Source organism: Chinchilla lanigera, unplaced genomic scaffold, assembly GCF_000276665.1.
Source record: "Chinchilla lanigera isolate Chin_1 unplaced genomic scaffold, ChiLan1.0 scaffold00082, whole genome shotgun sequence".
NCBI classification, from domain to species: Eukaryota; Metazoa; Chordata; class Mammalia; order Rodentia; family Chinchillidae; genus Chinchilla; species Chinchilla lanigera.
In genome coordinates this window covers 6190968-6263056 of record NW_004955483.1, presented here as the reverse complement: position 1 = coordinate 6263056, position 72089 = coordinate 6190968, and the positions used below count along the sequence as shown (strand labels likewise).

The window sequence follows — 72089 nt, the reverse complement described above, 5'->3', positions numbered from 1 at the left end:
AAGATTACATATTCTGTTCACAGTCCTACTCCAGCTCATCTTAGTTACTTTCTTATTGCTGAGATACAATACCCATCATGCACAACTGTAACAAGGAAATGTTTATTTTGGCTCACAGTTGTGGAGGTTTCAGTCCATAGTCTGCTGGCTCCAAGCAGGTCAGCATAGCAGAGGAACATGGCAGAGGAGAAACACCTCATGGTGTGACCATGGGAAACAGAGAGAGATCAAGGAAGGTAGAAGGGGTATAGACCCAGGCTGTGACCCAGTGACCCACCTCCTCAGGCCAGGCTTCTCTTCCTTGTTTATTTATCTATAAACACAGTAGTGGACTAATCTACTGATGAGTATCATACCCCCATGACTCAGTCACCTCCCCAAACCCCCACCTATGAGTGCATTATGCTCTGGGGAGGAGGGGCTTCTAGGTATAAACTATGATGTAGCTGTAAGATTTTACCAGTCCCTGGAACTTTCTCTAATCCCAACCCTTGTTCCTGATCTTTCTGGTCCTCACTCTTTCACAATTCACATTCACCATCTATTTGTGTCCATTTACTAAAGATATAAAAGGATCAGAAAATACATGGTACAGACATTCAAAAGCCTAAACATTAAATATCTGACATCACTATTTTTCCAAGATCCTTCATCATCCCTTCCACTGGCAAATTTTTACAATACTTTTTTCTCCACAGATGCAGCCCCAGTCCCCTTTCATCCTTTTCTTGTTTCCCACTCCTTCCATTTTCCCTCTACACTTGAATTCCTTCTCCCTCTCGTACTCCTGCTCCAGTTCCTCCTCCTCTTTCTTTCTTGGTGATGGGGATAGAGGCCATGATTGCATGAATGCTAGGCAGGTGCTACAAATTAAACTTCTCCTTTAAGTTGTGGGTGTTAGATATTGTATCTCAGCAACAGAAAGATAATACAGAAAATTGATACCAGAGAAGTAGGGCTGTTCCTGTGACTATACTTAAGCATGTAGTTTAGAAGCCTATGTAACTGATTTGTGGGAAAAATTTGGAAAGGTTTGGAGATGCTAGCTAGAGAAGCTCTAGAATGCTATAAACAGAGCTTGACAGATGACTGTGGTCAGAGCTCAGAAGAACAGAATGCTGAAACCTCTTGAGTCTGGACAGTAAAGGCCAGGCTCAGGAGGTCTTAAAGGACTCCTTTGGAAGTTGAACTAGAGGCTATATGTGTTAAACTCTGGTAGGAAATTTGTCTACATTTTGCCCATATGATCCTTTGTGAGACACTGAATTCAAGGGTGATGGGCTAATTAATCCACCAGAGGAAATTTTGAGGCAACCCAATATTCAGGCTGTGGCATAGGTACTGCTGGCTGGTTTTAGACAGGTTTATAGTGAGAACTGGGGGCAAAAGATTTGCATAAAATTTTGAAAAACTTGAATTTTGCCTGAGAAGGAACTTTATATAAAGTTGGGGCAAAAGGAAGCATGGTTGCTAAAGAAACTAACATCATTAAAAAGAAACTAAGTACTTTGTTCAAGGACAAGAAGCAAGATGTCTTAAAGGTATCTCAGAAATTAGCAAGACCACTCCCATCATAGACTTAATGGTGCAAAAGTATAAACCTTTCATTTAAGAAGTGAGCACCTGGGACCTCTGTTTGAGAAAGGTCCCTATAGAAGTGATTCCCAGGGGTTCATTTCACCATGCTCAGTCATTCAGGCACTCAGAGACTACTGTAGCTGTAGTCCAAGGGGGCCTGGGCACTGATCCCACTGACAAAAGACCTTTGTGGTGTCCACTTGACACTGGATTTCCCAGCACACAGAATGCATGAGTTGTGGGGTCAGGAAGACTTCTGATCAAAGGAAGTCCTGGGATGTCCAGCAGGGAGCTCCCAAGGGTATAGTATGAGAAACTCTGGGAATGAAGCCAAAGGTGCAGTGGTGACCACAGGAAGTCAGAGATTCCAGGAATATAGAACATCTGCCAAGGACAGCTGCAGCCTGAGAGTGAAGTGATCCTGAGACAGGTCATATGAGTTCTAATTGGCAAGACCATAGGGTTGGGGCTACCCAAGCCTTTGGAATTCATATTTTACAACCATGTGCCAGGAGTTAATGTCTCCTCTACTAAATTTCCATTTTAATTTGACCTGATTCCTTTCTATCCCCCTGTTTCTCCCTTTTGGAATGGGAATGTTTATCCTGTGCCATTGTACCTTGGGATTATGTAACTTTTAAAAAAAGTTTTTACAAGGGATAACAGCTAAGAGTTTGCCTTCAGTCTTAGAAGAGTTTGTCTTGAGTCTCAGATTTAGACTTTTCAGTAATGCTGGAGCTGTTAAGACTGGTGATTCTTAGAGATGAATTAAATGCACTTTATGTAATGAGATAGACATGAGCCTTTTGGGGGCTGGGGTGGAATCTTGTCGTTCAGACTTAAAATGTCCTCCAAAGTTTTCATGTGTTCAGAGATGGGGCTGTGGGGAGGTGATTGCATGGAGGGTGTGCTATACTCATCAGTGGATTGACCCATCGATGAGTAGAACAGTTCGTAGGTAAATGTGCTGCTAGAAACTGGTTGGAAGAAGCAGGGACCTAGTTGGAAGAAGTGTGTCACTCAGGGAGGGGGTGTACATTTAGAAATCCCTTCTGGGCTTCTCCTTTTACTGCCTGTTTCATGGCTGCCATGAAATAATGTTTCTGCCTTCTAACCATGGACCGAATCCTTCTACCATGAGCCAAATTTAATCTCTCTATTTTCAGGCTGGGGATTTAGCTCAGCGGCACAGTGCTTGCCTGGCAAGCACAAGGTCGAGAGTTTGATTCCTGGTACCAGAAAAAAAAAACAAAATGAATAAATAAATAAAATAAATCTCTACATTTTTAAGTTGAAGGTGTCAAGTACCGTGTCTCATCAACAGGCAGGTGATTAATACACCATAATAACTTTGTCCTCTTCCATCCCTGGTCAGTTTTTGGCCCAGCCCTGCATAAACCTCCCAGGTAGGTGGCACTATGGATGTGTCACACTGCATCTGGCCCCTAACTCACTTTCAAAACCTGAGGAAGCATCCCCAGAAAGTTAGATAAAAGTACATAAGTAAGAAATACTAAACACTAAAAACTTGCGCTTTTCCTTAGGTACTTAAATAAAAACATTTCTTTTCAGTTGTACTGAATAATCTCTCCTCGGTTATATGCCTTTTACTGGAAATAAGGATATCTTGGTCCACTAAAGCAGAATAGACAAGTGATTCTCTTTTCAGTGTAACTGAAATACTTTCTAGGACTGACAAAATTTTCAAGACAACATTGGCTAAAACCCAAATGTAAAACTTGTATGGGATTTCTTTTAATTCTGGTATCTGATATTAAAAGCCATAATAAAACCTGTTTTATCATTTATATTATGAAATACTTTATAGCTACAGTGATCCCTTATCTTATTTCACTCTATAAAATGCTTACCATTTTTATCTCCTATTAATAAAAAATCATAAATAAACTAAGTGCCTCATGCTTCTTCTCATCAAGAAATGTACTTCTAGTAATTTTTTTTAAGTTTCCTAGTTTTTTATCACTACTATACTATATTTAAGGAGTTTCCCACTTTTTTTCTCTTCCTTTCTTTCTTTTCTTCTTTCTTTCTTTCTTTCTTTCTTTCTTTCTTTCTTTCTTTCTTTCTTTCTTTCTTTCTTTCTCTCTTCTTTCTGAGATGATGTCTCACTGTGTTTCTCAGGCTGACCTTAAGCTCCTGGGCTCAAGCTATCCTCTTGCATCAGCCTCCTGAGTAGCTGGAACCAAATGACACCACTGTCATTTTATTCAAGGTTTATTTAAGGACTTGTGATCAAAAGTATCATTGTTGTTGTTTTCATTGTCATTGTCATTTTGTTTGATTTAGTTTGGTTTGGGTTTTGGTTTGGTTTGGCCTCCTTGAGACAGGGTCTCATTATGTAGTTCAGGCTGGTCTTGAACCTACAATGTTTCTCCTGCCTTAGCCTTGCAAATTCTGGGATTACAAGCATGTACTACCATGCTTGGCTGCATCTGGACTTGATCCCTAGGCTGACAAAAAAGGAAAAGAAAAGAAACTCTTCCTTTATTTGTGGGGTTTTACTCCTGAATATTATATTTGTGAGATTCATCCATATAGAAATGTGATAAAGTAGTTCAGTCATTATACTGCTATACAATATTCCTTTTATACACTATACCATAATTTTTAAATAATTATTTGTTCCAGGACATTTGAATTGTTGTAAGATTTATAGTTTTAAAAAAGAACTTTACTATGAATATTCTTGACTCTCAGTGTTACTGTTTATATCTGGATGTCCTCCCAAAGCCTCATGCATTCACAGGTGGGGCTTTGGGGAGCTGATTGCAGCATGAGGGTGTGCTACTCATCAGTGGATTAGTGCATGAATGAGTTATAGCTAAATGTAATTTGGGAGGTGAAGCCAGGTTGGAGAAGATGAGTCACTAGAGGTATGGCCTGGGAAAGTCTATTTCTTTCCCTCTCCCCTTGATCCCTCTCTGTTTCTTGCCTGCAGTATGATGAGCTGTTTGTCCTCTGCCACACCCTTCTTTCATGCCACTGTGCCTTGGAGCCAGCTGTCTAGGGACTGAAACCTCTGCAAACTGTGAGCCAAAATAAATTTTTCCTCCTTTGAGTTGTGAGTATCAGGTTTTGTGTCTCAGCAACAAGAAAGTAACTAAGATATCTGGTAACCAGATAGACAAGTATCTCTGTAGTATATATTTAGGACTGATATTCTTGGGTCATAGGCTGAACAAACATTCACCATTACAAGATAAAGCCAATTTTTTTTCCCCAAACTGATTGTTTACAAATTATCCTCCACAATACAAGTGTGTCAAACTTCAAATGCTCCACCCTCCTCACTAAGACTTGGTATGGTCAGTCCCTGTAATCTTCACCACTCAGAGAAGGTGATGGATTTTTATAATTTTTTGTTGGTAATAGTGAAGTTGAGCATCTTTTAATTTCACTCTTGTTCATATGTCCTCGTCTCTGAAATGCTTATTACTTTTTGCTTATTTTCCATAATTCCCATTGTGGTTTATCTTTTTTAATTTCAGAAATTTTTATGTTGTCAATGCTGATGTTTGTTTATGGGTCATATGTTTCGCAAATATTTTCTTCCAGCTTGTAGCATAATATATTTCATTCTCTTTTTGAGGTTTTCAATAAATAGTTTTAATTTAAATGTATTCACATTTACCCATCTCTTCTATTATTATTGTGCTATAATTAAGAATCTTTCAGCCATATGTGGTGGCACATATCTGTAATCCCAGCACTCTGGTATGCTGAGGCAGGGGGATTATAAATTTGGGCAATTTGGCAAAACCTTGCCTCAAAAATTAAAAAAACAGCAAAGGGGCTAACAGTGTAACCCAGTACAAAGGCCCTTAGTTCCATCCCCAGTACTACAAAGAAAAGAAAAGAATCTGAGCTTCCATTTTGTAGAATGCACATTGTGGGATTTTCCAGCTTTCATTAATACATAACCCAATCTCTCATAGTAAATCCCTATCTATCTATCTATCTATCTATCTATCTATCTATCTATCTATCATCTATCTCTATCCATCCAATTGGTTCCATTTCTCTAAAGAATCGTGAATAAGCCAGGTACATGCCTATAATCCCCGTACTCTTGGAGACGTAGGCAGGAGGATCACAAGTTAAAGCCCACACGGGGCAATTTAGCAACTTAGTGAGCCCATGACTCAAAATAAAAAGAATAAAAAGAATTGGAGATATAGCTCAGTTGGAAGGTTCTGGGTTTAGTCTCTAATACCACTAAACAAATAAACAAATGAATAAATAATCCTGGATAAAATAGTTCCTTATTTTAAAATTTGGATTCAAATTCTGTAATTAATCCCTAGATATGGTGCTAGGTAGAAATCACATTTCTTTTTTTTCTACATTGATAATCAGAGTTCCTGAAATTTTTTTTAATTTCTCCTACTTATTCCCACCAGTCTGCATTTCCAACTCTTTTTTATATATCAGGTGGTATTTATACATTGATCTGTTTCTAAGATCAGTGTTTTATCCCATGAGTTTACTTGTCTACCCTAGGCTAGTATTACAATACTGCAACTACTATAGATATGTTCTTACTATTGGTGCCTAATAGGGATGTTCTCTGATAACAGCTTTTCAGGAGCCTGTTGACTAATTTAGGACTTTCCTTTCCCAGACATATATATTTTAGATTCAGTTTATTGGTTCTTTAGGGTTTGGTTGGAGTGTGTTGAAATTATTTCTCAATTTGAAAATTCGAATCTTTATGATATACGTAGTATCCTGTTTCATGAATGTGGTATTTTTTCAATTATTCAAATTGTTTTTAAGGCTCTGAGTAAAATATTAATTTTCTTCATAAATGCTTTGATCATGTTTATTGGATTTGTTCCAGTCATTTATATTTTTGTTGCAATTATAAATGTTCTCTTTTTAAACATTACATATTCTGTGTGTGTAATTTTTTTTTAATTGATATTGAGGCAGAAGACTAGGGCATGGTAGGCTGGTTGGAAGACAGGATGTAACCTGTCAGTTATAAAGATCTGGAACAGAGGAGGTGACAACGGCATGTGACCTGTCAATCATGACCAGGATGTGTGGGCAGAACAACTGCCAATGGGTTAAATCTAGGAGAGTATAAAGGATGGTGCCCATGGACTTTGCAGCCACTGTGACCTTCATGTTTTGGCTGTCTTCCTGTTTCTGCTGTGGCCCATCCTGCATGCAGAACATATCTTTGCTTTCCTTGCCTTCTTTGCTTTTCTCTTTTCTTCACTCTTTCTCTTTGTTTCCTTTACTTTAAATAAAAGTTGTGTTTACTTGTTCATGGATTGTCCCAGCCAATTCTTTGGGCAGGACAGACAGAGACTAGAAACACTGGACACCTCACTATCAGGGAACAGTATCATCTTACATGTAGCAATATTTTGCATCCTTATTTTTAATGTTGTTTATTTGGTTTGCATATAGATCGTTTGTGGTTTTCTTTTTCTTTTTTTCTTTCTTTTTTCCTCCAATACTAGGTGTGGAATTCAGGGCCTTCACATATAGCTACTCCTTCAGTTCTCCTTTGTATTTCAAGACAGGCTCTTGCTAAGTTAATAAATTGCTTACACTGGGCTCAAACTTGGGATCCTCCTGTCTCAGCATCTCAGAGTGCTGGGATTACGAGCCTGTGCCACCATGCCTGCCTTCTTTGGTGTTTTTCATGTAGATAATCATCATTTTCTTAGAAATGTTATCATTTACTCCTTTCTTTCTTAAGCCTTCTTTTCCCATTTCTTTTTCTTATCCTATTGAGCTGGCTGGGACCTCCAGTACTTTCATATGGAGTTTGGAAATATGCGGTCCTTCTCAGAGCACTTTATTGACAAGAATAAATACATCAATATGTGACACAGTGTGATGAGTTATGGTAATAGTTTGTATAAAATACATGGAAACTAAGTAAAGCAACATTTAGTTTCTTCTTTATGGGTAAGAGTCAAGCCTAGCCATGTGTGTATCATGTAAGTAAAAATTACAATTTAAAGGCCTGGGGAATGGTTTAGTGGTAAAGTGCTTGCCTAGCATATGTGAGGCCCTGGGTTCCATCAATAACACCATAAAAAAGTGTAAATTAATCTTTTACTGTAAGCACTCATAACATCTATTGAACATGTATTTATAGCACCCTTACCTGGCATTGTCCCAGGCTCTACAAATGCAATACAATATAGTATAAACACTGTTCCTGCTCTCAGTTATTAACTGGGTGACAGGAGCAGGCTGTCTATTTCAAGAGTAGAACATTTTTGGGTCAACTGGATTTTCCAAGAAAATAACCAACATATGGAATGCATATGTGACCCGTGATGGATGCCCTGAAAAAAGTACACAGGTTTAAATTTTGATCATACCGATTTACAATCTACATTTTAGAAATTCTTAACCACTATTCCTAGTTTTGTCAAGGAAAAAAATAGTAAAATATATTTTCTTCCAATGGACAGAATTTAACCATGTAATAGTTTACCTGTAATGCCACTGAGGCAGCATGTTTGTGTATGTACTGACTATCCTGAGCATCACTTGGGCAGATGTCATTTCAACCAGTCAATTCTTGTACTGAAATAAATTTTATAAAATTGTTGTTTTCATATTTTCTATTATATTACCTTCTAAAATTAATGAAACAATGTGCAATATTTGGTCATCATGTATTTAAATAATTGGATTTGTAAGTGGTTTAAGCATGTGAAAAAAATCCCCTTCCCACAATTTCATATTCCTTGCCTTAATTTCTGTTCTTTTAATAATAGTGTAAGATTCCACACCAACATAGCCATTCTCTCACTTGTATTGTCTGTCTCTCTCTTAAAAACCATTACACAGAGGCTGGGGATTTAGCTCAGTGGCAAAAGTGCCTGCCTGGCAAACGCAAGGTCGTGAGTTCGGTTCCCGGTATCGGAGAAAAACAAACAAAAAAACAAACAAACAAAAAAAAAAAAAACCATTACACAAAACTGGACATAATCCCCAAAGTGAGACATGACCAGTGTAGAAAGGATGGGGTTTGTCATCAGCTGTTTGTACAAGCTAGAAATATCCCTTTCATGCCCAAGTAAATTTACATTGCTTCATTTTGGACCTCCAACCTACTGTTATATATTTCAGGAAATCGGGTCTCAGCTTACTATAAATGAGAATTTTGATTCAGAGTTTATGAGGTTCTGTCAGTCCTATACTTATCATTAGCTCTTTGGTTATGTTTTCAACATTTCTTTTCATTATAAATGACAGAAAACCCAATTTAAGTATCCTTATACAAGTAAAAGAACAAACAAACAAAACTAAGAAAATTTACTGAATGACTCACTAAATCATAAGTGGTTAGTCAAATATTGAAAAATCAAAGGGTATTTGGACTTCAAATACATCTACATTTCAGGGTCTCCCAGTTTTCAGGATTGCTCTTCCACCATTTTGAGGTCTTATTTTCCTCATGATAGCTCCATTCCCTTGCAACACACCCTCTAAGAGAACAAGATGGCTACTTACTCTTTCAGGCCAGCCTCCCATCCTCTCAGCAACCAGAGGACTTTATTCTCCCCTCAGAAATCACAGGGTGAAATCTGATTGGCTCTGGATGGATCACATGTTCCTCCGCGACCTAAGGGAGGATGCACCACTCTGGCCCAGCCCCTACCATGTGTCTGTCTGTGAAGCTAGAGGTTCAATTAGCTCAACCTCACCCCCTTGGACTGAAAACCAGGGAAGGGCAGTTTTCCAAAGGAAAAAATAGGGCTCTGTTACCAAAGGAGAAATCAATGTTAGCTTATCAACAAAAACAGACGTCCGTGTCAGCTCTAAATTTTAAATATATTAATCCCTGTTGAGCCCATTTTTCTATTTCTGATGTTAATGTCTTCAGTAGCTCTCTCTCTCTCTCTCTGTCTATCTTTGGTTCTGGTTAAATCACTTCATCTCTTTGAATTAATTTACTCATTGTGAAATGAAGGAGAGAAGAAGAAATGATCACTAAAGCTATTTCCACTCTTAATTCTTTCATTTTGTGATATATGTGTTAAATAAGTGGAGGAAAACAAGACTTTAAAATGTATGATCAATTAAAAGCAATGACAAAATTAAAACTCCTGTGGCTGGGAGGTTTGTTAAGTATATCAGCTCCTTGGGAATCTAAATTAAATTCTAGCAATCGCCACTCAGTACTAGTGATCAATTAACGTGCAAGTATTCTTAAAATGGAAAAAGGCTTTGGGGAAGTTTTCAAGAGATGAATTCTTGTTTTGTATTTGCCAATGATCATCAAAAATGGAAAAGCACTTGGGAATCTAAAGAAATAGTTTTAATTAATATTTTTAATAGTTTTAATTTCTCTCTCTCTCTCTCTCCCTCTTTCTTCCTCACAGCGCTGGGACCTCGTGCATGGCACAAGGCAAACATGTTACCCTTGAGCTACATTTTCAGTCCAACCCAGATTTCAAAAAAGATACTCAGGAAAGATTGAAGAGAAGGAAAAAACAAGTTCAAGCAAAACAAGTAAAGAAAGATTGGTCTATAAGACATTCTCTTAATATCACAGACGTATGAAGGAAATTATGTTAGATAACAGCTAACATTCAAAAACATTACCCACTACCTGGTTGTGTCATCTTGACAGCTCTCAAGCAAGTTTTCATCAGTATTAGAGAGCAAATCCAGGCCTTGCACATGCTAGGCAAATGCCCTACCACTCGCCTGTGTCCTCAGCCCTATGAACACTTTTGTAAACTGTAAAGCTCTGTATAACTCAATATTCATGCGGAGGAGCCCTGTTGAAGTTCAGGTAGTGCACCGCACAATGGGCTATGTGTATGCAGGCACCATTTCCTTCACAGACATCGGAGATTTATGTATCTGGTGCAACAGTTATCAGGTTGATGGCAACAAAAGGCCTCATACAACAAAATCACTGCATTGCAACCATTTCCAATAGGAGCTGGCTTGAAAACAGAGAGATTTTTTTCTTTCTTATTTTCACGAATTCACCTTAGTAAGCTAGTAGGGTCCCTGTGGTCATTTTTTCCAGCTAACTCCAAAACACAGAATACACTAGTACACAAATACTATACAGAATTGGGTTTGTAATGATCATAGCTCTGCAAACAGAATAGACAGAGGGATCCCCCTGTTCCTTGAGGCATTCAAGCAAAGGGTGCTGTCATTAGTGAAGGATATTATACTAAATGCCTGAATCAAGTAAAAAGTTCAAATTGATTATCTCTAGAAGAGAGTTAATGTTTACTCAACACTGAATATGTGCTAGGTAATCCTTCTAGATGCTTCACACACAGCAATCTCACTGAATCCTGATGACAGTCCTTTGAAGCTCAGGTTTTGCATCCCCACTTGATGGATGAAAGATTAAGCAGCTTGCCAAAATTCACATAAAGCCAGTTATGTGGCAGCAAATTGACTGTCAGACTCTGTTTCTTACAGCCACTATAAAAGATTACCACAAACTGAATAACAATTTAATGACATAGAATCTGACAATTCTGTAGGTCAAAAGTCTGAAGCGAGTTTCACTGGATTGAGGTTAAAGGATCTGTTCCTGTCTGGTGAATGTGGTTTTTGCCTTTCTATCTTCTAGAAGCTGCCTGCAATCCTTGCCTCATAGTCTCCTCCATCTTCAAAGTCAAAAATGGCCGACCAAGTCTTTCTCACATCTTATCACTCCAACACTGACTCTTCTGCCTCGTTCTTCCATCTTTTAAGGACCTCAGTGATTATATCAGATCCACTGAGTAATATCCCCCATTGCAGACCAGCTGATTAATAATCTTCATTCTCTCTGCTACCTTCATCCTCCCTTGCCAGGTAAACTTACATACTCACAGGTTCCAGAGATTAGAATGTGGATCCCCAGAATCTATTGTTTGATCTACACAGACTCTAAAGCCTGTGTTCTTTTCTTTATCTCATACTCCCTTCTCACCATACCTCTTAAGTCCTTGCCAATTCTAAGTGAAGATTATGGAGAGAAAAATAGAAGACAATGTCCCTGTTCTTAAGGAGCTTCCAGTGAAGCTGGCAGCAAAGCCAGTGCTCAACATAGGCAAGTAAGCAAACAGACCCATATCCAAACCACAGCTGCCACTCGGTTTACAAAATCTTTGGCTGTGGAAACTTCACATAGTTATGCACCACTTGATATGCTTATATTCTGAAAAATGTGTCATGAGGTGATTGGTCACTATGCAAGCATCAGGGAGTGTCCTTAGGCAAACTAAGATGACTATACTGTCAGTGGGCAATGTGAAGTTATATGTATGGTCCATCATTAACAAAAACATTATACAATTCACAATGGCATAATTCTTAGTCCTATCACTGCTATAATCGTAAAGACAGTAACTTTTTTTAGGTACTTGGGATTGAACTCAGGACATTTACACTGAGCTGTATCCCCAGTCCTCTTTGTTTTTAAAACAGGGTCTCACTAATTCCTTAAATTGCCCAGGTGGAGCTAAAACTTACAACCCTCCTACCTCAGCCTCCCAGAGTGCTAGAATCACAAGTGTGTGCCACCATGCCAAGAAAGTAACTTCCTAACTTTGTGAACACAAAGGGCACAGAACTGATTTGAGGGCCAGGGGGCAGAGAGAAATGGTTCCCCCAAGCAAGAAGAAGCAGGTGCTGAGGGGCAGCGGCAGGGTGAAGTCACACAGGCAGGAAGGTCCTGGGAAGGTGGCTGAAAGAAGACAGCAGAGGCCTCAGAGAGGGTCAGGTTGGAGCTGAGACGCTGTTGTGGAGCTTCCAACTGGAAGTCCTCAGGGTGCTTGCTGTGTTCTCTGGGCAGCAGCAAGGGTGGAAAAGGCCAGTCCTTAGAGACTGAGAAGCCGAATTCTCCACGAAGGCATGAGTACTATGAGGGTTTTCTTTTTCACTGACACATAATAGATGTACATAAAATAATCAAGAAACACATAAAAGAAAAAAAGAGGCCCATCTTACCCTTCCTTTTTGAATTGTTTCTCCCGTAGAATGCTCTTCTTTCCCTCTCGGCAACAACAAAAACCCTCTCCCACTGATTCACTGATTCTATTGATTTTTTGGTGTCAATTTCAATGATTTGTGCTCTGATTTTTATAATTTCCTTCTTTATATTAGCTTTTCATTTTGATGATTCTTGTTTTCTTGAACTTTAAGGTTCATTGTTAGGTTATTTAAGTGGATTTGCTGTTTTTGTGATGCGGACCTTTGCAGCTATAATCTTCCTTCTTAAGACTGCTCTCATTCTGTCCCATAAATCCTGGTAGGTTGTACTGGCAGTATCACTTAATTATCTAGAAACTGTCTTCTTTCTTTCTCTCTTTGTGTTTAGCTTATAGTTTAGTTTACTTTACTTTATAGTTCAGTTTATAGTTGAGTTTAGTTTATAGTTCAGTTTATAGTTGAGTTGAGTTTATAGTTCAGTTTATAGTTGAGTTTAGTTTATAGTTCAGTTTATAGTTGAGTTTAGTTTATAGTTCAGTTTACTTTTGTTTTGCTTTTTGAGACGTGGTCTTGCAATGTAGTTCAGGTTGGCCTTGAACTCACTATGTAGTCCAGGTTGGCCTCAAATTCATGCAGTTCCTTATGCCTCAGCCTCGTGAGTATTGGTATTACAGGTGTGTACCACCATACCCGGCTCATTTTTTTCTTGATTTCTTCTGTAAACCATTGTTTATTTAAAAGTGTATTGTTTAATTTCCACACATTTACATAATATCTGTAGTTTCTTTTTCATTGATTTCGAGTTTCACTGCATTATGATCTGATGATATGCGTGGTATACTTTCAGTTCTTTTCCATGTAAGCATGCTTTATTGGCTAGTATGTGGTCTATTTCGGAGAAAGTTCCTGTGCAGCTGAGAAGTGTTGTGCATTCTGTTGTTTGGTGGCCCACTTAGGAGACATCTATTAAACCCATTTTTTGACATATTGTATTCAGCTCTGATATTTCTTTGTTGATTTTTTTCTATTTGATCTTTTTTTTGAAAGTGAAGTATTGAGGTAGGTCCCCTTCCTATAGTTGTGTTTCCATTTATCTGGTCTTGTATATGTAGTAGCATGTGCTGTTGTTTGGTGGATATGTGTTGATAATTGTTATCTCTTCCTGTTGTGTTGGTCCCTTAAGCAATATCTAGTGAATTTCTTTACCTCTTTTAATCAGTTTTGGATTGAGGTCCATTTTGTCTGAATATGGGATAACTACACTTACTTTTTGGTGGGGTGCCTGTTGCTTGGAATGTTGTTTTCCATCATTCGATTTGTAGGTTTTTTTTTTTAACTTAAATGTGTTTCTTGTGTACAGCATACTGTTGGATTTTATTTCCCCTTCCATTTTGCCAGTCTGTGTCTTTTGATTGGAACTTTGAAACTATTCACACTGAGCATTATTATTGATAAGTATTGATGTATTCCTGAGATTGCCTTATTTTCCTTTTGCTGAGTTCCCAAACTTCTACTTAACTGCTTACTTTACTTGGTGTGTTCATTCTATTAGACTTTTTTTCTTTTTTGGTTTTTTTTTTTTTTTCTAGGATATTCTGAATTTTTGGAGTGCTGATTTGGTGGTCATGAATTTCTTTAAGTGCTCTTTATCATGAAAATAATTTATTTTTCCATCATATTTGAAAGATAGTATGCATGATATCTAAGGATGAATTGGAAACTCTTCTTTTAGGGCTTCAAAATCTTGAACCCAAGCCTTTCTATCCCTTAAGAATATTGAGAAGTCTGCTATAATTCTAATGGGTTTACCTTTCTAAATAATTTGTTGCTTTTCTCTAGCTCTTTTTAAGATACTATTTTTGTGTTGGGCTTGCAGGATTTTGAGTATGATGTGTCACAGATAAGTTTTTTTTTTCTTATCATGGCTATTTTGGGTTCTATATGCCTCACTTATTTGTGTATTAAATTATTTCCCCTTATTTGGAAAATTTTGTGCCATAATTTCAGTAAACTGGTTTTTCATATTATTTGTGTTACTTTTTTATGCTATTTGTGCTATCTTCTGATTTTCCACTCATTCCAACTAATCCAGAGTGCTCTTCTTTGTGTCATTTTTTTATGTTCTCTTTTTCTTTTTCAGGCATCTCTCATCAATTGGTCACCAACAACAGCCCTGTCTCCTAGTTCTGACACTCTGTCCTCACACAGGTTCCTTTGCTGTCCACACTTTTGACAGAATTTTTAACTGCTTTAATTTCTACTTGGAGCCTTTTTAAGGGTTTTGATTCTTTTTAGTGTTGCTCATTCGTGTTTTGCATCATTTTGTTTGTCTCTACTAGCTTTGTATTAATATATCTTATAGATTTGTTGATCATTTTGTTTATTTAGTACAATATCTATTCATTTATATCTTCTATAATCTTGCCAAATGCCTTGTTGGTCTGTTTTGTTGTCTCCTCTGACATCATTTCAAATAATTCAGGTGTGTAGCTTTTGGTTTCCTCACCTTTGATTCCCCTTGGATCAACTTTGGAGGTGTTGGGAGTTCTTGGAGTCATTTTGTTGGCTTGTCGTCTCATGTTTCTATTTTTTTGTGTGTGTGTTGAGGTTCGCAGATAAATTGTAGTGGGAAGTTTTGTTTGTAATATAGAGATCTATTTAGTTAATGTGTACTTTCCAGTGGTGTCTTCTGAATATGGCTAACTATTGGCCTTTACCTGTGTCCCAGAATCTAACAACCATCTTCGTTTGCTTGGGATAGGAGGTTGCAACAAGTTTGACTCAGTATCCAGTGCTTGAAAGATGGGTTACAGTCTTTTTACAGACCCCAAAACAATCAATATATTGGCATCCCAAGAGAACAAATTATTAGCAACAGCTATATTACCTTGGCTATAGCATTAAAATCAGCATCAATTATACCATCAAATACAAACTGATTATTGAAAAACCCTAAGAACCAATAATGTACCACACTTAACCATAGAGAAGAAATCTATAATTCTAGTATGAACACTAAGACAAACCAAGCGTTGGCCCACTATTGATCTATAGTGAACATCTACTAAATGAAGCAACTCTACCTTTACTAATAGTAGAACAGTATTCAACAGCAATAACATAGTTATCTAGCTATGTAGATTCATAAAGCTTATTAGTTACACTGGTGAATGGAGAAGGCAACCCAAGGATGACAAAAGCTAAATTTGAGAAATTAATCAATCAGATATGAAAAGGCAGAGAAAAAAATGAGATGTGGGTTCTTTTGAGGAGTAAAAGCAAATTAACAGTGTTAGAGAAATGTTGCAGGAAAGCATGAACAACAGAAAAGAAAAGAAAAATACAGGAAATGAAAGAGAAGAAGGAAGAGAAGAAAGTTGAAAGAGGACAATGAGAAAAGAAACTAAAAGAGGAGGAAGAGGGGAAAAAAACCCTAAATGCCCAAAATACCTGATGCAGGAAATATAAAAATAATAAAAATTTAAAAATAAAAAAGACTGAGTCGAAGAAAAACTTTCAGTGTTTTTAAATGAGTGGTTACTGTCCATGATCTTCAGTTTTGGGGTCCAGGAGTCATGCTTTTATCTGCTTAGCCTTGGGTCCTATGGGTTTTTGAGGATCCCTTCCTGTACCAGAGGACTCCTTGTCTGTTCACCCCAGACTGTGGTTACCATTCAAGGCAAGGTATGTCCTTATTCCTGCTGGTAAATGGGAAATGTGATCAATGCTCTGGTCTCTGCTAGATGTAGTCATGGGGCAGGGGTTCAAGTGGAACTTTGGAGTTAATGTTGACAGTCATGGGCTCTGCTTGCTCCCTTCTTTCCCCAGGCTTTATCTTCATCCAGGAGTAAGTCATTTGGTTAGTCTTTGCAGCTGCAACATCATACCAAAGAGAAGCAAAATGTGGAGCTGGCTTGGAGTTGGTGGATGGTCTTGCCCTTGTGGAGTGGGGGGCACATTATATGCCTAGCACGGACCTGCTTGCTCAAATTAGGGAGGGTCACTGAGCATCCAGAGTTGGCCTATAAAATCCTAGCTGTCCTAACTGGCTCCCTCCTATCTCAGACACTACGAGTATCACAATCATCCCAAGGGATGATTATTGCTGAAAATGTGGATTTGGATGAGGAGTGAGAATCTACATGTCAGACATTCTAAATCAGGACAGCTGAAGTTGAGGACCAGAAATCTTCATTGTAATCAAGATTCTCCAAGGGAATGAAATTGGGAGGTACTATAGCATATTTTCTTCACTGAGAAGTTGATAAACATAAACTCACACCTTATCATCAGGTGATGATGAATAGAATGAGGTGATAGTTGCTCCACGTAAACCACTTATTTCACATGCACAAGGCTCTGAACTCCATCCCCAGCAACACAAGCAAACAATAAAAAATAGGTAAAGAGCAATAAAACAGGACTGAGAGGAAGAAAGTGGGAGGAAAAAAATAATTGCTGATTTCTAGTGTCAGAGGACAAAATTACAACAATTTGGTTTAAGCATCTTGACTTTATTTTCAATTCTAGAATCAAATGATATTTTATTCCATAAAATAGAATAAGTGTCCCAAAGGGCTGAGCAGAGGAGGTTGATTTTATAGACAGAGAAGGGCTGAATAAAGCAGAAACAATGATATAGAAAGCAGATTAACTTTCACTGTAAGCTAGTGACAGCAACACAGAACAAGAGACTAGAGGTTAACACCAGGTTATTTCAGGTTGCCTTCATTGCATGAGGACTAAGGGAGAAGGAATTTCATTATTGTATCCATTGAAACTGGTTTGAGAAATTGACTTTTAACTCGCTAATCCAGATTTTTCAGAAAGTCAGGTAATCAGGTTAGTTTCAGCTTGGTAATGACAACAATTAGCATGAATAATTCCATTTTAATTTTTAACCAGATATTCTAGTAGAAACTTAAGAAAATAATCTCCTAAAGTTTTTATTAAAATTGGATGATGTGGCAGTGCTGACTGAAGTCTTACTGCAGAATTTTAAGAGACAGGAGAGATCATTGAGAAACAGGAGGATTTTGTTAGGTGACCCTGACTTAGTTGGACTTCTCTCTGAAAGACTGAGCCCTGAACAAAAGGAAGGCTCCAGTCTTATACATGTGGCTCCAGGTTTTATACATCTGTCTGGGAGCCAGCCTGTTCAGTGGTGTAAAAACAGTTAGGGTTACAAACAGGGCTATTCACATAGTGACAGTTTTGTAACCTTTTGAATCTTCTAGGTACAGGATGTCATAAACCTGGATGTTGCAGATATCACAGGCATTCTTATCAAGAACATAGCACAGGTCAGCCTTGAAGGAAAACAGATTCCTGAAAAACCAGGACATCACAGAACTCTGCCTGCAGAAATATAATTGCTAACCTTATCTGTAACAGAGAAATAGTTAGCAGTTGGGGTGTTGGGTATTTGAGGGGAACTGTTCAGTGATGGGAGGAGAGAAAAATCTGCTTTTCTTCAAGTCTCACTTTAGTCTTGAGAACATTAAAGGTGCTTGCTGCTGTCACTCTAAAAGGTAAGGTAAGGTATAGAGAGTATAAGAATACACAGTTTATTTGAGCCAAAGGAAACATGGCCATGCAAATAAAACACAAATTCTAGTTGCTTAAACTAAGTACTCTTAGCTGGACATGGTAAATGTAGTACTCAAGAGGCTAAGTCAGGAGGATTGAGAATTTGAGTCTAGTCTGGGCTACACAAGGAATTCAAGGCTAACCTGGATTGTATGATGATTTCCCATTTCAAAAACCAAATGTAAGTCCCCTTCCCCCAAAAAATGCTCCTAAAATAATATACAAGGCATCTCATTTTATAGATTAAGAAAGAAAAAACACCAAGAAGGAAGTTACAGCAAACTGTAACAATTGCATTGGTGTTCAAAATAGCTCAGGGTATAGACTGATCATTGTTCACTTATGTTAGACATTCCAGGTGAAATATAGTAACAAGAAGAAAAAAGGAATTCTCCAAGTTATTAGCTTCTTTAGTAGAGGCAGTACTGCTAAAAGGAACTAAGTTAAAATGGTTAAGGGTTAAATTAAGCAGATTATGAGACTCTGGAATCCAGGAGGGAAAGACAGTTGTCGCACAACCCATATCTACCAGCCTGAGAAAATTGCAAACCTGCTTTAGTCATGCCCTTATTAATAGACATTCTGGCCTCCCTACACTGTCTGCATTCAGACCTAAACTTTTTACCACAAACTATGTGATAAGCTGTTGAAGATAAGGAGAGAATTGTATTTTGTTCATTTAAATGGCATTCACTTAATCATCGCCTTCCGTTGCCATAGTAAGGCTATGTACTGACTGCAGTGTGAAGAAGTATTTGTAGCATTTAAAGGGCACAGATATTCCTTCAAACATATCCTTACCTATGCATGTGTAGCTGCTATTGTTTTTAGGCAAATTATTAGAAAAGTGGGGCTGGGGGACGAGGTCAGTGGTGGAGCATTTGCCTAGCAGATGCAAGGCCCTGGGTCCCATTGCTAGCACCAACCACATGGATACACATAGGATACAACTAAAAAGTTCTATTTGCTTGACCTCTTAATGTGGTTCAGGACTCAAAATCTCTTGATAAAGGCAGGAACGTTTTCATATATATGTATTTCACCACACTTACATAGTATATTTCAGTGTAGGTTGTAATAGGTGTGGTCAGGGCTATGCCCATGTCCCTCGTGTTCTCAAGCCACGTGAGAATTCTGTGGCTGGAAATCAATTCTTTTCACTTTTTGTGAACTTCCTCAAGAAATATAATTAGGCTATCTAATGCACAGAATTTGTTATATATCTTATAATGAACTAGAAAAGTGTGAAGGTTTCCAGCACAAAGAAGCAATACATGTTTAAGGAGCTAGAAATGATAATTGACCTATTTAAACATTATATGTTGTACACATGTGTCAGGATTTAACTAGCTCTCTCCACTTCTGGGTTCTTCTTCTGAGGTGGTGAAGGACACAACAGAACAGCAAGAAGAATTAGAAAGAACAGAGAAAAGCCCTTTATAGACGAGAGGGACTGGAGGACACCAAGGAAGCATCTCAGCCTAAAAGCTTGTATACAGCTCTTTGGCACATTCAAAAGGGCAGAGGACATGAACAACCGCAGGTCTGACATTGTTTGCTGCTGCTGCTTGCCAAGCCATCACCAGCAAGTTCCACTAGTTGTTTGTCTTTTGCACTCTAGTTTTCCTTAAGGCTTACGTCAGTTTGCCTTATTTTACTTAGTTTATTTAGGCTATTCAGGCCTTTTCCTTTTGTCTCTTTATTTTTTTGTCTCAAAATTATCACATTTTGCTACTTAAATATGTATAATTATGTGTCAAATTAAAATACAGGGAAGAAGGAAGAGGGCAACATACAATCAGGTAGCATTTCACAGTCTTTTAGGAATTGAACTTGCAACACCGGGAAAATAACAACTTAGTGAAGACAAAAGGAAGGAAAGCTCCAGAAATTTAAGAAGGGGTACAGGAAAACTAAACATCACAGAGAAATTGGAGAAACTGAAGAAGATGCTGGGAAAAGAAGAAAGCAGTCTGGAACATTAAGCCCAGATCCTTAGGAGGAGGACTTGTCTCTGCAAACATAAGTAAGTCTAGAGCTGGCAGGAAACCCCAGCAAGAAATAACAGACTGGGTTGACTGTGTCAGCCCCAAGGAAAGCCTAGAGTGACTGCAAAGCATGATAGTTAGCCATGCCTGGAGTGTGTCACTGAAAAGCAGAATCTAACTAAAGAGACCTCCATATTGGCAATAAATTCTTTCCACTACTATCACCAGCAAGCCTCAGCATGCGTGCGCGCGCGCACACACACACACACACACACACACACACACACACACACACGAGAAGACAAAGCAACAAAATGACTCCATAAACTTCTAACTCCCCCAAGGCTGATCCCCCAAGACCAAACAAAACAAAACAAAACAAAAAAAACCAGATCAATAAGGTGCTCAGTGAGCTCAAAGAAGATATCATTAAATAGATAATTGTACCAAACAGAAATCTAGAAGGTAAAAATTGCTATTGAAATTGTGGGCAGGGCTGGGGATTTAGCTCAGCGGCAAAGCACCTGCCTGGCAAGCACAAGGTCATGAGTTCGAATCCTGGTACCGTGAAAAAAGACAAAAAATAAAAAATAAAATAAAATAAATGATAAAGAAAGTGTGGGCAGCAGAAAGAGACCAACGTGAAGAAGGATTATAATCATCAGGAGATAAAGCTGTTGCAGGTGACCATATACTCAAAGATCATGGAAAAATAGATCCAACAGCTGCTAGATGATTTAAAAAGACTAATCTATGATTAATGGAATTAGTAAAAAGCAGAAGACAGCACAAATGGCATAAAGTCCTTTCTTACAAAAATTATAGCAGAAAACTTTCCAAGTATGGGGAAAGGATTGCACATACAGGCAAATGAGGCATATCTAAACCCAAATAGCTATGATCGGAAATAAACTTCACAACATGTCATAGTCAAGATCCCAGAAGTCTGACATAAGGACAGAATCTCAAAAGCTATTGCAAAAAAAGCAAAAACTCATTTCTAAAGGTAAACATATTCAAATTACAGCAAACTTTTCAACACAAACCATAAAGTCCAAGATAGCTTGTGGTCAAGTGTTTCAAGCCCTAGAGGAAAACAACTTTTAGCACAGACTAATAATTCCTCCAAAACTATCTTTAAAATTGATGAAGAAATAATATCTTTCCATGACAAAGAGCATTTTAAGAAGTTCATAACCACCAACCTAGCACTGCCAAAAAATTCTCAAGGATATTCTTGAGATAATGAGGCCAATGATGCCAAAAAGTCTAGTGGAATGAATACTCCAGGTATGGTAATCAGTTAAGACGGGGAGGCAACAACAGGAAAATACAGTGACAGGAATAAGTCATTACCTTTAGCAATAACTCTGAAAGTGAGTGGCCTCAAGTTCCCAGTCCAAAGATACAGACTGGCAGATTGGATCAAAAAACAACACACAATGTTATTCTGTATATAAGAAACATGTTTAATCCAAAAAGAAATTTATAGAATAAAAATCAAAGGATGGAAAATAATATTCCATGTAACAGGAGCCCTTAAAACAAGCGGAGTAGCTCTCCTATTTTCAGATAGGGTGGACTTCAAGCCAAAACTAATAAGAAGAGGCAAAGAAGGTCACTACATACTGGAGGAGGGAACAATTCAACAGGAAGAGGTGATGACTATAAATACATCTGCCCTGAATATTAGCACACCTAATTTCATTAAAGAAGTGGTACTGGACATAAAAGTCCAGAAAAACATCAACACAATAGTACTGGGGAACTTCAGTACTCCACTGTCACAAATAGCCCTGTCAATTAGACAATAAATCAATGAAGCAATAACAGAGTTGCAACCTTTGAACAAAGAAGTGGTACTGAACAAAGAGGATACAAACAGAATGCTACAAATTAGTTTAATAGTTATCTACAAACTGTCTTACCCAATAAGAGTTCACATTCTTCTCAGCATCACATGAAAGTTTCTCCAGAATAGACCACATACTAGCCAATAAACTATGCTTAGGTAAATACAAAAGAATAAAAATTATCCCATGCATATTATCACATCCTAGTGCAATGAAACTAGAAATTAATGGCAAAATAAACAACAGAAATTATGTGAATGCATGGAAATTAAACAATACACTCTTAAATAATCAGTGGATCACAGGAGAAATCAAGGAAAAAATGAGACAGCCTCTAAAACTAAATGATAATGCCAGTACAACATACCAGAATCTTGGGACACAATTAAAGCAGTCCTAGGAAGGAAGTTTATAGCTTTGAAAGTCCACATCAGAACAGCACAGCTATCCAAAATAAATAACCCAGTGATGCACCCCAAGGTCCTAGAAGCATACCAATGATTCAAATTTAAAGCTAGGATAAAGAAGAAAGTTATAAAGATCAGAGTAGAGGTTAATGAAATTGATACCAAAAGGTAACAGAAAATCAATTTATCAAAAATCTGGTACTTCAGGGAAAAAAAAATATACAAACCTTTCCACAATGTTACAAAAAGAAGGAAAAGACCCATGTCAATGCAATTAGAAACAAAAAAAGGTGAAACCACAACACATACCACAGAAACTGAGAAGATTATCAGTAACTACTTTGAAAGCCTGTACTCCAATAAATTGGAGAATCTAGAAGAAATAGATTCCTACATATGTATGAATTATAAAAAGTATACCACAAAGACATAAAAACCTTGCCTATTCAAATAAAAGGCAATGAAATTGAGGCACTAATGAAAAAAACAAAGCTACCAAAAAAAAAAATAAATAAATAAGCCCAGGACCTGATAGACACACCACTAAATTCTACAAGAACCTCAGGGAAGATCTAATGCCAATAGTCCTCAAACACGTTAATGAAATTGAAAGGGAAGAAGTATATTGCCAAATTCATTCCTGGAAGGTAAAATTACCTTGATTCCAAATCAGACAATATCTCAACCAAAAACGGTCAATCTACAGGCTAATCTCGTTAAGGAACATGAATGTAACCAATCCTCAACAAGATACTGGCAAACAGAATGCAACAAATCATTAAAAAGATCATACACCATGGCAAAGTAGGACTCATCCCAGATATGCAAATATGGTTCAATATATTCAAAGCAATAAATGTAATACATCATATAAACAGAAGCCAGGACAAAAATCACATGATCAGCCCAACAAATGCAGAGAAAATCCTCAACAAAACCCCACATCCATTCACAATAAGAACTGGAATAAAATAGGTAAAAAAGTGCCATATCTCAATGGGATAAAAGCCTTATGAAATGAGTGAAAAAGTGAAAGCTTTTCCTCTAAAATCAGGAAGACAAGGGTGTCCATTGTCACCATGCTTTAAACATGGCACTTTAAACTTTAACCAGAGCAGTCAAACCAGAAAAAGAAATAAAATGGGTACACATATATGTAGCTAAGAAGTCAAAATATCTTTTCTCACAGATGACTTGATCCTTTAAATTGAAGACTCCTATAATTAATAACCAAATTCATTAATGTAATAGGATATAAAAGCACACACAAAAATCAGTAGCAACCCTGTGTACCAATAATGAACTCCCTCAAAAAGAAATTAGAAAAACAATACCATTGAGAATAGCTTCAAGAAAATTTAAAATACTTAGATATTTACCTAAAGAAGGAAATGAAAGACCTCTATAATGAAACTATAGTATTCTGAAAAAAGAGATTGACGAGAACATCAGAAAATGGAAAGACATGCCCTGTTCTTGGATAGGCAGAACCAATATTGTTAAAATGGTCATACTTCCAAAAGCAATATACAGATTTAATGTGTTCCCAATTAAAATACAACATCATTACTCACAGAAGTATAATAAACAATCCTAAAATCCATATGGAAGCAGAAGAGGCTCAGAATAGCAAAAGCAATCCTAGGCAATAAGAATAAAACAAAAGGCATTGCAAGACCAGATTTCAAGTTATACTACAAAGCTACAGGGATAAAAACAGCATGGTACTGATACAAAAATAAGTACATGGATCAATTGTATGGAATAGAGTGTACAGAACAAACTCAGGCACATTGAGCCATCTGAACTTCGGCAAAGAGACCAAAAACTATAAGCTGGAGGAAAGATAACTTCTTTAACAAATGGTGCTAGGAAAACTGGGTATCCACATGCTGAAGGTTGAACCTCAAGCCATATCTCTCACAGTACACTAGACTAAAATCAAAATGGATGAAATATCTAAATATTAGAACAGAAACACCTAAGCTGCTGGATGATAAAATAAGAAAAGCCTTGAAGACATAAGCATGAGCAGGGACTTTCTGAACATAACAACAAAAACACAAGAAATAACATTAAGAATGAACAAATGAAATTAAATCAAATTTAAGAGCTGCTGCATAGCAAAGGAAATAACCAATAGAGTAAAGAGAAAACCTGTGAATGGGAAAAAATTTTGCCAGCTATTTGTCAGACAGAGGACTAATACCTAGAATATACAAAAATCTAAAAAATTTAGACTCTCTCAAAATAAATGATGCAATCAAAAAATAGACAACTGAAATTAATAGACACTTCCCAGAAGTACAGATGGCAAGCAAATACATGAAAAAATGTTCAACCTTGCTGGTCATTAGTAAAATGCAAATTAAAACAACATGGAGTTTTCATCTTACTCCAGAAAAATATGCTTATCATCAAGAAGTTAGATAATAAGAAATGCTGGCAAAGCCTCAGAGAAAAGGCAACACTTCTACATTGTTGGTCGGAATGTAAACTAGTACAATCACTGTCAAAATCAGTATGGAGGTTCTTTAAAAAACACTAAAAATAGATATTCCATTTGACCCAACTATATCCCTTCTAGGTATCTTCCCCGAAGAGTTAAATACATCATATTACAGTGATACATGCATACCCCCATTTATAGAAGCACAACTCATAATAGCTAAATCTTGGAAGTGACCTGTCTGTCAGTAGATGAATAGATAAAGATGAGATTGTGTGTTCACGGTGGTATGGCCATAGAAAAGATGAATGGATGAAGAAAATGTGGAATGTATATACAACAGGGCACTACTCTGCCATAAATAAGGGGAAATTTGAGTCATTTGTAGGCAAATGGGTACACATTGAGACAATAATGTCAAGTGAAATAAATCAGGCACACAAGTTTAAATATCACATTGTTTCTCTTACATCAGAATTCTAAAGTATAAATAAAAGATAATAATAGAAAACAGGGAGATAGGTCTTTTGTAAATTGACAGACAAAAGAGATGAAGAAAAGAAGGAAGGAAGGAAAGGAAGGAAGGAAGGAAGGAAGGAAGGAAGGAAGGAAGGAAGGAAGGCAGGCGAGGCAAAGGGGAAACAAAAAGAATTAAAATGTACTATGTATATGTACCAAGTCCCTATAATGAATATATTCATTATGTACTGTAAACATTACTAATAAAAAAATTTAAAAATCAGTTCCAGGTTCTGTAGTGAATGTCTATAACTTCAGCACTCTGAGATGTTGAGGCAGGAAGACTTCATGTTTGAGTGCAGCCTGGGCAAATTAGCAAGTTTGTGAAACTCTGCCTCAAAATACAAAATCAAAAGAGCTAGGACCTAGCCCAGTGTGAAGGGCCTTGGCTCAATCTCCTGTAGCAAAATAATAATAATAATAATTAATAAGAAGAAGAAGAAAAAGAGGAGGAGGAGGAGGAGGAAGAAGAAGTTAGAATGAAAGATTTGTTGAGCTACTTTTGCAAACCTAGGTAGGCTCCTCTATGTATTAGCTAGAGAGAATTGCTCTTCCTTTTCTCCTTTCACTATTTTAACTTTGATTCCATTGTTTATTTTCTTAGTCAATCCCACCTATTTTTCCCCCCACTTATTTTCTAAACCTTCAACCTTTGGGTCATTTATTCTCCAAGAGCAATTTCTGTGTAGGTGTCTTGCATTAAACCGAAGCTCACAGTGTTGGCTATAGCTAGGGAGCTTTATAGAAAATGCTGATGCCAGTGCTCTATTCCAGGCCAATTAAATAAAAGCCTCCTGGTATGATGCCCACCAAGACACAAGGTTTATTCTAAAAATCATATTGTGAAGGCAAAAGACCTCAAATAGCTAAAACAATTTTGAAAGAAGAATAAAGTGGAAGCAGCCATCCCACCTGCTCATAAGACTCACGTAGCTATGACAATGAATACAGTGTGGGAATGGTAAAGGGTCAGACACATAGACGGATGGGAGAAGAATTCAAAATCAAAAGCTAGACCCACACAAATGTTCCCATGGACGCTGGACTCAGGAGCAAGAGCAATTCATTTGAGAAATGAGCCTTTCCTCTTTTTTTTTCTTTTCCTCCTTCAGTACTGTGGATTGAACCTAAGCCTTTCATTGAGCTACATTCCCTGACATTTTTTGTGCTATTTTGAGACAGGGTTTTTAAGCCACTAAGTTTCCCTGGAGAGGCTTAAACTTGTGATCTTCCTGCCTCAGCCTCCCAGAGTGCTGGGATTGATTGCAGGTGTATGCCACTGTACCTGACTGAAATGAGTGTTTACAATGAGTGGTGCTGTGAACAGTTGAACTTGCAGGCAAGTAATGAAGCTCAGACTAGACCTCATATCTAGCGCAGAAACTGAATATGCATCACAAGCCTGCATACAAAATATAAAACTACTGATCCTGTAGAAAAAATCCTCAGTTTCTAGAGAACAACCCATTTTCACTCATAACACAAAATTGTGGGGTTTTCCACATCACCAATACAACTCTCCAGACACCAGCTGGGTGTCTAATAACTTGGTTCGGTTCTGTAGGTAAGAGTCTCCACCCGACAATACTGCCCCACATTAGATGCCAGTTGTTGCTGTATTTCTTTTTTTTGTTTTGATATCGGGAAGTGAACTCATGACCTCAGGCTTACCAGGCAAGCGCTTATGCCGCTAAGCTATATCCCCAGTGAGCTGCTGTATTTCTAACTAGCTATGAACCAGAGATTTCTCTGATCCCTTCCTCCAGATTGATAATTTATTAAAATGGCTCACCAACTTCTTATAAACTGAAACACTCACCTTATCACAAAGCAATTCTACACCTGGACATTTGTGCCCCATAAATGGAAACTTAGGTTCACATGCAAACCTGTACACACATGTTTGAAACAGCTGTATGGATAGCAGCTTCAAAACTGAAGTAGTCCCAACAGCTTTCAGTGGGTGTATGATTAAACAAACTCATACATTCATAACTTAGAATACTATGTAATAACTAAAAGGAACTGGTATTGATATGTGCCACAACTTGGATGGATTGCAGATAAATTTTGCTTACAGGAAAATGGAGTGTGACTCCATTCACACAAGATTCTTGAAATAACAAAATCACAGATTTAAAGGAAAGATTAATGGTTGCAAGGGATTAGCATGAAGGAGCATGTGAAGGCACAGTTCCATATGTTTTGGTGGAGGTGATTTGTTACTGCTTGTATCTAGATATCCCCCCAAGGCCTCATGCACGTGTGGGTGGGGCTTTTTTGAAGGGACTGGATCTAGGATGTGTGATACTGAGATTAACAATGTGTGATAACTAAACTGGCTTAGCATAGCTCTGAGTGTAGATAATGAAAGGCCCATGCTAGGTGTGGGTGGCACTAATCAATAGGCTTGTACCTTAGATGGACTATAAAGGGAGGCTTCCTGCTGTTGCTGGCTCCTTTTTATGTTTGTCCTGCCATGGACTGTTTCTCCTCTGCCATGCCCCTCTGCCATGCTGCCCTGCCTTTGAGCAAGCTGACTACGGACTGAAACTGCTACAAACTGTGAGCTCAAATGAAACTTTCCTCCTTGAACTTTGGATGTCAGGTATTTTAACCCAGCAACAAGAAAAGTAACCAAGACATGGTTATATGAATCTACATGTGTGGTAAAACTGCTTACAGCAAACTATGTGCACACACTCAAACATGAGCATATAGAAAACTGCTGAGATCTGAATAATCTCTGTGGACACTACCAAGACTACTTTCCTACAGTTGACCTCATGTTAGAGTTATGAAAGATTTTCACTGAGGGAAACTGGGTACAAAGGATTTCCTTTCAACTCTCTATAAACTGATTGTCTTGTAAGGAAGATTTATACTTTTCTTCCATTTATTTTTTTATTCAATCATTCATTTACATCCATTATGGACTCCCACCTATTTTACACTTTGCGTTCTAATCCAGTACTTTGTTGTTTAACTTACTGCACAGAATGTTACTAAAGCCCCAAAATGGTTATGAAGGATAGAGAGTGTGTTAGTCAGCTTTCTGTCTCTGTGACAAAATGCCTGAAGTGACTAACTTTTCTTTTCAGGGGATTGAACTCAGCCCCATGCATGTTAAGCAAACATTCTATGACTGAGATACATAGCTAGCCCACGAGGCAATTAACTTGTAAAGAGAAAAGTTTTATTTTGTTCCACAATTTTGGAGATTTCTGTCCAAGATAAATATCTTAGATCTCTGGTGCACATCATGGAGGAGCATGTGGAATGGCAAACTGCTAGCCTCATTAGCATGGAAGAAAAGAAAGGGAAGAAAAAGAACCCAGGGGTGCACAGTTCTCTTTGAGTGCACCCCTTCCCCACAATGAATAAAGGACTTCCCACTAACCTGATCTCCACCATCTCCCAATAATGCCTATACCTCTAACACACAGAGCTCCAAGAGACACTCAACATCCAAACCATGGCAGGGAAGAGGTATATGGGATATCCTAAAAAAGCATGGCCTGAGGCATACCTGAGCTCAAATACTGGGTGTACCACTCACCATGTAACTGCTTTATCAAGTTATTTGTACTAGTTTTTTACTTTTTTTTTTTTTTTTTTTGGTGGTTGGAGTGGTTGCTGAGGATTGAACCTAAGACCATGTGCGTGCTAAGAGCACACTTACCACTGAGCTATACCCCTAGTTATATTTGAACTTCTGAGGCTCAATTTCCTCCTAATTTAAGACTAGGGGGAGAATTAAGCAAGATAATGCACACAAAGAAATGCTTAGTATAATTTCTCTTATTAGAATCACTCAATCATGTGAAATAATCAAGAACATTCCACATCTACTTTGTTAATTTACTGATGTTATATCTGGTAGCTATCAGGAACCTCAAGCCTATGATATAATACACTGTACTGGGAAGACCTGCCAAGTCACAGAACATTAGTGGTGGACTAACCGCCTCACAGGAGATTCAGACAGCTTCTAATGTGCTTTCCCTTAACCCTCATCCTTTAGGGTAGAGTTTTCTGCAGCTAAATGCTACCCTCACATCAAAATCATACTGTGAGACAAAAGGATGACATATTATAATCAAAAGATGGTCAGATATCCTACTTCAGTATCTTACATTTGACCTTTTTTCCTATACATTTGGCTTTTCATTTTCTTATCTCTGAAAATCTGACATTTATGTGACATTTTACAAAGTGATAGGTTTCCACCAGTTTTGTGGTTCTGTTACCTTTCCTAGCACCTTTGAAAGGCATTCTTCAATACTGTGGTAGCACAATTACTTGAGAAGTAGCCAGTGGCCCACAGTGAGGGACCCCGCTCTGAGAGGACATTGTCTCACTGGCCTTTCTGCCCTGCCCCACCATGCACCTGCTTACAACACCATCAGTGAGCTTTCAGGGTGCTTCAGAGCAATTTTGCAGTTCCAAAATTCTCTGTCCTTCTACCACACAGTTTTTCTACCTCTGTTGATTGGTTGGCCATTCTTTCTTTATTGCCCTCTTTTTGTATGCGGTGTAATTTCCCCAGCAGTTAATCAAAACCATGGTATAAGAGTGGGTGTGCAGAATGACTTGATGACTTACAAAAATGATCAAGCCTTCAGAAATCCTGTGCAGGTGTTTTATTATGAGGCATTTCAAAAAGACAACAAAGAAGGGAGAAGAAAATAACAGGCTCTTAGTCACCACCATCCAGTTTTAACTATTGCTCCAATTTCTCCATGTTTACTTCAGACGTTTTGGAGGAAATAAAATACCACACATGTAGTTGAGGTCCTGTATATACCTTTTCCTGAAATTGCAGTTGTTGTTATTTTTATTTTAAAGCTTTAATCTTAAATACCTGGGTGAGCACAAGAGTCATAAATCTGAAAACAGCATTCAAAGGCAAAGTGAAATCCTTTTCATGGTCTATGAACTTTAATATAGCTAGTCATAGGGCCATTTTTTTTTCCTTCTCACTTAGGTTTTTTTCCCAAAGATCTAGAATGCTGTTATTAGTGTGCTATTAGGTTATGACAAAAGATCTAAGCTTGCTTTTGACTTTCTACCTGCTTTCATTCTAATTTCTTAAAGTTTAAAATACCCAAAGACATCATGGAGGTTTATATAACTGTACAGCTAAGACACTTGATTTTATATTTTATTTCCTCAGAGAGTAGCCATTCAGGGTTGTAAACTACCTAAATGCTAAAACAAACAGCAACAACAACGAAAAAAACCAGCAAAAAACAAGAACAATTACCTGTTGATGTTGCTTGTGCTCCATTGAACCTCATCCTATTCAACTCATTTTTATTCATTTTCACCACAATCTGAATGCTTAATTATCTACCAGTTCATTCAAATTTACGTAACTCAAAGTGAGACCAAAATAAATTTAATAGCAATGTGTTTTTGTTACTAACAAAATTATAGTGAACATCTGAATTTTTACATCCTATAAAACTGAAATGTCTAGAAGTTTAAAAGTTTTCCAAAGACCCATTTGGAAAGTCTAGAAAAGTCTAGTCCTATTAAGTTCACTAACTCAAATTATTCTTTGAGAAAGAGAGGACATCCAAATAGGAAAGAAAAATGGAATTGTCACTCTTGCTGATGACATGATCTTATGCAGTCAGGTCTCCATATCCCTGGGTTCCTATCCATGATTCAGACATGGATCAAAACATTTTTTAAAAAATATATATATGTATATATAAATTATTTCTAAGCTTGAGTCTGTACTAAACATACACACATTTTTATCATTTTTCTCTAAACAACAAAGTATAACAATTATTAACATTGTACTAGATATATGTAATTTAAGATGATTTAAAGTATTCAGGAAGATATACATAAGTTATTGGCAAATACCATCCCTTTTTAAAAAGTTTCACTGGGGATTAAACCCAGGACCCTCACAGAGTTACAGCTCTTTTTTCCCCCTCACTGGGCTCCAATCTGTGATTCTCCTGCCTCAGCCTACTAGGATACTGGGATAATAGGCATGTGCTCCCACACCTGGCTTATAACATGTTATTTTATTCAGAGTTTTAAGCAACCAGGGGTTTTGGTATCCATGGTGATCCTGGAACCAAGGTGGATCCCACAGAATTAGTAGAACTAATAAATGAATTCAGCAAAATTTCGGGATTCAAAATCAGCATACAGAATCAGCAGTGATTCTACATGCTAACAATGAACTACCTTAAATCAAGAAAATAGTCACAATAGCCACGAAGATAAAATACTTAATGAAAAATTTAACCAAGAGGTGAAAGATCTATAGACAGAAACCTATAAAATATTAATGAAAGAAATAAATGGAGATGAATACATGGAAAGATATCTCATGTTCATAGACCAAGAGTGAATATTGTTCAAATGTTCATACTACAGATTCAATGCAGCTCCACTAAAATTTCAATGACATTTTTCACAGAAATAGAAGAAGCAATCCTAAAATTAATATTGACTCGCGAAACAAAAACAAAAGCAAAATACAAACAAAAACAGCCAAGGCAGTCTTGAGCAAAAAGAACAAAGCTAGCAGTATCGCAGGATCTGATTTCAAACTATGTTACAAAGCTATGATAGTTAAAATAGCATAGTAATGGCATAAAGATAGACATGCATACCATTGGAACAGATCAGAGCACCCAGAAAAAAAATCTACGTATTTAATAAATGCCAATAGATTTTTGACAAAAGTTCTAAGAATGAACAATGGGATAAAGGATAATCTGTTCAATAAAGGATATTTAGGAAACTGGATAGCCTTATGCAAAAGAATGAGATTGGACCCTTATACCATGTGCAAAAATAAATTTAAATGGATTAAAGTCTTAAATGTAAGTCTTAAAATTATAAAACTGCTAGAAGAAAACAGGGGAAACTACACAACATTGACCTTACCAGTGGTGGGGAATCTATGACACTTGTGTTATTAGTTTTTCTTTTAAGATGAAAGATGTTGATATATGAGGGTTTTTTTTTTTTTTTGACACTTGTGTTATTAGTTTTTCTTTTAAGATGAAAGATGTTGATATATGAGGGTTTTTTTTTTTTTCTAAACTAAGCCTCAGTATTCTGATTTAATTGCAGTGTGGGCACTTTGCAATAAATAAGTGGATTTTGGGTTACTGTTTGGGCGCTCCTCTCTAAAAGTTCACCATCACTGTTCTAGGCAATACTTTGTTTGAATTTGACCCCCAAAATTTAAGCAACCAAAGCAAGAATAGACAAAAAGATTACAACACAGTGAAGAGTTTCTACACAGCAAAAAAAATGGACAGAATGAAGACACAAGCTATGACTTGGGAGAAAATATATGCAAGTCATACATCTGGTAATATCCAAAACATATAAACCCTAACAACTTAGCAAATAACCTGAGTCTAAAATGGGCAAAGGACCTGAATAAACATGGGTTAAAAAAGATTTACAAATGGCCAACAGGTATATGAAAAAGCCTCAATACCACAAATCGTTAGGGAAATGAACATTAAAACCATGATAAAGCATGTCCTCACATCTCTCAGAATGACTATTATCAAAAAGATAAAACACAAGTGTTGGCAAGGATGTAGGGAAAGTGAAACTTTTTTACACTATTAGTGGGAATATAAATCAATACACCCATTATGGAAAACTTTATGGAGGTTCCTCAGAAACTAAACATAGGGCTAAATGTGCAGCTTCATGGCTAGCATGCATCCACACCCTAGATTCAGTTCTCACCCCCAACACACACATAAAAAGTAGTATTACATATGATCCAGAAATCCTACTTCTAAGTATATATCCAAAGGATTTCAAATTCCTATGTTGAAGAGATATCTGCACTCCTGGGTTCATTACAGCGCTATTCACAACAACCAAGTTATAGAACCAATTTAGTGTTTATCAGTGGTTGACTTCATAATGAAAATGTGATACATCTGCACAATGGAATACAATTCAGTCTTAAAAAAGAAAGAAATTTTGTCATTTGCAACAACATGTATGAATCTAGAAGACATTATTCTTAGTTTTTAAAAAAGCCAGGCACAAAAAGACAAATACCACATGGTCTCACATATATGTGCGAGGTAAAACAAAGTCACAGAAGCAGAAAGTAGAACTGTGGTCACCAGTTTCTTGGTATAGGAAGAATGAAGTGTTGGTTAAAGACTACAGAGTTTCAGTTAGACAGAAAGAATAGATGTTTTTGAGATCTACAGCACATACTGGTGACCGTAGTTAATACAACTGTATTTAACAATTCAAAATTGCTGACAGTAAATTTCAAATGTGTTCAACCCAGAAAATAAGTATTTGAGGTGATGGATATGTTAATTAGCTTGATTTAATAATTTTACATTACATCTATCATACCATCACTTTGAATCTCATAAAACTATGCAGGTATAATTTGTTGATATGTAATACAATTTTTAAAAGACAAAATGATCCTGATAAAGCATGGCCTCTCTCTAAAAAGGAAATCACCATAAGCATGTAATCTCTTTCCCCACCTAGAGGTCAAAGAGTAAAACAATCTCTCCAAGATACTTCCTTCCCAGCATTGTTAAATCTTCTAAACTGTATAAAATATACTATTTACCTCCATACTGTAATTCCCATAACACTTTTTCTTTTCATTTGTTATTGCAGTCTATCTTAAATTGTAGTTATTTGTGGAGAAGTCCCATCCCCTTTCAGTCGTGGGGTATCTGAGAGACAGGTCTGTATCTCACCCTTCCCACGCCTACCCTTTATTTTTATCTTCCATAGCCCCAAACTCGAAGTTTTGCACTGAGGAAAATGAAGGAAAGAAAGATTGGATGGACAAACGCTAATCTGAAGATAGATCCTCAGTCTTCCCTATTTGTTCTTGGTTGTTTAAGAAAGCATGGCAATCATGAGAAGATGTATTTGGCAGGGGGATGAGGCAAAGTGGGGGAGACACATGGAAAGAATATGACCTTGGAGACCTCATTCTTGCATTTTCCAAGTCTAGTTCCACCACTCACTAGTCAAGAAATCTTTGGTAAATGGATTACTTTTTCTTAGCCTTGTTTGCCTTTTCTCTTACGTAAAGATAACAATACCTGTCTTGCCAAGGTGGCTGAACATTATGTTATATGACCCAAGAGAAAGTGCTTTGCTTTTATAACAGGTAAAAAACAACTATGATGATTGTTCCTGAGAAAAGAAAGTACTTGCTCAGAGAAAGAAGGAAAATCCAGAATTCCCAGCCTGGCTCTACCACAAGCTGGACCTGATATACAACTATGAGTGAGTCACTTACCCTCTCTGGGTCTCCCTTTTCCCATTAGCAAATCTGAAAAGTTGTGTGTATGATCTTTGCGGACTTCTCCAGCTCTGTGATTTAGAAAATAAATGTTTAACATATCAGTGCAGCGTCATTGTATGTTGAGGTGGAAGAAATCCATAATTACTCTTTTTCTTTTATAATAGCAGCACAGTGGACAAACTTACAGCTACCACTACTTCTGAGTATTGTTTCACTCTATAGAAAACAAGAATCCAATTTTTTAAAAATCTACCCATCACTCAGAGAAAAGTACTTCGTTGCCTTTATATACGATACCAGTCATTAAACATGTCTTCAATATACTTTTGCTGAATGAATGAATGAATGAATAATGCTTTAGTAAATGTTTGCAAAAGTTCCAAGAGTAATAATTCACCTTCCTTCTAGGTTGGATTCTTTATAGACAGCTAGCTTAGCTTTTTTTTTCCTACCAAAATTGGCTTGAGTCACTGATATGATTCATAACTTTGAAAAACAGGTTGAACCTGAAATTACCCTGGCAGGAAATGAGCTAAGGAGCACAGATCAAGGGAAAAGAAGAGGGCTTCTGTCAAAAAAAATAAAAGATAATTCCCCATTTCATTTTCTAGTTCCTGATATAAAATGAGGAAATGTCAACAAGCAGCTCTAGGCTTCTGTCTCTGATTATGTTGGTTGAAATAGTAAAAGCAAATGTAAAGTACAGAGCAATTAAATCCCCAGGATTCCAAAGGCACATTTTTCAGGTGTGGCTGTCCTCCACACCCCGCCCCCAAATGAGTCACCCACGGAGGTTCACAGAGGAGGATGAGTTGACATTTCCTGGGTGGGCGAGAAAGGTGCCTGCCAGGCTTCAAAGGAATCGGGTCAGGCCTTGACCCACACGCAGAAAAATCATCAACGTCAGATGGAGACAGGCTGAAATGATTTTCAGAGGGGAGAAGATGATCCAGCACAGCCAGCTCTGCTGGTAGCCTTTAAAAATGGGGCAAAGTGACAGGCAGCATGGGGAGGGGGCACCTGACCATGGAAGAAAGCGAAGACATGTTTGAAGAAGGATCCCCAAAGGTAAGAAAGAGAGTGGTTTCATTTCCTTCTTCTCCATATTCTCTCTGTAACCCGAGCTTCCAGTAATATCTGACATATTGTTAGGAAGGCACTTTACATTTTCCTGAGCTATTTTCCCATGGATAAAGGCATCACATGATCTGATTGGTTGGTTCATCAGTCCATAAAATAATCAATCTAGGAAAGTCAGAAGATACTCGGGTAAAATAGAATACAAGTCAACAAGAGGGGCTGATTCCAGACCTCAGTTAATACAAGGACGTTTCCTGGTGCCTACCTTTCGGCATGGGTAAGGAGGTCTCCTCCCTGGTACTGAGGCTTGAGGGAGCTCACTCTCAGCCCTCTAGCCATACCTGAAGGGCAAACCTGTTTGGAGCTCCTGCCCTCATTCTAGATTATACTTCAGGTACTCAAAAATTCCCTTCTCAAATGACCCCAAGTCCTCTTGCAGGCCTGCATTAGTCCCCTCTTTGGAAATGGCAGACAGAACAGCTAGAGTGCCCATCTCACCCTGTGATGGATGAACAGCTGTTGGGAAGTGGTGGAAGATGGATAGATCTTGTGTGTGCAAGGGTAGGGTGTGCCCACATGTCCCACATCCCCCAAGGTCTCTACAGCATGTGTTGGAACCCATGGTAAGAAGAGTGGGGCTAGACGTGGGGTGAGGACTAGGGCAGCATCTTCATATTATCACGTGTCAGTGGATAGATAGATAGATAGATAGATAGATAGATAGATAGATAGAGCAAAATAGAAGATAGATAAATGGGAAGTAAGGAGATCTTTTTCAAATGGATGAGAGAATAAGAGATAAAGGGAGGAAGAAAGAAGGGGAGAGAAAAGGGATGAAAAAAGAAAAGAATTGAAGGGGAAAAGTGATGAAAATAAAGCTCTTGCAAATGAGAAGGGGACCAAGAGTGGGAAGGAGAAAGGAGGAGGGGAGGGGAAGGGGAAGGGAGTGGTAAAAAAGAGAAAAAATTAAGATGTATTATGTACATACACCAAGTCCCCACAATAACTGTAATCATTCTGTATGGCAAACATGTGCTAGTAAAATGATAAACAAATAAAAACATTAAGTAATCTGTGAATTCTAAACTGGACCATGCCTTCCAAGTACACTGAAAATGTTTTTGTCAATGTAAGGGGAAAGATTACACTTTGTTTAACAAGTCATTAGTTTGGTTTATGATTTTCAGACCTATGTCACATGAGCCTCCATTTTACTCCTGCCTGGACCCTGACTATTTCAGAAGTGGGGAGGACACATCACACATTTCTGACCAAGACTGGTTATTTACTGGTTTGATGGTGACAAAGTGATCCGAGTATGGTCAGTAGTGAAGGACTGTTTATTTGCTACATAACAACTTTTCTATCAAACAGATTGTTATGGTCTATATCCTAGACCAATATTTAACCTAGTATCAATAGGGAAAAGGGGTTATAGTTTTGGGTATAAAGGAAAATGAAGGTGACAGGTTGGATTACCATTTCAGGAAGTCACTCTAGTGACAGCTTCTCCTTTTATTTAAATTTCTAGACACTCTTCTTAAGTATCTTCATTAAAAGGTTTGATGAAGTTGAATATTTAACAAATTAATGAATTTTCTATATCTGAGTTTGTTTGAAAGAACACTATCAAAATATTTAAACAACTTTAATTCTAAAAATATTTTAACACATCTCAAAATGTGCGCTACTTATTACTATAGCAACAATCCTAAGCTGCTAAACTCACTCGTCTTGGTGCTCTACAAATCATCAAAGTATCAAGTTGACACCAAAGTCTTGTTAAATGCACACAGACATGGTGCTGTACAGAATTCTGCTTTGCGGTCTGGCTGTAACACTGGGAAGGGGTCTGGTTGCCAGGGAACCACATGGTCAAAGCCTATGACTTGTACTCTGGTCTGGACCACAACCACAGAAGACAGTATCCCGCACAATGCCAGTTCCCATCTATAAAAGTGTTTTGAAAGTTTGTGTTTAAAAGAACCAGAATACCTATTCCTTTCCTTAGCCTTACAAGACATACTTACTTAGGCTTTGTGGGTTCAATGAACCCTTCTGAGTTAGGCACCGTACTCTATGGTCTTATTGGTTGGGTCCTGCAAGGCATCGTGGTAAAAGAACATACTAAAAGGAATATGAGTTCACTCACTACCAGATGAGACTCCACAAATCAAGACTGTTCTTCCTCAGTGATAAACATCCTAGCCCAATCCACAGTCTCCACAAGCAGGGACCACTCTCATCCTTAAGGAATACATGTATACCAGGTGTCACCACAGGTGCATGCAGGCCAATGTTGTCCCTCACCCTGACCCCTACCAGGCATCATTGATTTCACCACCACTGGCTCTTTTTGCTCTTTACAGCATTCATTCCTTCAGGAAGCTGAGAAAAAGGGTCATCTAGCCACTGCAGATCCTGGATGATGAGTCAAGGCAACATCCATTCATCCATCCATCCATCATCCGTCCATCCATCCAGAAGGGTTGGAACATTTTGTTAATGTTCTCTGTTTAGCGGGGTATCATTTCAACTCCTCCAGGATACTCTCAGCATTGTATAAGACTCTTATCAAAATATTCATCTGTTTGTCTTTGTGTTTATTCACAAACACTGTGAGGTCAGCAATTGTAGCTACTTTGCAAATGACAAGTGAAATGAGCCTGCCACTTTGTGAGGGCTGTATAAATATTCCTTAAACTGAATTGAACCTCAAAAGTATAGGATAGGTCTGGGCATACATCTCACTTATAAATCATTTGGTAGACCTTGGTTCATTCTCCAAGGCTACACACACACACACACACACACACACACACACACATACAATTTTTTGTATGTATGTATGTTTAGGACAACAGCTGCTCGGGCATCTTTTTGACACGATGGCCAATGTCTACTTGCCTTCTTTTCAGTCCTCACTTGCCTTCCTAGTCCAACAATCTCATTGTGGTCAATGAGAAATCCCTTTATCACCTATCACTAACTTTGTTCTCCAGGTCTGGGCTCCCAGAGACTATGCAAGCTATTCTGGATGGTTAGGCTCCAAGCTATTCTTGGTGGCTATGATTTTAATACAGGTAGAGATTAGGGACATGAACAGGAAAGGAGGAGGAAGCACACTTCTGTTTCAGTATAGGAAGGAACTTAGCACATGTTACTTGCTCTGGAAGCCATTATTTTAATTGTAAGGGCTTTAGCTTTCCATGGCCCGATGGCGTTCCCTCACCTATCTGTGTCAGGCAAATGGAATCAGGAAAATTGAATATTGTAGAAGTTGAACAAAAGAATAGGACATGGAGGAAGGATGTTTATGTGTTCATTCTTAACTTCTATTCTGATGAAGTCATAATTAACTAAATTATAACTTTTTATCCTCTAATTCTACCTTTCCTTCTGGCATTTGGATTTGCAGGTGATATTATCCCAAACACTTCTTATGAAAGGAATGTGACCCGCCATGGCAAGTCAAATGGCCATCTTTGCCATTTGCAGAATTGTCATGACTTTTTTATAAGTCAGCCTATTTGACAGGGATACTTTGTGAGCCACTGACATAGAAAGTAAAAAGAATGTAGTCCTGGTCTCAGATAGCTAACAGTTTAATGTGGGAGAAAGATGCACGTAAGTCATCACAGCAAAGTTATTTAGCAAGTGTTGTGATGCAGTTGTTCTTGGGATAGAGGAATATTTGAAGTACAAAAAATAAATACACCCAATCAGACCAAGGGAGGAAGTATCAAAAAATGTTTCCAAGATTCATGCTTACACTAAATCTTGAAAGCCATGTGTGATGTAGAGGAGAGAAGAGAGTAGGGAACCCTGGGGAGAGGAATTAGTGGCTCAGAATGATGAAAACTTGATGAGTCCTGAGGGCTGCACATGTAGCAGGCTAGCAATAGTGGGAGGTCAGAGACACAAACGGTCTGGAGCCAGGTCAAGGAGGATCTGTGGTGCCTAAGCTCAGTGTAGAGGACCATAGATGGCCTTGGAAGATCCACTTTACCTTATGTTCCTCATTCGTTTCCTTCCCTTCTCTGTCTGGGACATAACAGACTCTCAAAAGATGTAAGTTGACTGGTTAGATAAATTCATTAAACCCTATTACCAGGAGGGGAATACTTTTTCTCAATGATAGAAACAACTTTTACTTACATGAACATATAGTTACTAAGGAATAAAGAATAATAATATAGAATACTAAAGACACTTTAAAGACTAAAATTCACAAATAATATAAAAAGCTTCAGTTTCCTCTTAGAGGCATTTTAAGGATACAGAGTGCCAGAGAGATGAAGTACTTTCCTGGTCTCATCAGGAAATATCTTTGAAGTTTAAAATGCTGTGTGAGAGTTCCTCAGAATTCCAATTCCACAGTGTCCCTTAGTTAAACTAAACAATTATTCTTTGTTTATCTGAAATTCAAATTCAACTGGATGCCCATATTTTATCTGGAAATCATATTTTACAGTCAAATAGGCTCAGGAAATACTGAGTTAAGTAGATTAAACTAATACCTTTTCTGCTGGTCTTCACAGCTCCCATATAGTGTGGATAATATATTTCTCTGAGAGGGATTTTAAATATGTTTTTTTCCCAAGTGTAGTTGAACAAAAATTCTTTTTTCCAATTAGCATCCTCCAAAAACTCATCTAAAGGGCAATTGTCCCCTTGTCTCTGGAGGCTTTGTGTCTACTTACTAAGTGCTATGGTTTGGACGAGTGTCCTTTTGTCCCCAGACTGGCACTACTGGGAGGCAGTAGAACCGTTAGGAGGCGGGACCTAGCGTGAAGTCCTTAGGTCTTTGGGACCACAGCCTCTACGGGGATGGTGGGGCTCCAGTCTCTTCTTTCTCTTTGCCTCCTGGTTTGTGACATGCGGTTTGCTCCACCACCTGCTCCTGCCATGAAATGCTGCCCTCAGCAAAGGCCAGTGGTGATGTCTCCATAACCATCTTGGACTGATGTCTCCAGAACCATGAGCCAAAATGAGCCTTTTCTCTTTATAAATTAGTAGCCTCCAGGGACTTATCATAGTGAAAGAAAGCTAATACCCTAAGTATTCTATGATTTTTTAATAGCTTTTAATTATCTCATCTTTCTATTTAATGTCATTAAATCTTTCCTTCTGAGAGAAAGTACAAAATCCTCAGCGTGAAACTTGGAGACTTCCCCAATCTGTGATCCACACTCCCAGCTCTCCCTCATACACAGGCCTGCCCGAGTATCTCCTCCAGTTCCTCACCTCCTTCTGAACATTCCATACTCTCTCAAAACACTATAGTCTTTGCACAGATTTCCTCCCTGGTTCCTTATCTTCTCAATGAACCATTAATCCCTTTTGATTGGTGAGTTCTGACTTTACTCTAAGCCCAGTCATTCATCTCTTCCTCTTCCCATGACTTGATACGTATGCCCATAGTATTTACCTCTCGGTGCATTATGGTTTAAGTCTAAAATGTACTCCAAAAGTCTCATGTTTTTGAAAGACCATTGGATCATGGGGTGCTATACTCATTGGTGGGTTAGTTCCCTGATGATTTCATTTTTTTGTTTTTTGGTTTTTTTTTTTTTTGGTTTTTTGGTTTTTCTCCGGTACCAGGAACCGAACTCACGACCTTGCGCTTGCCAGGCAGGCGCTTTGCCGCTTAGCTAAATCCCCAGCCCCAGTTCCCTGATGATTTCATAGCTGCATCAGTTAGGAGACAGGGTCTGGCCAGAGCTGGGTCATTGAGGTGCATCTAGGAAGGTTGGCTCTTCCTCCCCAGCTCCTCCCTTCACTCTCTGCTTCTTGGCTGCTTTAGGAGGAGCAGCTGTCCTCCACAACACAGTGTTGGCGAACCTATGGCATGTGTGCAACAGCCAGCTGTTTGTTATCATTGAAAGCTCTAAGAGGATCACCATCACTGATTGGCCCTTCTGCAATGCTGATTCAGCCTTGGAGCTATGGATTAAAACATGAGCCAAAATAAGTTTCTTCTCCTTACCATTGTGAGTGTTGGGCATTTTGTTACAAAAACTAAAAAGCAACTAAGAAACTGTGTTGTAGTTACTCATTTACAAGTCTGTCTCTCCCAATAAACTTTTCATGGACATAACTTTACCTCATTCATCAGGTGAGTCCTCACTCATAGCATGGTATTATGTCTGACTAACGACTGATGGATGAATGTATAATGAATGGAATGGGAATGTAGAAGAAATGAAATTATGTAGATTTATATTATACATAACTTAATAATCAAGGCTTTCATTACCTACAGTGTAACATATTAGAAGAGGTTCATTGACATCTAATTAACCTGTTTTCTTTTGAGCTAAAATATTATTAGTCCTACTTTAAGGGGCATGAAGATGGGCTAAGAGTGTAACCCAGTGATAAAGCACTTCCCTAGCATGCATGAGGTCCTGGGTTTGATCCCAGCACCACACACACACACATGCACACACACAGGAACAAGACATCAGAAGCCACACTCTGGTGGGGATAGGCTCTTTTTCACATATTTGTCTCTTCTTAACTGATTTTTTTTTTTTTACCATCTCTGGCAATAAATTAGAAACCATACCTGTTGATGTGCATGTTTGGCTCAGGTTCTATCATTAAAAGTATTCAAAGGAATTACTTCAAAACTCACAACTTCATAAATTCATCAAAAAATGGATTGAAAAGACAACCCACACCATGGAATGTATGATCTTTAATTCATTACCTGCAGACACACACAGGTAGATTGTCAATCTGGTATCTACAACCGCTCCCTCTGAAACTTGCTATCACACAAAATAAAAAGATTTATTTTTAAAATACATTTTCAACAAGTGAGAGAGGTTCATTTCTAAGTATATGAAAGTTGTTACTCCCTTTGTCAAGGCAACTTAGAAAAAGAGAGAATTAGAGACTGAGAAAAGCAAAAAGCAAGTAAGATAAGTGATTCCAAGTATCATACTCTAGATGGAGTAGAACCTCAAACAGATCTTGATAAACTGAGTTAGAACTACATGGAAACATAAATGTTTGTGTAATGAAGCAAAGAGCAAAAAAACTTGAAGTTAATGGAAAGTAAACATAGGAATTATGAAAGTACTACAGAATATATTCGGGATATGAGAACCATGATAAGCGGCCACGTGCGGTGGCACAGACCTATAATCCCAAGCACTCTGGGAGACTGAGGCAGGAAGATTGTAGGTTCAAGCCCAGTCTAAGCAACTTAATGAGACTTTGTCTAAAAATTAAAAACAAAAATGTGACAGAGATGTATCTCAGTGAAGAGGCCCTGAGTTCAATCCGCAATAACACACGTGTGTATGTGCACGCATGCACGCACATGCAAGCGCGTGCACACACACACACACATGAAAGTCTGGTGGTAAGTAGGTGGACATGAAGTCACCCAGAGCATGAAGGACCCATTGCTGTGGAGTGGAGGGAGGCTGCTCAGAAACACAGACCTAGAGGTCAAGCATGGACAGCTCTGTCCATTGCAAGCATCCATGTGACACTATATCCCTGGGGTCCTCGGAACCCTGACTTTGAGGAATAAATTGTTTTACAGCGTAAAATGAAAAAGAGGCTTACTCACTCAGGGGATGGAGGCCAGGAATGACACAGGGCAGCTTCACAGAGCATAGACAACTTATCATGAGCAAAAGGACTATGTGGTGCTGAACACACAGGACCTAGCAAGAAACTTGTCCATATTCAATGGGTTATCTTTATAGTTTTATTTTGGGGATATGTATAGTAGTAATAGCAATAGCTGATCTTTCACATTCCATGCTTATTCTAAGAGATTTATATATAAGTCATTTAACCCTATTAACAACTCTTGAAGTTGGTACTATTATTATTTTTATTTTATAAACAGGGAAAATGAGACACAGGAAGTTGTATGGCTAATAAAGTGGTGAAGTAGTGATTTGAACCTACTCACTCTGACTTCACACACACACACACACACACTCCCAGGAAGGAAGCTGCTTCCTTCCTTTCTGGAGAGACTATTTCTTTTTTTTAATTTTAAAGAGAATAGTAAAAGAGGGGCTGGGGATTTAGCTCAGTGGCCAAGCGCCTGCCTGGCAAGTGCAAGGTCGTGAGTTCGGTTCCCGGTACCGGAGAAAAACCAAAAAAAAAAAAAAGAGAGAGAATAGTAAAAGAAAAAAAAAAGAACAATAGCAGCATAACAGCGTTGCAAACATAAACAAAACAAAGCAAGAACATTAAAAGGGATACAGGTTTTCAAAACAAAATGATAGGAATTAACAGTGGTTGTTATATTACATATTGTTATCTTCAACTACATTGCTCAGATTACCAAAGAATGGAAAATTTTTCAAACCATTAAGGAGAAAAAATAATTATTAGATAAAACATTAGAGATAATACAGAGTTTCACTGGACAAAATAGTAGGAATTCACCAATGGTTGCTCCATTGCATATTGTTGTGTTCAAATCAGTTGCTCAGATTACCAGATATAAGCATGCAAAATTGGTCAAAACATTAAAAATTTTAAGCATTAACTGTTTCTGGAGAGATTAATATTTAATCCCTACCATATGTGAGCCACAGTATGGCCAAATATTTTGCCTAAACACACTCCCAGGGTGGGGTCCTTATAAACTGTCCATTGTCCCCCACTTAGGATGGTGAAGGTGGTGACTGGCAGGACCTCGTTATAAGGGCTGCCCAATACAAACAAAAGCACCAGGGGTCCTGTCTATGCAAATCCACCTTCTAATGCAGAACCTGCCCACTCTGGCGCAAAGAAGGAAACAGGACCCAAGCTTCTTACCTACCAGATAGTTGTGTTTTACATAAAATGTTTGGTTATATGAAATGTTTTTAGTATGGGTACCCTTCCCAGCCACACTGGCCCAAGAGATGGATAAAGAATCTTGTCTGGGCAGTCTGAGCCCTTTCCATTATCCTTCCATCTAGGACTGAGAGAAGGAACTTTTCCTGTCTGGTTGCAGATCTCTCAGGAAGAGACTCTGATATCTGCTGAAGGCTATTTTTCCTGCTAGGCATCTCTGTTGGCAGGAAAGGAGGGAGAGAGAGAAGGAGATAGAGAATAGAGGAAGGTGAAGGAGGAGAAGGGAAAGGAGGAGAAGAGGGAAGTAGAGGAGAAGGGAGGAGAGGGAGCTGGAAATGTCAGTTTCCTGGTTTTGGTTCCTGAGACCCAGAGTAGCTCTGAGCTTTGTTTATGATCTTTGCGTTCCCTCTGTTCTTAAGGTTAATTACTCTTCCACTTTAACCTCATTTGGGTTGGTTTTCTGTTGTTTGTTTGATACCCAGGGCCTTGTCTACAATCTCCTCTCATCATGCAGTTCCTTGGTCCCTGCCCTTTTCAGAGGCTACCTGCTCGGTGCTCCTTCCTCCCCTACAGACCACCTGCCATGCCTATCCACATCCTATATCCATCTGGATCTACCCACACCATACTTTCCTGTTCTGTGTATTGCAGAAGAAATTTCAGTTGTTTATACCTACATTCCTCAGAAGTATAGGTTTTTCAGGCATATCTACTTGTAGTTATCTTGCCATTGTTGTAGATATCTCCATTGTAATTGCTGTTGCACAAGTCTACATTCAGGACAGCAGAAAGTATTGCACAATCTGGACTTTTTCTTTCCTATGATGGAAAAACTTGCCCTTATCCTTCACCAGAATATGAGTAACTTGCAGATAGGGTACAGGCTGGAAAACTTTGTCCTAGACATCTATTTCTGATTGTTTCTGGTTGTGAGAATGAGGGTTAAAAATTAGCTGCTTCCTGCCTCTCTGGAGAGATTAATATTTAATCTCTCCCATATATGAGTCACAGTATGACCAGATATTTTGCCTAACAGTCAGGTGACTGACAGATAAGTAGGTCTTCTCTCTTAGCATATATTCTAGTAGTCAACACGTTCTCCAAATATGTATACAAAAATCAAATCACTTGAAGGTATAAATTAGTGATGTGTGGAAGTTAAAGATGACAATCAATGAAAGTTGAGATTTAACCAACTTGTATTATTTCTTCCCTACATTTTGCCTATGTTTAGAATTAAATACTAAGCCTTGGAATCCGGCCAAGTTCCGCCTCATTAATTTTGTCCTTTTTTGTATGTAGCTTTGCAATCTATAGCAGCCTTTACCACATCTCCAGGGCTGGAATGTGTCTTCATAGTCGAGTGCTTACCTAGTATACATGGGGTCCTGGGTTGGATCACCAGCATCAGGAAATAAAACTCATGTCCTATGATCAGCCTCTAGAGCTCCACCCACAAGCACAGGAAATGCATGTTCCTTCTCTTCCCTGGGAACTCTGGGACAAGGCTACCCAGCAAAACAATCTGGAAAGAGATTTTGCTTTCTGAGTCATAAAGGAGAAATCCTCTTATAATGACTTAATTAAGCTGTCAGTCAAGAAGTATTTATTGAGAGCCACTTTCAGGACCTTATAAAGGAAATTAATGCCAAAGACAACAGAGGACAGCAGTGTCAAGGCCATCAACTGCCCCAGCAGCTGTAAATAAAACTGCAAAGTGGGAAAGCTCTACCTTCTCTCTTCCTTCCCTTGGTAACTTGCTCCTTCTACCCCTCTGCTTTTCCCAATCTAACCAGTGCTTTTATGCTGTTCCACCCCAGCCCTTTGACCTGGTATTCATTCATTCCTCATGAACACATTTCTTCATTCCAGGAACTCACAATGACCTGGACAATAGCGATATAACTGAACAGAAAAAGTTCTTGGCCCTCAAGGAGAGTATACCCTCAAGGCAGTAGATAGAAATAAATACTTAATAAATGCTAAGTGCTGACACATTGATAATGGCCATGAAGAAAAAGAAAGTAGACTGAAGGAAATAGAAGGTAGAAGAGAGTGTGCTACTTTTTGCAGGTTAGTCAAAACTGTACTAGTCAGCTTCTGTTAGGGTAACAAAACACCTGAGGTAACTAGCTTAAAAAGAGAAAAGTTTTATTTTGGCTCACATTTTTGGATGTTTTAGTCTCTAGTCATATGGTCCAGTTATTTATTGGCCTGTGGCAAGGTAGCACAGGATGGTGGCAACACATCGTGGCAAAAGCTACTGATCTATGTCTCACAGTCCCATTCAGTGGCATGCACTGAGCTGGAACCTCCTTCTAGGCTCCACCTCTTAAAGGTGCTGACACCTTCTGAGAGCACCAAGAGAAGGACTGAGCCTCTGACACATGAACCTTTGGGCAATAGTATAGATCCAAACCATAGCAAAGACCCAGCTGGAAATGTGATATTTGAGCAGAGACACAAAGGAAGTGATGGGAACAGTGCATGTGGATATGGCACCCCAGGGTAAGAAGGGTCAGCCAGAGGAAATCACCAATGCCAAGATCAGAAGCAGGAGAGTGCTTGGAATGTTATAGAAATTATAGGGAACCGAAGGTGGAGAAAGAAGAGGGGCCAGCCAGATTCTGAGGTACAGATGGAAAGACTGAAGCTGCTGCTTTATGTGACATGAGAGTCAATTGAGGGTTTTGAGCAAAAGAGTAATAGGAGCTGACTCACAGTTTAGAAGCATTACAATGGTTGTTGTGCTAAGCATAAATGGCTGAAGGTGACAGAGCAGGAGGAGAAATAAGAAGGAGGCTACGACATAACCTTGGGTTATATTTTGAAGGTAGAGTCAAACAGATTGGCTGATGGAGGAGAAAACTGTAAATGAATGATTCTATCAAAATAATGACTGTAATGGGGTTTGCTTGTTTGTACTGAGGATTGGGTTGAGGGCCTTTGCACTGGGCTATAGCCTCAACCCTTTTTCTGTTTTGCATTTTGAAATAGGGTCTTGCTCAGTCATTTTGTTGCCCAGGCTGGGTTTGAATTTGTGATCCTCTTGCCTCAGCCTCTAAGGAACTATATGCGTAAGTCACCATGCTTGGCTATGAAGTTTACAGCACATAAGGAAACACAGGAATATGTGTATACTGTATGTTTTCCACTGAAGTATAAAGTCTGCTATGGTTTGACATGGTGTATCTGTGCCAAAACTCATATTGAGCCTTGATTCCCAATACAACAGTGTTAGGAACTGGTAGGATGTGGTGGCACACACCTGTAATCCCAGCACTTGGGAGGCTGAGGCCGGGAGATCATTGCCCGTTCAAGACCAGCCTGGGCTGCAAAGTGAGCTCAAGGCCAGCCTGAACTGCATAGTGAGACCTTGTCACAAAAAGACAAAAAAAAAAAAAAGAATTGGTAGGATGTTTCAGAGGTGATAAAGTCATGGTAGCTTCACCCTCATTAAGAGATTAATGTAATTCCCACAAAAGTGGGTTGTTATGAAATAAGCACTATACCTCTCCTGGGTCTCTTTAGCACATGTTTGTCTCCCTTCTACTTTTCTAACATGTTATGTTGCATGAGGGTCTCATCAGAAGCCAAGAAGATGTTGGCTCCATTCTTCTGAACCTCTTGTCTTCAAAATTGTGTGTCAAAATAAACCTGTTTTCTTGATTAAAGTATCCAGCCTTGGGTATTTCATTACAAGAATACAAACCAGACTGAGCAAACTGCTTACCTCTATATTTTGAGCTTGTGGGAGAGGGTGAAAAATATAAAAGGTGCTCAATAAATGTAGGTTGAATTGAACTTAGTTTGAGAAGGAGGAAAAGACTTCACAGAGCACAGTGTTTCTGAGCTGAGATTCAAAGGATAAGAAAAGTCTTCTAAATGACAGTGGAGTATGAACTAAATTTATCAACCAAACAGAACCCCTTTCTACTCTAAAAATGAAATGATCTTCCCTTACTTAGTATAACTTGGAGATGAGGAGGACGAATTAAGTCATAAATCTCTAAGTGCTGAGATTTGTATATCAAATATGTGTTTAGAGAAATGGGAAAATGTTTCTTTACTTCAGGGTTAGGCAGAAGTACATAAACAAAACCCAAAAGTATAAATCATAAGGGGAAAGAATTGATTAAATCTCTTGGATACATTAAACAAGGTTACATAACACTTAAGGGAAAAGTTATAATTGAAAAGGGTTATACAAACATTTCTAAAAAATCAATGAGAAAAATGAAACTTCATATAAAATGAAAAGTGGATAAAACAGTCAATACCTCAAAAAGGAATTATAAATAACAAACATGAGAGAAGTGCTGGACTATTAGCAATCCAATAAATGTAAATTAAAATAATAGGCAAATGCCATTTCCTACCAATCATATAAGCAAATAATATTTTAATCTTACCAGTATTAGCAAGAATTCCAGCAGTAAAATGTTATTTATTACCAACAACTTGTTATGAGCATTTTGGAGCCCAATTTGGCAATCTCTAGTAAAGCTGAACATACCATTCTATGATCCAGCAAGCTTACACTTAATTCCATTATGTAGAGAAATTCTACAAATATTTGCATGAAGAGCAAAGACCAGTAATATTTATAAAAGTACAAAGAGAAATTAACTTGAAATACCCTAATTATCCTTTAATAGTTCAATGTATAGGTCAATTACAGGCTCTATTTATAGGATAGCTCTCTAGATATTCTAAAAAGTCACTTCACTGAAAAACACTCAGATACTAGACTAATTACAAAAAAAATACTGTACTTTTAAGATGCTTTGTTTTAAAAAGTAAAAGAAATTCCCAATGGCACATCTTACTCCCTACAGCAGAAAATAAAATATACAAGTTTCTGAAACCAGAGTGGCATTTGAATAGAAGCTGGGGCTTCCCTGCGGGAAAAATGCCAATTCCAGAAGTGTAAAAGCTTTGAAGATCATAGCCAGCTGTCATAATACCTCAGAAGGTAATGTTAGGAGTACTGAGCTTGAGATACCCACATGCAAGTAAATCTGAGACCTTCAGAGAGCCTTGTTCTCTGTGAAATGGTAACCAGAAGAAAAGCTCCCTGACTATATAGAAAAGAGAGAAAGCAAGAAATTTATCTACCAATGAAACAGGCTTGGAAGGAGAGTCTCTCATGAGAATTTGTGTCATTAAGTTTATCTACATGTGGATGTGGTCTTTGAATTTAAATACTTATATGACTGCGAAGTCCCCAAATTTAGAAATTAAGTTAAACTAGTCCCAAGTTCTTGGTACCACCTAATGCCAATACCAAACACATGAAAATCCTCTTTGGAAGAAACATTTTCACAGGTGAAGTTTTGCCAAATATGAGTTCATCATCAAAATGTATGAAGCATCTGAGGCAGAAAAACTTCATAAATAAGAATTAGTGCAAATAATAAAGAAGGAGTTATTACCAACTTCATAGACATAAAAAGGATTTTAAATAAACACTGTCACCAATTTTATGGAAGCAAATTATATAATGTCATGGTTCATACCTAGATGCCTCTCCCCACCACAAGCCACGTGCAGTCATGGGGTGGGCTTCTAGAGGTTATGACTGACCCATGGTCCAATGCTAGGATTATGGGTGTGAGTGTTACACTTGCCCTGGGGCGGGTAGCCTGCATACAATATAAGGGCCGGAAAGAGGCTTGCTTGCTGCTCCTCCCTTTTTGCTCTTGCTGCTTTTGCTGTTTCCCACTGCCATGAATTGTTGCCCTCTGCCATGCGCCACTTTGCCTCAGAGCCAGCCAAGTATGAACTGAAACCTTCACAAACTGTATGATAAATAAACCTTTCCTTCCTTAATTTTGGGCATCAGGTATTTTGTCTCAGCAATGAGAGAAAAGTAACCAAGATATATAGCTTACATGACAGAGGCAAATTCCTAGGATGTCACAACTACTGAAACTAACTGATGAAGAAATAAACAATCTAAATAGACGTATAACAGATAAAGAGATTGAATCAAATTAAAAAAAAAAAAAAACTATTCACAAAGCAAAGCCCAGACCCAAACCTTTAGGGAGCTTACACCAATCAAACTCATCCAACAATTGAGGAATTAACACCAATTCATCAAACATTTAAGAAACTAGTATCAATTCTTCATAATTTTTTTTTAAATAAAAGTGGAAGGAATACCTTCTAACTGACTCTATGAGTCCAGTGTTAATCTGATACCAAAACCAGACAGAAATACATAAGAAAACTAAAGATCATTATCTCATGAATACAGATGCAAAAATCCTCAACAAAATACTAGCAAACCAATCCACAATATTGAAAAGGAATGATATACCAAAACTAAGTGAGACTTACACCAACAAAACAAAGTTGGTTTAATATTTTAAAGTCAGTTAAAGTAAAACACTATATTATTAGACTACAAAGTAAAATCCACAAAATCATCTCAGTAGATGCAGAAGTGTTTGATCAAATCATGATTTTAAAATACTCAACAAATTAGGAATAGAAGAAAATTTACTCAATCAGACGGAGAGCTCTACAGAAACCTACAGCTAAAACTACATTTAGTGATAAAAGAGTGGATGGATTCCTTCTAAAATCAGGAATAGGACAGGATATTCTCACTTCTGGTAAATACAAAGTAGCTATGGAAATAAGGGAAGAAAAAAAGTATTTAGACTGGAAAGAAGGAAGTAAAACTATCTCTTCATAGATGACATTATCTACTAGCCTGTATATAGAAAATCAATCCACTGAAAACTATTATAACTAATAAATAAGTTCACCAAGTTGTAGCATATAAGATCAATATACAAAAATAAATTGTATGCATATGCTCTTATGGTAAATAATCTAAAAGTGTAACTAAGAAAAGAATTCAATTTATAATAGCATCAAAAAGAATAAAATAATTTGGAATAAACAACAAAAAAGTGCAAAATATATACTTTGAAACTATAAAAATTGTTAAAAAAAATAAAAGAGATTTAAATAAATGAAAGAACATTTGAGGTTCATGGATTTGAAGACTTTAAATTGTTTAAATGGCAATATTCCCCAAATTGACCCATGGACTCACTGAAATTTCTAGTAGAAAATCCACTGACTGCTTTGTAAAAACTGACAAGCTGATTCAAAAATTCATGTGGAATTTCAAATGGCCCAGAATAGCTAAACAATCTCAAAAAAGCATGACAAAGTTGGCAGGCTCACATTTTTTGATTTTAAAACTTATACAAAGTGACAGTAGTCAAAACACAGGGTCCTACTGGACTAAAGATAGATATATAGATTAATGGAATAAAATTAAGGATACAGTGCCTATGGTCAAATGATTTTGAAAAGGGTTCCAGGATCATTCAATAATAGTTTTGTCTGATTGTTTGTTTTTCTGGATAGTAGCTCTTCCTGCCTTTTCAAAAAATTTTATTAGTACTGCTTGCCATGCATGAAATTTGCATCTGTCTTGGGGAGTAGGTGCGCAGCTTGATTCTTTTTTAATACCTTCCCAGTCTTTCCAACAAATGATGCAGAGACTACTATATGCCAATGAATAAAATGGAACTCTTGCCTCACATCATGCACAAAAGTTAACTCAAAATTAGTAATAGATGTAAACGTTATGAGTATCACAGCTAAAAATACTGAAGTTAAGTCTTCTTGGCCTCAGATTTAGCAGTAGAATCTTATAAGTGACACCAAAAACATAGGCATGTTGAGGGAATAAAAGAAGAGATTTTAAAGCAATCTCAGCAAGTTCAGGATTCTCATTTTTAACTTTTATCCAAAATGAAGCAAGGGATGCTGTATTTACAAATTTTCTTTTCAGCCTGTCATCAGAAGGTAGCTCCAACAACTTACCCTGTAGATCTATAGTTAAATTCAAATTATTTCTTGATGAGAGAAATGGGTTTTGGATCCTTAAATTTCCTACAAGTGAGTCTTCTTTCGATGGAAAATAAAATTCAAGACACTTATTAAAACAAAGCACAGGAATAGTTTAAATATACATTATCCTCTGACAGTAACATTCTCATAGATCCAACCTAGATTAGAAAAACTAGCAAGAAACAAGCTCAATTATCACATTAAAACTTTATTGATATGTAATGTGGTCATGTACTGTATCCATTTAGGCCTTTGGTGTGTGGAATCTCTCTCTAGGCTTTCTACTTAATTACTATTGTGGAAATATGAAAAGTTATGAGTAAAATAGAAATTCTTTATAAATTGCCTATTTGTAAACATTCAGGAATTTATCCAATTTTTATAATTTTCCTGTTATATTTATTGAAGTTTACTTTTTTATTTGTTGATTAATATTAAAAACTTCATGTGTTAAAAGAAAACATAGGCAACTGACAAAATACAGGTAAACTGGAGTTTATAAATATTAAAACTCTGCTTCAAAGGACCAAATCAAGACACTGAAAAGACAACTCAGTGAATGGAAGAAAATATTTGAAAATCATATATCTGCTGAGGGAGTTCTCTGAAATATACAATAATATAATTCCAGAATTGGAAAAAGCCTCAAAATAGATATTTCTCTAAGGAAAGTCTGTAAGTGGCCAGTATGCACATGACAAGATGCTCAACATCATCTATCGTCAAAGAAATGCAAGTCAAAATCACTATGAGGTGGCACTTTATACCCATCTGATGGCTAAGGTTAAAAAGTCAGATAATAATGCATGTTACTAAGGATATGCAGAAACTGGAACCCTCATGAACTGTTGGTAGGAAACTAAAGTAGTGAATCCACCTTGGAAAACAGTCTGCCAGCTCCTCGAATTATTAATAAATTTTCATGTGACCCAACAGTTCTACCTCCAATTGTATAAATAAAAAAATAAAAACGTGTACACAAAAAACATTGTAAACAAAAGTTTGGGGCAGTATTTTTCATAACAGCCAAAAGGTACAATACAGTTGTCAACCCCCTGACAAATGGATAAGCAAAATGGGGTAGATCCATTTGTGGAATATTTGGCCATAAAAATAAATGATGTATTGATACGTGCTATAGCATGGTGAAATGTGAAAACATCTGCTAGCTCAACTGAAGAAACTAGACATAAACAAACCATATATTCTATGATGCCATTTACAGGAAATGTCTACAATAGGTACATCCATAGAGATAGAAAGTAGGTTAATGGTTGCCAGTGGCCAGGGGAAAGGGGGAGCAGAAATTGTATTAGTTTCCTAGTGCCATGATTTAAAAAAAAAAAAAAATGATCAACTGTGTATCTTAAAACAGGAGATATTTATTGTCTTATGCTAGTACCAGAGCTAGAAGTTCAGAATTTAAGATATCAGCCAGGCCATCCTCTCCCTAAAGATTCCGGGCAAGCATCCTATCTTGCCTCTTTCTGGCTTCTAATAGTTCCCAGCAACCCTTGGGCTTCCTTGGTTTGTAGCTACATCACTCCAATTTCTGTCTTTCTTCAAATGGGCCTCTCTGAATGTCCTCCTTTTTTCTAATAAGGCCACTACTCATTAGCTTTAGAACCCATGCTAATCCAGTGTGACCTCATCTTAACCAATTACTGGTGCAAAGACCTTGTTTCCAAAGACAGTGACATTCTGAGGTTCAAGGTAGGCATGAATTGGGGGGGCACTTTTCAACCCAGCTCAAGGAGTGACTGCTACCAAGATAGGCTTTCTTTATAAGGTCACAAAAGTGTCCTAAAACTGACTGTGGTGAGGATAATACATACCTGTGGATATATTAAAAATGACTTCATCAGATGGTTTAGATAAGGAACCTGTAAGATATGTGAATTATATCTCAAGAAAGCTGTCTAAAAATAATTAAGAATCAACAAGCCCCCAGCAAAATAACTAAAAAATATACATGGAGAAGGAAAATTACCCCAGAGGAAGAGCTGAAAATAAGAAGCATTCATTAATTTGAGCTAAAAATTAACCCCTAGAGTGTTAAGGACCTCATTTTATCCAGTGCTGCATCCTAAGGGCTACAGAAGATATTCATAAAATATATGTTGGGTAAGTTGTTGGTAAGCACACAAGTTGGAAAGTAGGGACAAAATACTAAATACATATTTTCATTGAATAATAATGTCTAATTTTTCAGTTGAAAACAGATAAAACTAAAACAGGCAATAGCATGAAAGCTGTCAGGCAGTGTGGCTGGAATTAGAGAAAGAGACTGTCTTGGAAGTAGAGGTAATGACACTGACTGATTTTGGACTTTGTAGGGGAAATATACATGGAAATGCTACTTCCAAATTAAGCATAGAGGAATAAAGAAGGTGTTACTTGCCAACTAATTGAACAAAGATGTGGGGGAAAAAAAAAGAGAAGAGTAGTCCATCCAGGAGACTGGGAAGGAGAGAAGTATAGATGAGGTGGGATATTAGCAAAAAATGAAAACCAGAAAAAAAATCCAATCATCAGAAATAGATTTAAGTAGACTAAATCTTCTATTGAAAAGATAGTTTGTTTTATTAGATTAAAAGAAAATCCAACTAACTGTTACTGAAAAATACATATCTAAAATATAAGAACACAGAAAAAATAGAAAGAAAGTAGAAGCACAGGAGAGAGAGAGAGAGAGAGAGAGAGAGAGAGAGAGAGAGAGAGAGAAGAGAGAAACAGGAGAAATAGAAGAGAGCACCCTTAACCCAAACCCTAGAATAAAATGTGTGTCAAAGCAGGTTAATTTTAATCTAGAAGTTAATACAGAGCATGTTTCATGTATTTACAGTAGGGTCTGAGGCAGCAAACCATAATCAAAGAGTAACATTTCCAAAAGAAGCACATAAATATTCACACTAAGTAGACTAAATAAAGACTACAAATAGTCTCACATCAGCATAGATCAGATTTTCCTACCAAAAGTATTATAAAAATAGCTTTTTGTTTTCAGGACTTTTTGGTTTTCAGAATTGCAGATAGGGAGCTAGAGACCTGATCCTGGCTAGCACTGGGCAAAGGAGAATTGATGCTCCAAAGGCAATTTCAAACAAAATAAGTTTTCAGGCAAACAACACTGTTGCAGGTCACCAAATAATAATGCCTTTGAAACTTCAACCAACCTTCAAGCTAGAACAATCTTAAATGTATACATTGTTATTGCCATAGCTTCCAAGCACATAAAGACGAATTGATAATACAATAAAGAAAACTGGGGATAGTCATCAAATAAGTTTCAATTTATTGTGTCTTGTCTGCTTCGTGTTTCAGTGTCTCGTCTTCTCAACCACATTAGATAAATCAGAGATGAGGGGGCGGGAAGTAGAGAGGAAGGATGCTTCGCCGACTGCCAGAAGTGAAAGGCTCTTCATGTCAGTCCTCCTCTGAGCTAGTGACCAGTAGGAGTTGATGTTTCCTTTTGCAACAAGACAGGTTAAGTAATGTGTCCAAAATCCCACTGCTAAGGGTCAGGGTTTAAATTCAAACTCAGCTATTTGATCTCAAGAGTCAAGACCTTTTCAGAGTATCATGAATGATGTTGTCCTTTGATTTAGTGAGATTAAATAATATAGGGTGACCTGATGTCAACTAGGGAGCTATATCTACCGCGTCTGTTACCACTTTCTAGGAGGAGGGCCATCAGCAAGTGCCTAGGCACCGCAGGGAGAGCCTTTTGAGGGGTCCCCTCCCTTCACCTCCAAACATTACCACTTTCTCCCTAAGCTTAAAAGAACTTCTAAATAAGATGAATCCACAGTCCCCAAATCTGATATTTCTCAGCCTTACACACACATGATGCTTTTAGCACAAAAGTGCAGTTATTTGGAGGAGGGTGTGAAGTTAGGATTTTAAATGTAAATCCTTTTCAAACAGCCAATTTTTCTCAACTCTCATTTGCTAATTATCCTCCATTAAATAGAAAGTGGAAATGATTATAACCAAAGTTGCTGATAGTAACAGTTGGCACAAAGATATACAGAGAATCAAGCCTATAAATAAAAGCAACACATTTGCCCTTGTGTTTAGAGAACACCACAGACCACTCCAGAAGTGAAATCGCACAGCAGGTGTTTCTGTCCAGCACGGCCGTCCTAGAGCGCTCAAGACAAAGCTGGCCCCTGGCTCCGCAAGATGGAGCGGATGGAGACGCGCAGAGTCGACATCCGCCACAAGAGGGCGGCCGACATAAGCGATTGAAAGGTCACCCTTCACAGCACACACCGGAAGAGTAAATCTGTGTTCAACCCGGGTTAAGATTTGTATGACCAGGAGCTGCTGCTAGAACCAGGAAAACAATGATCTAAATTAAAATTTCTTTTCCCAAAAACTACTTTTTGTGTTGTTAATGTCATTTCAATAATGAATTCTTAGAGATTTTTATGTAAAGAATAAGGAATTGTCCCAACTCTATGGTGAAACAGAAACCAAATTATTCACAGAAAGCAATTACAGTAAGAGTCAGCAGTAGGTGGATTGTATTTTAGGTAAACCTTACCGAAAAATAGGGACTAAAAGAAATTCACCTGGCCTTTGCCTTTTTTCAAGGTGTGAATTTAAACTGTATTCCTTATAATCTGCTGAGATATGGAAAACTTGAGTTCAAATTCCACTTTGACCCAGGCTGTAATTCCTGTACCCTGAGCAGCTGAGACTGAAAGATCTCAAGTTCTAGCCCAACCTGAGCAATTTAACGACTTAGCAAGACCCTGTTTCAAAATTTGTTTTAAAAAAAATTTTTTTTTAAGGGAAGGATATAATCTCCGTGTGAAGGGCTTGGCATTCAATCCTGAGTCCTTTAAAAAAAACAAAACAAACAAACAAAAAAAAAACACTGATTATTATCTTTCCAAATTGTGCAAGTGCATTATCTCTTTCCTAGCCTGTCCCTCCTCCACATCACCAGTACCAGCTTTCTCTTGGAGAGCTCACTCCTTCAAATGGCTTCTTCCTCTGACAAATCCATCTGCGAAATCTCATCTGTCAACCAAGAATCCTCTGGGTTTCCAGGTGCCAACCAAGCCAGAGTGTATGTGTTTACAGGCTCTGGGGTCGAGGTATCTATGCTCGAATCCCTTTCTGTCTGAACACTGGCTCCATTTCTTACTAGCTTTGTACAACCTTGGATCAGTCTTTTAATCTGTCTGTGCTTTTGTTCCTTCTCTTTAAAATGGAAACAATAACAGTATTTACCTCCATAAAGTAACTGTAAGGATTCAATAAGATAAATTATGTAAAGCACATAGCAAAATTGCGTGGTTCAAGTGTATGAACGGTAAGTGTTAATTATTATAGTTCATTATATTATAATTCACAAATGTTTATTGTGCACTTTTGATGTGCCAGGTACTATTTTATGTGCTTAGATGCATCCAGGAACAGAATCATTCATGACCCCTGCTGTTGTGGCCTTGCATTCTAGCAAAGGGAGGGACAGTGAACACAGGCATTCTGAGAGAGCAGATATGCTAGGAAATGAGGTAGTAAGTGGTGGGACAAAGAGAAGCAGAGCAAGACAGAGGGACACAAGAGGGCTGGTCACAGTTGTAAAACAAGCTGGCCAGGGAGGTCTCATTCTGAAGGTGGGGCTTAGATAAAGACTGGAGACCATTCAAAGATACCGTGTGGCTTCAGGGAACAGCATTTCAGCCAGGAGGAAGAGCCATGCAGAGGCCCTGCAGCTGGGTGTGCCTGCTCATTCCAGAAACAGCCAAGTGACAGGAAGGGAATCTCCCGAGTGGATGGTCCATTCTGACATTGAACTCCTGGAGGCCCAAACAGAACAGATGTCTTTCCCCATCAAAGTTCCTGTTAAACCTTCCCTCTTCATAAAAATGTTAAGTTCTTCCAAGATCATAATTTTGAGCTCACTATTTTAATCTTTTCCTCATTTGATTGTTTATGGGTTTTGTTGTTTGCTTTTGTTTTTCCATGCTGGGGACCAAACTCAGGTTTTGCACATGCTGAGCAATTGCTTTACCTTTGAGTTATAACCCCAGCCCTTCTTGTTAACATTTTGAGGTTAATCCTTTTCTTTAAACCTTACTACCATGACATAGAGACAGATTAATGCCTGGCCACAAGACTAAAACATATATGTTGCATTTCAATATAAGTAGTAAAAGTGTATAAAACATTATAAAGTTAGAGATTTATCATTTTTAGATGCCCCTGCCTTGTCACTAAGTATGTGTCGAATTTGCCGACCAGGTACCAAAACCACCACCACCCTGTTCCCTTTCTTATCACCCTCCTCACTCCCAGCGATAATCTAGACAACACAAAACATTTCTGATTGACCTTTCTAAGATGTTACATTCATTGGTCCTCCTTGTATGCGAGGCCTTGTAATGACTGACCATTTATTACTTATCAGATTAATTCTAAATAGCAAAGTCTGTCTTCATAATTATGAACAACTTCACATGACTTTAAACTTCTTTTGTTGTCCCAGAAATGCTCAGCATAATAGATGATATATGTAAACACTCAACACTTACATGATCTGAAAAGAAAATTGAAGGGAAAGGCAAAGTGAAACCCACAGAGTGTCAAGTTCTCTCAACTCTGAGCACCATCTTGATATTTTTTAGTCATACAGTGCAATTTGCTTACAGTGAGGTTTCCTCTTTATAGTGCATGAGTCTCTTAGTTTGGATAAATGCATATGGTCATGTAACTACCATTATAACCAAGATACAAAACAGCTCTGTCACTCTAAAACACGCCTGTGTCCCTTTGTAGTCCACTCTTCCTGTTGCCTCCAGCAGTCACTGATCTGCTTTCTGTTCCTATAGATTTTCCCTTTCTGGATGTCATAATGGATCACCCAGTGCATGGCTTTTTTGAAAAGTCTGGCTTCTCTCACTTGGCATAATGCATCTGAAATTCGTTTGTGTTATTGCATATATCGATGTTTTGTTCCTTTGGCTAAGTAGAATTTCACTGTGTGGACAGGTCACAGCTTGTTTATCCATTCACCAGCTGAAGAACATTCAGGTTGTTTCCAGCTTGGGGCAATTATGAATAAAGCCACTGTAATCATTCATATACAGGTTTTTGTACGAACATATGTTTTCATTTTCTTGGGTAAACACACTGAAGTAAACTTCTTGGATCATGTGGTGTTCTTAACTTGTAAGAAAATGCCAAATTGTTTCCCAAAGTGGCTGTAACCTTTTTACATTCCCACCAGCAACCCTACCGGTTTCAGTTGTTTGGCATCCTCATCCATGCTAAGCATTGTCAGTTTTTAATATATCTTATTTTTATTTATTCTACTAAGTATATTTCATGACGATTTTAATTTGCATTTATCAAATGGTGAGGTTGCACATCTTTAGCATCTGTATGGCATCTTTGATTAAATGTCTCTTCAAATCTTGTCATTTTTAATTGGATTGTTTTCTTCCTATTGAATTTTAAGTGTGCTTTATATATTCTGGATCTATGTCCTTCACTGAATATATGTTTCTGCAAACATTTTCTCCTACTCTGTAGTCTATCTCTCTAAAATCTACATACAGTAGAATTCTGAGTTTTAATGCACGCACAGATTCTTTAATGTATGTGTAACAGTCTTATACACACAAGATACAGAGCCCCATAAAGAATTTTTCCATGTTTACCCTGGTCAGACCCTTCCTTCAACCTAGCCTCTGGCAGCATTTTTGTCCCTATTTCTGTGCCATTTCCGGTATCTTAAGTCAGTGACATCATATTGTACATAGTCTTCTAAGACTGAATTCTTGCACTTACAAGGCGGAGCCAAATCATGCTGGATTGCTACACCATAGTTTATCCATCCAAGGATCTACTGATGGACACTTAAGGTGTCTCCCGTTCCTGGCAATGAGGACGTTTACCAAAAAACGTATTTTACATAACGAAGAAATGCAAAACATTGGATATTATTGAAGATAATAGATTCAAGCAATGCTGTTAAGCTTAAGAAAGTCAGCGAAGAAAGGCTTTTGGGAAAGTGAAGAAGAAGGTGACTGCGGGTCTAGCTGAATTAGGATAATGCACCACAGGACATGAGACCAAAGTTGGTATGAGGAGCACAGTGGCTTGACAGGCAGCTCAGGTCAACCCCAGGCTTGGCTTAGAGAGGAATGCAGGACAGAGAGAATCCTTGGCAACACTATCAGTCTACACCACTTTAAATATTTTATGTTAAAATGGAAACAGTAACAGTATTTACCTCCATAAAGTAACTGTAAGGATTCAATAAGATAAATTATGTAAAGCACATAGCAAAATTGTGTGGTTCAAGTGTACGAACAGTAAATGTTAATTATTGTAGTTCATTATATTATAATTCACACATGTTTATTGTGCACTTTTGATGTGCCAGGTACTATTTTATGTGCTTAGATGCATCCAGGAACAGACTTTCTTACGTTTATAATTTCTCCTCCTACTTCTCCAAAGGCACTATAATAAAAAGCTACTTGCACCAGGACAGCTTCAAACTAAATCCACAAGAAAGTTCCAAAGCCATATTGAGGAAGGATCCAGGAGAAATTCAGCAGAGAACCTAAAATGACATACTTATATATTCCCTGAGCTCCTATGGTCCAGAGCAGAAAAGAGGTAATTTTTATTCTTTTGATCATCAATTGAAAGATCAGTCTTTTGGGAGGAGAGATGTATTTTCTATCACTAAATTCCCAGATAAATTTTTCATACAATTTCTTTTAGGAGGGCCAGGGATGTAGCTCAGTGACAAAAGTGCCTGCCTGACAAATGCAAGGTCCTGAGTTCGATTCCTCGTACCAAAAAAATAAAATAAAATAAATACATTTATTATAGGAATTAACCATGATAAATATTAAATTGCACCCTGAAAAGTAACAGTTTTGCAAGAAATGAAAATAAATACCCTAATATAGGAAGTTACTATGTCCATCTTCAACAGACTCTAGCAGTATACAGCATGCAGAAATGTTCTGCATTTCCATTCAGCTTCTCTGGTGTATAATATCACTTGGAGCTACTTAATAAACAAAAATTCCTAAGCCTCATCCCAGATCAACTAAAAAAAAATTCGGGGCACCAGAGCCCAGGAATTTGGTGCATTGCAGAACTACCAGAATAGTATGGTATAAAAACCAGAATCTGTTTTGAGAACCACATCTATGGAAGAGTGGGGCTTTTAGGCCATATAGCAGTTTAGAAACAGAAATGCAAAGACTTAGAAAAAGGAATAATTCACATGTCCTTGAAACCTCCTCCCTGGACATTAATTGTCCCCATTGTGGTTTTGGCAGTCGATTAACTGCTGATTTCTTTGGTAAGTATCCAAGGTGCAAACCACTGGTATTATTGACTGAGCCTTAATCATTTTAATACTTTGAAGTGTGTATATCCGCAAAAGAATCTGTACTGTTATTCATCTCTTTAAAACACCTGATAAGCAAATTAAGAAAGAACATAACAGGACTCAATATTTTTGTGTTTATTTGCACAGCCAGCTTTATGCACATTAGCACACTGTGTGTTCATGTCTACACTGTCTGTCACAAATGAGACATAAACACAGACCAAGAGGGCCTTGACAGGAAGACACCTTGCCTACAGATTTAGTTTATGTTGTGCCTGAAGGTAATCAAACTGTGGTTCTTTAAAAATATTCTCTGGTTTAGATTGTTCTGCCTGTGTTCATCAAGGTCGTTGAAGTGTTACTGTAGATATCGCATGAGTCTCTTTATTCTAACTTCAGGAGATCACAGGAGAATTTGGCAATTTTCTCCTTAAAAGGAAGATAAATAGATGAGCTTGACTGGGGAGAAATAAGTAGAAGTTTCACGTAAAGAAAACATGTTGTGGGGCTGGGGATTTAGCTCAGCGGCACAGCGCCTGCCTAGCAAGCATGAGGTCGTGAGTTTGATTCCTGGTACCGGAAAAAAATTTAAAAAAAAAAAAAAAACACGTTGCATTTATATTATAATCCCATTTATGCTTATGTCTATCATACACCCAAAGATCTTGACATATATGTACTTGCTGAGAGATGTTCGCCTGTGTAACCAGGTCCTCAGGCAGTATCTGTGTCTGGCAGCAAAGAGCAATTGTTAAGCCCCCGTGGTGATGCATGAAATGCTATGTGTGTTACAAAGCATTACAAGGTATAAGAGATTACATCTTAAGGGGGAAAATAGTACCACATTAATGTTGAAAGACATATTGGAATAACTTATGTTTTTCCAAAACCCAACAGAAAAAACAGGAAGACATCCAGAGAAGATAACACAATACTGAACTTTAAATCCATAAAAGTAAAAATGTCTTTTTGCCCATCAGAATGTGCAAGAAAAATCAATAAATACCTCCAGAGTTTGCTTTGAAAGACTATATTTGACTTACTGATTAGAATTAACTTGCATTTCTCCTTAATCCTGAAGTATTCTGAGTATAAATTCTGATCCAAGAAGGACCACCCTTTCTTTTCCCCACTCCCACCTTCTATTCTCCAGGAATGAATTCTGGAGAGGGCTTTCACCATCCGAGTTCTCATTTACCTACTATGTACTGCATTATGTAGACATAGATATTTGTACTTTAGGGGTTTTGTTCCCAAAGAACTTTGGTTTGCCTGGATTTCTTTTCAATAATTCAGTTGACAATCACTAGAAATTCCCTTGTAGTTCCCCAATTTTAAACATTAAATATTTGAGACTCATTCCAACCTATTTCCTTTTCTAGTCCTTGACTCTTTCTTGAAATAACCCCTTTTAGTTCAGCCAGATGTAAACAAAACTGAATTTTAGCTCTGCTCCTGCAAGAGCTGTGTTTAGACTATGATTTGCTCTGGGCCAATGCTTTTCAAAAAGAATATTTTGATCCCTGGAGAATCCTTGAAGGTGAAAGATGCCAGGGATAAGAAGCCAGGATTTAAAAATATATATTTGTTCATCATAACTTATCCTGAAATATGAAATGACATTTAGATGCAAGTAAAATATTTCTGAACACAGTCGGCCACTTACATAATTCAGAACTGAAAAAATTATCCTACAATTCATTAAAATAACTATTTGTACCCCGTCTTATTTCAGAATGGATTTTATTCTATGATTCCATTTATAAGAAATGCTCAAACTAGACAAATATTTAGAGACAGAAAGTAGACTGGTGATTGCCTAGGGCAAGGAGGTGCAGACTGAAAGAAGTGGGGAGTAGTTAATGGGCATGGGATTTCTTCGGGCAGTTATGAAAATGGTTTAAAATTAGATATTGGCAATGGTTGTGCAACTCTGTGAGTTTACCAAAATACAGTGAGTTGTACATTTTAAAAGGTTAAAATTTTAGTATATTCATTATATCCAAAAGGAGCTATTATTTTAAAAATGGATTTATATAATTCCCATCAGTCAATAGGAAAATGACGAACAACATAATAGAAAATGAAGTATTGGAAACTCACAGAAGAGAAACCATGGTTAGGCATAGAGGGTGAAAATGGACATCTATCAGAAGTGACCGGGAAAATGCAAAACAAAATGAGGTACTTCAAATCCATTACTTTGGGAAAAATTGCAATAATTCCAAATGATAGCAGGATGTGAGAATCTCACATAGAAGGTGGGAATGTAAATTGACATAAGTTTTGGAGTACAATTTGGCAATGAACACCTCCAAGTCAAAAATAAGCAGACCCTAAAACCCCAGGTCCTATTTCTCAGGGTACTGTCATGCAGGCTGGCAGAGATGCAGGCACAGGAGCATCAATTAACATACTCATCATTGAGAAAAACAGAAACAAGCCAGTACCTGGATGTAAAGGAATGGAGAGTTATACCTGACTGCACGTATACAAGGGACTAATACACAGTGCCAAAGTTAGATTCACTTAAAAAATTATAAAACACATGTCATAGGATTTTTTAAGAACAGTAGAATAGGAAAATACAGTTAAGCTAAAGACTTACATTATGTACAGAGTGAGGCTTGGCTTGTCTGCTTGGTCATAATTTAGCTCTCAACTTTTAGCAGCCAATGCAACAGGTCTGTGATTAATTCACAAATTAAATTATGATTTTAAACATATCACTAGTACCAGTACTAAAATCAGAAATATTTTTGAAGACCCCATCATGGCATTTAGGTAGTAAACAATATCCTCAGCAACATTCTCTCCTCCGTAATAACCAATTCTCGTTTCTGCAAAGATCCATCCAAGTGTTGTGATCTCTGAGTAGTTAGTTTTATCTGAAGTGTGATTTTTGAAAGCAGCAGTTAGGAATAGAGGTATCCATAGTCTTTTGTTTGGCTGATGTTTCCAATTTTTTAATGTGGATGCCTTCGATGAGTGGTATAATCCTTAGAACAATGCTGTCGACCTGGAAGGTTCACAGTGATGGAACTGCTTTGCATCGGCACAGCCCAGGGTGGTGGCTGGTGGCTACATATGGCTGCTACCTACAGAGCACTTGAAATGTGGCCCGTGGGATGGTAGGGCCAAATTCAGGCCGCATTTGGTTTTAACTCATTCTAATTTAAATAGTTGCGTGGCTGGAGGCAACCCAGCTATACAATTCTCGCAGGCCATGAGTTCCATCACTCTCTACTTTTATCAATCCTCGGCCTTCAGCAGTGCACATCAAGATTATCTGTCTGGCCCCTAATGCTGTTTTTGTTTGAGACTCATAGTTTAAAGTGCTGTGTCTCAAGGAATAGATACATTGCTTATTCTTTGTTCATCCAGTCAATAAATACTCTTTCTACATGAAGGTTGCAGGTCTGGGGCAGCCATGACACTCAGGATCTAAAGGGACATATGGAGCACTGTGGATGAAAGATATTTGGGGTAGAGGAAGGGTGAGATGCTGGGACGGCAGCACTTGAAAACCCACCAAAACTCAGTGGGACAGAGAGTGCCTTCCAGGGAAAGCAAGGTTGAGAACAAATCAGCTGGCCTGGGGGACAGTTCTCAGAATATGAAAGAGCTTGGCTTATTGTAGGGATTTGGAAAAAAAAAAGTCACTAGAACTTAAAGTGTGGGAATGGAGACTTTGTGAAGGACTAGTGGGGGTGAGATTAGTGCATGAGTTTTTAAAACTGACATAATTGTACCTATTTATGAAAAGCAGTACAGTGCTTTGGTGCATAGATACAGTGTGAAATGGTCAAATGAAGATATTTAATTTATCTGTATCAAAGATTTATCCTTTCTTTATGGTGAGATTAGTCAAAATCTTCTCTTCTGGCTATTTTGAAATATACAATGCAATATAGTCAACTGTACTCACTGTTCTATGTAATAGCACATGAGAACTTCTCCGTTCTATCAAGATGTGACTCACACATCATTAACCAATCCCTTTTTGTCCTTAGCTGCCCACCACTCTTCCCAGCCCCTGGTGACCATCATGCTACTCTCTAGTTATATAAGATCAGCTGCTTTAGATTCCACATATGAGTGACGTCATGTGGTGCTTGCCTTTAGGTGCCTGCCAGATTTCACTTTAACATGATATTCTCTGAGGCCACCCATGCTGCTGCCACTGACAGGATTTCACTCTTTTTTCTTGAAGAGTAATATTCCATTGTGTGTCACACCATATTCCTCCATGTATGCACCCTGGATGGGCATTTATGCTCTGTCTAGCTTTTGGCTGTTGTGAATAGTGTTGCAATAAACTTGGGGGTACATATTTCTCTCCAACATGCTGATTTCCTTTCGCTTGGGAATATACCCAGCACTGGGATTGCTGGATCCCGTGGTAGCTCTATTCTTAGTATTTTGAAGAAGTATTTTTCACAGTAGCTACCAACAGTGTATAAGAGTTCCCATTTGTTCACAACTTTGCCAGCATTTATCTTTTGTCCTTTTGCTAGTAGCCATCCTAACTGGAATGAGGTAATAGCTCATAATGGGTTTGATTTGCACACCCCTGATACTTAGTGATATTGAAGGGTTTTTTTTATATGCATGTTGACCATTTGCATGTCTTCTTTTGTGAAGTGTCTGTTCAGGTTCTTTGCCTTACGATGCCCAGACCATCCTCCAGCTGCTAGGTTTAAGGGATCCTCCTGCCCCAGCCTCCCAAGTAGCTGGGACTACAGATGTGTGCCATCACACCGGGATTTTTTACTCATTTTAATTGTGTGTGTGTTTCTATTTACTTTTGAGTTCTTTATATATTGTAGATACTGGCCCTTTGTCAGATATAGCTTGTCAGTAGTTTTTCCCATCCTATAGGTTGTTTCTTCACTTTGGTGATTGTTTTCTGTGCAGAAGCTTTTCACTGTGATGTAACCTCATTTTTCTATTTCTGCTTCTCTTGTCAGGAGTGCCTGATTTTGAACCATATTAAATTGACTTTAGACTTTCTTCTAGGGGCCACTAAAATGTTTAAGCAGAGGAATAGACTCCTCTGATCTCTTCTTTCAAAGTAAATCTACTAGAATTATCATATAACTTAACAATTTGATTTTGGGGTATATGTCCAAAGACTGTTAACTCTCAGAGAGATATGTGTATATCCATATTTGCATATCCATATTCACAGCAACATCATTGACAACGGTCAAAAGATAGAAACAACACAAATATCAACAGATGAGTGGGCAAACGAAATGAAGAATATGTACTCGATGGACTATTATTCAGCCTAAAGGAGGGAGGAAATTTTGACACATTCTAGAACATGGACAACCTTGGGGACATTATGCTAAATGAAATAAACAAACTACAAGAGGACAAATACTGTAGGGTTCCACATACATGAGGTACCAAATATTTAAAGCGAGAAAGTAGAATGGTGGTGGCCAGAGCCTAAGAAGAGGGACAAATGGGGAACTGGTGTTCACTGAGCACAGAACTTCAGTTTGGAAAGATGGAAAAGTTGTGAAAATGGGTGGTGTTGATGGCCTCATCCAGTGGGAGTGTACAGCACACTAGGTTAGGAAGGTGGATTTCGTGTTATCTGTATTTTGCCATGATAAGAAAATACTCTTAAATAAATTCATTGCTGGGGATATAGCTCAGCGGCACAGCACGTGCCTGGCAAGCATGAGGTCGTGAGTTCAATTCCCAGTACCAAAAAAATTCATCATAATCTTTTACTAAAACTATGCAGAAGTCCCCTCAAATGACCTCCCTGCAACTATTTTTGGTCCTTTGCAATTTTTTCCCCACAGCACAGAGAGCAATCTTTTTGAAATGTGAGTCAGGGTTAGGTTTTCCTGCAGAGAAACTTTCCATGGCTGTCAGGACCTCACATGATGGTCCTGTCCCTGGTCACCACCCTGGCCACATCTCCTCCATTTTTTCTCTGGCTCTCCTCTCTGGCCCCACTGGCTTCTCTTTCTTTGGGCACAGAAAGCAACCCACCAGTGAAGTATCTTATCTCCCTGGAACATTCTTTCCTCTAATATTCACCTGGCTTAAGTCTTCCCTTTACCCTGTTCAAACGTCAGCCTTCTAGCATCTTCCTTGACCATCTACCTAAAAAACCTCCTCTTCTTGTTTTTTTTCATAGCACTTATCCCTACCTACTACTTTATTATACATCCACATATTAATTTGTTTACTGTCTCTCCTGCAATGTAAAATCTACAAAGCGAGGGGCTTGTATACTCCTGAGTTCTCAGGGGATTCAGCAGTTCTTGACATGTAGAAAATCCACAAAAAACATTTGCTTAATGGAAGAACAATTATTTTGCATCTCAGAAAGATTGTGAGAATGGATCTAACTGGGAGACGCTTGAAATGTCAGGTGAGCGCCAGTGTGTGCACAAGGAGATGTACAGAGATATTTACAAGAGATAAAAGGCGGGTTGAGGGATGCATTCTCTAAGCTAGACAACTCAAGGGGAAGAGGAAGAGCAAGTTTGCAGAAGATGATTTCAATTTTAATTTCATTCAGTAGACTATTCCAGTAGAGATGTTCAGTGGATAGCTGGCTATGTTCAGCAGAAAGATCTGGGCAAGAAACACACATTTAGCAGCTGATAAACATAATCTTAGTGGAAATGTTGGTAACTGTTGAGCAATAGTTGGAGATTATACATTTGAATAAGTGCTTGAATGTATATATTAAATGTTGCCAATTAATTTCAGACTCATGGGCTTTTGTAGTCTGCCAGCCGGTCATATTTTAAAAACTATAAGGAATGCAGGAAATGAAATTTCTATTTAAAAAGAAAAAGTAATACTATTCTTTAATCTGTACATTTTTTCCCTGTAAGATAAACTTTAATGGATGATATACAATCCTCAAGCCATATATTCTTTAATCCATCTAATTAAATATGTAATGCTCAAACTTTATTGAAATATCATTATCTTTTATACTGAAAAGAAGTCTCAGCCTAGGAGTATACCTCCTTAGTAAAGCTAGCATATGTAAGGCCCTAGGTTCAATCCCAAGCACCCCCAAAATAAATAAATAATAAATAAAGCTTCCTATCCCAACTTCATCACCCGTCTCAGGTCACATGATTCTACAGAGGGCAGAAGCACCCAGGAAGGCAGATCTCTCACTCTGTTTTGAAGTAGTTCCTAATTAGGAGACTATTGTTTTACAGCGTTTCTGTGTATCCTTGCAAGGACTCCTTCAAAACTGCTCCTTGTTCCTGCACTGCAGTTCACCAGGCTGCCTGAATCTCCTGCAGTTAACCATCTGTATCACCCAGTGAGGCTGTTGTCAGACACTGAGTTTTCACTCTTTATTGCCATTCAACAAAATTGAACTCACTGTCAAATGTGTCGCAGAGCTGCTGGAGAATAAAGATATGACCCTCCAAGGCACATTCAGATTTTTACACTGTTGAAAAATGTAGCTGTTTCTACCATATAGAGTTTAAGCCTAGGCTTTGATACCACTCAAACGCTGGTGTTCTTGCATGAGTTTCTTGCTCTGTGGAAAAGTATTACAGTATTAGAGGGTAACCCTTACATACCAAAATTTAGTGACTGCTTTCAGCAATGAAAATTTTATATTGGAAACAGGATAAAGTATAACCTCAGTTATAATGGTTAACCGGCCAGAGGTAGTGATTTTTCTAGGCATTCCAGAAACTCACTGGGGCAGATCCTTTGAATGGATTCTCCAAAACCTGCACAGCCTCTTCACCTTGCCCTTCCTGCTGGAGATTCTTCCTTGCAGCTGCAGGTGGCCAAGAGCTCAAGTTCAGGACCACGGGACACAAACAGACACAAGCTTGCTTAAGTGTGGCCATGCCCTCCTACCCATTTTCCTGTCCTCTTGTGGATAAGACAGCTTGTGCCACAGCAACCTCTTATATTTATGAAGGGAAAAAACCATGGGATTCAAACACCATAGGCCCTGATCATATCTCACTGCTAAACTGACACCATTATAGCTTGTAACTGAGATGTATGCCCCCCGCCACACAAAGCCTCATGTACTCATAGATGGGGCTTTTTGGAGGTGGCTGGATTTAGGGTGTGTGAATATGGATTAAGTGTATGTGATTAGTAATTAGACCATTGATTGGTTTAGCATGATTCTGAATATGGATAGGGGGAAGGCCCACCCTGGGTGTTGATGGTACCAACCAGGAGGCTGGTACCCTGCTTAAATGGAATAAAATGGTAAGGGGTGCTCACTGCTTCCTGCCTGCTGCCTGCCCTGCCATGGACTGTTTCTCCCTTTGATGCCCCTCTGCTATGCCACTCTGCTTTGGAGACAGCCAGCTATGGACAAAAATCCCTACAAACCATGAACTAAAATAAGCCTTTCCTTCTTTAACTTTGGGTGTATTTTGTCTCAGCAGTGATGAAGTAACTAAAACATCAATGCCACATGTTTTGTTGAATAAGAAAAAATTATTCGCTTCTTACTTAAGCCACTATAGATTTGTTTTCTGTTTCCCATAGTTAAATACCGCCACTGTAACTAAAATATTAATGATATACTGAAACACTAATGAAGTAACTCAAGTTGATACGATGAGATGGGTTCTAACAGGATATTTGTGGGTGGGGCATAGGTACATATTTACAGGTTAAACATCCCTAAGCTGAAAAGCTGAAATCCAAAATGCTGCAAAATCCAAAACTTTTTGAGCTCTGACCTGTGGAAAATTATCACACCTCACTTCATGTGACAGGTCTCAGCCAAATTGCTAGCACACTAAAAATATTGTACAAAATTACCCTCAAACTATGTGTTGCAAGTATAAATGAAACGTAAGGGAACCCATGTTAAGACTTCAGTCCCATTTCCAAGATCTCAGATGGTTAACCAAATATTTCAAGTGCAAAATTCAAAATACTTCTGGTTTCAAGTATTATCAGTAAGAGGTTGTCTGTGTGTGTGTGTGTGTTTGTGTGTGCATGTGTGCATTTGAGGGTCCTCAACACCCCTCCCCCTTCTAATTGGATACTATTTGTGTAAGATTTTATTGTTGTTTTGTCTTTGCAGTATTAAGGGTTTAACACAAGGCCTCACACATTCTAGGAAAGTGGTTTACATGGAACTGTGTACCCTGTCCTTTTTTATTTTTTATTTTGAGACAAGGTCTTGCTACACTGCACAGGCTGGTCTCAAACTCATGATCATCTACCTCAGCCTCTTAAGTAACTAGGATTATAAATGCCTGGCAGTTCTTAGTCAACCCAATTTTATTTCATTTATACAACCACAATCAAGAAGGAGGAGGAGGAGGATATGAAGGAGAAGGAAAAGGAGAGGGCAAGGAGAGAGAAGAAGGAGAAGGAGAGAAAGAAGAGAAAGTTGTTACTCAATGACAACTTCCACATACAAGTAAAATTTTTGGTTTGATAAAGTCTGAGTGTCACCCAAATATTTGTCATAATATGCTAGAAGCATGAAATTATACAAACCAATAAAGCCATTCTTACAGAACTTGAGAAACCCTCTATAGGGCTGTAGCCACGTGGCCAGTGTTGAGGGAATTAAGGAAAATGTGCTCTGCCCAGGTGGAGGCCTCGGCACATGTCCTCACACCACCTTGGACTGGCCCACTCCCGTGTCTGTGCAGCCTGTGAGGCTTCAGCTGACTAAGCGATTGCAAGCACTGGGCTCTGTTGCTATTAGCGCCTTGGCCAGATCACCGTGCACCATCTGCCGGCTTCCCCTGCATCCGCCATTCTGCAAAGATCATGGTTCAATCTGTTCCACCATGCTGAGCCCAAAGCTCCCTGATTGACAATGTTAGTCAACGCAAAAGTCAAGATATTGCCAACAACGTTTGTTCCTTGGATCCTTTGTGTCTCCACAGCTCTTTCTACAAATGATATTGATAGAAGGCCTTTGAAATGGAGAAGCATTTCTTTAGTCCAGTTATGGCAGGAACTAGGTGGGCAGATGTCTGAGAAATGTTGTCTTATTCTTTGTGAACGTATCCCCAGCCAGCCCACTGGGAGATGGGTGAGGTCTGCCCTTTCTGGCTGTTTGAGAACAGCCCTTAGCACCCTCCTCTCCCAGCTGTTTGAAAATGGTGTCTACTACTATATACTATTTGCCAAGAATAACATCCTGGAAAATCTGTACACATCTCCCCAATGTGTCCCCCACCACATTGAGCACAATGGCCCCTTCTGAGCAAGAGAGTAAAGCTTCAAGGGTTCACACCATCTGGGTGCTGGCTCTTTAGCATCATCCCACGTCCAAAGCAGCACCC

The 72089-nt window shown here is 38.1% G+C and overlaps 1 long non-coding RNA gene across 1 annotated transcript; it reads left to right on the top strand.

The window, feature by feature from the left end:
* Positions 1-35431: 35431 nt before the first annotated feature.
* On the top strand, positions 35432-38299 carry LOC106146537. The gene is made up of 2 exons (XR_001231013.1): positions 35432-35705; positions 38087-38299. It is a non-coding gene; the product is annotated as an uncharacterized LOC106146537 (long non-coding RNA).
* The last annotated feature ends 33790 nt before the right edge of the window (positions 38300-72089 follow it).